The following is a 60,948-nucleotide window of genomic DNA, read 5'->3' as shown; positions in this document are numbered from 1 at the left end:
CGGCGGCCGTCCGGTATTGTTTTCCAAATCTTCGACTGCAATGGCTGTCGGTAAATTTGGAGTATGGTTGACATTTTTTATAATAAAGAAATAGATTAATAAAGTAGCCGTTGGAGATGTTTACTCCTATAAAAAGTGGGACAGACTTCGACACGCATGAAAGTTGGGTGGAGAAATACCGTAATAAATGATCCTTGTCTTGTTTTTTTGAAACGGGCTGAACATATATACGTGTTCCATTTAAGAAATATTTTTGAATTCGTCAACATCTCACCACTCTATTTATCTTCTGTATTCATTCACCATGTTTTTTTTACTTGACATAAAAAAATAAACTAGATTATAAACACAAAGCTGGTATAGGTAGTATATACAGACAATTTGTTTCGGAGACTATAAAAGAACATGGCTAATAAATGTTTAAGCATTATATGAGCAACTTGCTCACATACATGTCTCGTTTTCCAATAACTTTTCTGTTACCATCTCTTCGCGGACAATAAATAAATCTAACTCAACGTTTTTAAACGTCGAATGCAGAATAGAATTAGCATTGAGTGCAATATCGCTCGAGTTCTCACACTATAAAGTAGATTTTTCATCAAGTGTAATGTGAAATTCACTATATAAAGACTCCAGCCATAGAATCTCAGTTGCACAAATCACCTTTTGTTTTTTCAAACTCCGAAAAACTAAATTTCCTCCAAAATAAATACAATATCCTATTGTAGACTTCCGACCAGAACATCAGATTCCCAGTTCGCATTGTCAAATCCTGCTATAGATAAGTATTAGTAAATTTTAAACCATATTAAGGGTTTCAAAATGAGTCGAGAAAAGCTGGCATGAGTAAAAGACACGATTCACAGTGAACATTCTCAGGACGAGCGATTACCATATACTGTAGAGCTCCAACTATACTTCTTTATCTTGTTACATCTTCAATAGGGCTTCCAACATTAAAATATAACTTGCAGTTGACAATCATAAGTGTTGGTAGACTTCTATCATTCCCAAAGTTGGTTTTCTTTAAGAGAACTTCATCGTATTTTTTTACTCACATCTACATAGAGAAACAAATACAACACATTGCTTTCTGAATTTTTCATGAATAGTGAAGCATCTGAGTCAGACAAAACAAAACCTTCTGATATCAGACATTCTTTAAGGTTTTCAAATCAAGCTCAGGGCGTCTGCTTTAAGCTTGTTCAATCTACAAACCAACTGATTCTTGTCACCTTGTTTATACATTGGAGGTTGGGTTATATACATCTTTTCAGTTAAATCTCCATTTTATTCATCAAAGTCTTACCCAATTTTCTAGAGATATCCCTTTGCAACGAGCATGGCCTTGCATCGAGAGATTAACTCATATACATTCTGTTTTACCATAAAATTTAAAAATCCATTTGCAGATGATTTCTTTTCGATTTGGGAGCAGCAGACAAATAAATTATGTTTTGTTATTAATGAGGGTATCAGCTTCAGCAACTTTTGTCCAATGTTCACTGTGTAAGGCTTCTTCGATTGATGTAATTTAACCGACACAGAAGAAGACTTATTAACACAATAAATCTTTGATTTTCTAATCCTACTTTTACCTACTGTTATCATGGGATACGAGTTTACAATTGTTGGCTGAAGATACTCATTTATTGGTACACCAGTTGTAGGCTTTTGTTGCAACAACGAGCACTAGTATGCACTCATACATGGAAAACAACAAGCTAAAAAGTAGTGTCATGCTTATAAACAAAGGATAGCAATTGCACGCTTTCTGTTACAGTAGGTGGAGAAGAGCGTGGAAATGACGAAGGAATTGGGAGAAGAGGAGGTAAAGGGTTAGGGATTGATGATGGAGAATTGGGGATTGAGGGACGAGAGGGGATTGAAATTGGGAATTTAGGGATTACAGTAAAAGAAGAGGGAACGATGTATTTACCTTATGATGTGGAGCATATCAAATACCTGGGTCAAGATGGAGTGAGACAGTCTGAGTTTTCAGTCCAGCAAGATAGGAATTAGCCCAAGTTCAATAGCCCAGTACTTGAAGAGAAAAGATAATATCAGTTTGTTATAGCTGTTATATAGTACTGACAGCTGGCATATTTTTAAATTAAAATTATAGCCCTGTAACTAAATAAACACTGGTTGAGAGGAATTGATTTCTCAAGTAATGAATGAAGTATTTCCTTTCTGAAATCTCTAATTCTCTATTTATTCTTCTCGAATCCTTTTCTATTTCTCTTAACTATAACAATTGGTAATCAGAGCCCCGAATTCTGGCAAGTAAGTGAGCATGGAAAAGAAGAATCAAAATCTGGCTGAAGTGGATTTATCGGGTCTGCAAAAATAGATGGAGGACTTAACAGCTTTGGTGAAAAATAGTCTGGATGAGACTAATCCACCTAAATGGTGGGAGACCCAAGAAAACAGAATTATGGCATTGGAGTCTAGAATGGCTACCAACCAAGGATATATGGAAGAACTCTTGAAGATTTTAACAGGCAGAAATGGGGAACAAGAACAGTCTGCAGATGATCAGGTAAACACTCCTAATAACTATAAGAATGGGAAAAATCATGTTTTGGTGACAGTAGTGAAGGATAAATTAAGATTCACTTATAACACTGATGAACCTGGAATTTTGAAAGAGAAGCCTGGTGCTTGTTTAGCCCTTAAGAATAATGTTAGGCCTCAAAATCAAATGGGTGAAAACAGTCATACTAAACCTATTATGCTGGGATTGGAAACTGAAAAGAGGGGGCCAGGGGGTTCTTTTAACAGAATTATGTGGCATAGACCCAAAATAGAGTTGCCATTTTTTGAGGGGGTAAATCCTAGGGGTTGGCTTCATAAGTGTCTCAAGTATTTGTCCTTATGCAATGTTCCTGTAGATCAAAGGGTAGAAGTAGCTACTATGTATCTTACAGGAAAACAAAAATATGGTTTGATGGCTATATTATGAAGAAGCATCATGTAACTTGGCATGAGTTTGAAGCTGATATGTGTCATAGATTTAGTGATAGGTCTTTTTCTGACATTGTGGAGGAATTAACTAAGCTTACTCAGAAAGGATCTGTTGAAGAATATCAAGAAAGGTTTGAGGAGTTACAACCACACATGCTATTACAGAATCCTCCCTTGAGTGAAGATTTCTTTGTGTCACTTTTTATAAGTGGGCTTAGAGAAGACATCAAACATAGAGTAAAAGCTTTAGATCCTAAAAATTTATCTGAGGCATGCAAACAAGCTAAGCTCTATGAGTTGTCTGTGGAGTTTGAAAACAGAAGGTTGAGACCTTCCTTTAAAATCCCACCCTACCCAAACCCCATTAATACTCACAAGACAAATTCAGTGCCACTACCTACTAAATCCTCACCAATTTCCAATCCTAAACATACTCTCATTGATTACAGAAGACAAAACAATCTTTGTTTTAAGTATGGAGAAAAATTTCAGCCAGGCCATCAATGTAAAACAAGAAACCTCAATATGATGATTGAAGAGGAGAATCCTATTCCTACAGAATATGTCCCTACTGATTTAGACCAGCAGATAATGCAAGAAGATGAAAACTTAGAAATATCTATGAATGTTATTACTGGTTGTATTAGCCATAATACTTTGAGGATTCAAGGAACAATACAAGGCAGACCTTTGAATATTTTGATTGACAATGACAGTACACAATTTTTTGACAACACAATGGGTTGATGCAACAAAGTGGCCAACAGCTTTATAGTTCAACTAGATGCAACAAAGTGGAGTGGCAGATGCAAGGACACTCTTTTATACATGGCTTTAGACTCCTTAAATTAGGAGGAAGTGATATGGTTTTAGGGGTTGATTGGATGAAATTATTTAGTCCAATTTTGATGGACTTCAATCAAATGACAATGAGTTTTGAACATTAAGGGGAAACTATTATTATATAGGGATAACAACCCTCACTGCTTTTGTAGCAGATTTTAGGTGCTACTTTATTAAAAATGACAACATCTGATGCAGTTATTTTGGGGCATGTGGTTTTACTAAGTATGACTGAGACTTCTAAGTCAGTTCCTACAGCTCTCAAACCTCTTTTAAAGTGGTATAGCTCTATTTTTACTGAGCCTACAGGGTTACCTCCTACAAGGACTCATGATCATGCTATTCCCCTCAAACCTAGTTCTAGTCTTATTAATCTCAGGCCCCACAGATTTCCTCATAACCAGAAGGCTGAAGTAGAATAGCAGATTGCTACAATGTTATCTTCCTCTATTATTCAACCTAGCAAGAGTCCCTTTGCTTCTCCATGCCTATTGATAAAGATAAAGGATGGGACTTGGAGGTTTTGTGTTGATTATAGACAATTAAACAATCTGACAGTGAAGGACAAGTTTCCTATTCCTGTGGTGGAGGATTTATTAGATGAACTATATGGTGCAGTTTATTTTTCCAAGATTGACTTAAGGTCAGGCTATTGGAAAATTAGAATTAAAAAGGAGGATATCTACAAAACAACATTTAGAACTCATCAAGGGCATTATGAATTAAAGGTAATGCCTTTTGGTCTTACTAATGCCCCTGCTACATTTCAAGCATTAATGAATGATTTGTTTAAATCATTTCTTAGAAAGTTTGTTTTGGTGTTCTTTGATGATATATTAGTCTATAGTAATTCTATGGCAGAACATCTGACTCATTTGCAATTAGTTTTGGAGGTTTTGAAAGTCAATCAACTATTTACAAAAATGTCCAAGTGTTTTTTGGACAGACCCAAGTGGAGTACTTGGGACATATTATTTCTGCAGCAGGAGTAGCAACAGATCCTAGTAAGATAGAAGCTATGAAGAATTTGCCTCTTTCTAAATCTTTAAAGTCTTTACGTGGATTTCTGGGTTTAACTGGTTATTACAGGAGGTTTATTAAAGATTATGGTTCCATAAGTAAGCCTTTGACTCAATTGCTTACTAAGGACAATTTTCAGTGGACCACTGCAACTTTGAATGCTTTTGAATTGTTAAAACAAGCTATGTGTGTCGCTCCAATTTTAGCCTTACCTGATTTCAGCAAAAGTTTCTGTTTGGAAACAAATGCTAGTTCAGGAGGAATTGGTGTTGTGCTATCTCAAGAGGGCAGACCTATTGCTTATCTCAGTAAGGCCCTAAGTCCTAGACATGCTGCCCTCTCTATCTATGAAAGGGAGTATCTTGCTATTTTAATGGCAATTTCCAAGTGGAGGCATTACTTAGAGAGTAAGCCTTTTATTATTAAAATTGATCATGAGCCACTAAAGTATCTTTTGGAGCAGAAACTGACCACTACAATTCAAAAGAAAGGGTTGACTAAATTACTGGGGTTGGACTATACTATTCAATATAGAAGGGGTAAATCTAATACTGTAGCAGATGCTCTGTCAAGGAAATGGGAAGATACTGGTCACTGTCTTGCTATGAGAACTACTTTGCTTATTCCTAGATGGGTACAAGAAGTTGAAACCAGCTATAAGGATGACAAATTGGCTGCTGACTGGATCAAACTATTATCTGACACCTACTGCTGATCCTAATTGGACATTTTCAAAAGGGATACTCAGATTTAAATGCAGAGTTTACATTGGGTCTGCTGGGTCTCTTAGACTCCAAATTCTTAAGTTTTACATGACTCTCCTCATGGAGGTAATTCTAGGACTCAAGCTACTTATCAAAGGATTCCTATTTTTATTGGCCTAGGCTAAAGGCTATGGTGGTCACCTATATAAGATGTTGTACAGTTTGTCAGGAAACTAAGGTTGAGCATATACCTAAACCAGGACTGCTACAACCCCTTCTTATTCCTCAAAAAGCTTAGGAGGTGGTTACTATGGATTTTATTGATGGCTTACCTACTTCACTAAGAAAAACTGTATATTAGTTGTGGTGGATAAGTTCACAAAATACAACCATTTTATGGCATTGTCCCATCCCTACACTGTAGTTGAGGTGGCTAAGCTCTATCTAGATAATGTTTACAAGCTACATGGTCAGCCTAAACTAGCTATTTCAGAAAGAGATAAGACATTCACTAGTCTCTTTTGGAGAGAACTAATGAAGCAGCTTGGCACTACTACACTGTTCAACACAGCTTACCATCCCGAGACTGATGGTCAGACAGAAAGGGTGAATCAATGATTGGAGCAGTATTTAAGGGGCTTATGTTTTTTTTCAACCTAAGCAACGGGCTAAGTGGTTGCCTCATGCAAAGTGGTGGTATAACACTACCTACCACACTACCCTAAAAATTACACCTTTTCAGGCATTGTATGGTTACAAGCCTCCTACTATGGTTTGGCAGACAAACTCTAATGTACAGTCAATTAATGATTTCATGAGAAGCAGAGAGGACATTAGACAATTAGTAAAGCTACAATTGGAGAATGCAAGCAACAGGATGAAACATAAAGCATACAAGAATATAACAGAGAGAGTTTTTACAATCGGGGAGACAGTTTACCTGAAGTTACAACCATATAGACAAACTTCCTTAGCCCTGCGAAAAAATTTAAAGTTAGCAGTAAAATTTTATGGCCCTTACAAAATTATTGAGAAAATTAGGGAAGTTGCATATCGATTGGACTTACCTGAATCATTGCGTTTACATCGAGTCTTTCATGTAAGTCTTTTGAAGTAACACATCGGGCCCTCAACAGTCTCTTCAACGACTCCTCCTACAATGGACGAAGAGGGTCAGATTAGAATAGAACCTTATAAAGTGATGGGCAGAAGAATCATTAACAGACAAAACAAACTTGTTACGCAGTTGTTGGTATGATGGACGAACCTTGATGAATCCAATGATACATGAGAAGATTATACTGTTATGCGAGGGCAGTTTCCAGGCTTTGATCCTTGGGGTCAAGGATCGATTCCAGCGACGGGTATTGTTACAGTAGGTGGAGAAGAGCGTGGAAATGACGAAGGAATTGGGAGAAGAGGAGGTCAAGGGTTAGAGATTGATGATGGAGAATTGGGGATCGAGGGACGAGAGGGGATTGAAATTGGGAATTTAGGGATTACAATAAAAGTAGAGGGAACGATGTATTTACCTTCTGATGTGGAGCATATCAAATACCTGGGTCAAGATGGAGTGGGACAGTCTGAGTTTGCAGTCCAACAAGATAGGAATTAGCCCAAGTTCGGTGTACCTGAAGAGAAAAGATAATATCAGTTTGTTATAGTTGTTATATAGTATTGACAACTGTCATATTTTTAAATTACAATTATAGCCCTGTAACTAAATAAACACTGGCTGAGATGAATTGATTTCTCAAGTAATGAATGAAGTATTTCTTTTCTGAAATCTCTAATTCTCTATTTATTCTTCTCGAATCCTTTTCTATTTCTCTTAACTATAACACTTTCTCTTTTAAACAGGATCAACATACGAACCTATATTGCAATTAAAACATTTTTTTACAAATGTCTCAGGTGCTTATGATATAAATCTAGACAAATAGACACGAATATAAGGTTTCAGACTAAAGAGTCCTTCAAGAGTGTGCCTCCCTCTAGCAGAGTGTATTCCTGGTCAGGGAGTCGTTCACAAAACCCTTATTAGGATGAAACTAAAAAAAAAATGTTATTATCATGAGTTAATTGAGACATATAAAAGATTAACAGAAACATGTAGCAAATTATATAAGCGTAATGAATTAGCAGAGGTGAGTAAAGATCTTTGACCAGTGTGTGTAATCTTGACTTGATTACTATTACTCGTAAACAATGAATTAGTACCGTATACGCCACATCAGAATGACTTCGAGCGATCGTTTGTAATGTGATCGGTGGTGGAACCATTGATTCATGCGGATGCTGGTGTTGTTACGCGTGGGACTAGACTTGAATGTAATTTTATAAATTTGACTAAACTTGAAAATTTTAAATCCTTCTTATTCAAGAAAGATGTCAATATTATAAATACAAATATTTACAAAGAATATTTTAACACCCAATATAAACGGGGTAAGTAAAACTATATCACCTTAAAAAACTCGACTTGAATTAACTTCAAGATGTAATTTTATAAATTTGACTAAACTTGAAAATTTAAAATTTTTTGAGTCGAGTTATAAAATAGAACTCGAATATATTAAAATTTTTAGTAATTAGTATATTGATTTTCAAGTTTGAATCAAGTTCATCAACACTATATTATATATGCATATTACATTCGAAAAAATAAGAAGAAATATATGACTATAAGAGTATAGAAAATCGTTTAAATTGAAATCAAATAGTATCATAATATTATAAATATTTATAACTAAATTTATAAAAAAAATTATAAATTCAACTCGACTTAGAAAAATTCAAATAAACTTTAAATTGTACAATAAAAGTTATTGATTTAAATAATTCAAAAGAATTTAACTCACCCAACTCAGCTAGAGCCCTAAATATAAACATTGAAACGTGGTAAAATTAACATGAAATAATTATAGATTTATACATATTTTTATTTTAATATTAAAAAAATCAATTTTTGATAGGAAAAATTAAAAATCAGTTATATCCGAACATCTGTGGTGCCTATTTTTCTCCTCTCTCTCCTCTCATTTTCGTATTTTTGGTTCACTTTTCCTTGCCCCTCTCCTTCTCCTTTGCCTCTCTTTTCACTTCTCTTCTTACTCTCTAATCAACCTCTTCATTACAGGGTTTGCTTTGCCAAGAGAAACGATGAAACCTTTTAATCTTAGGTTTTGTTTGACGAACACCACAGCGTGACGCAAATTTGAGTAAAAGGGGCCAGATTCTTGGAAAGAAAAGAATTTCAAGATTTGTAGGTAAAAAAAACGTATTCTGGTTTACTTTTTAATTCGTACGACGGCGAAGGAAAATGAGCGCCTCCAAATTCATTAAGTGTGTCACAGTTGGCGATGGCGCCGTCGGCAAGACATGTCTGCTGATTTCTTACACTAGCAATACTTTCCCTACGGTCAGCCTTTAACGCTGTCGCCTTTCCTGTAATTTCGGATCTTTATTGAATGATCACTTCATTTCTTTTCATCTTAAAACGATTTTCCGTTTGGTTCCCAGATAGATAAAAAAACCATGAAAGAACAGTTGTTTCAAATTATTGATGTTGAGCGAGATTTGTTCTATAGTTCTGAAAAATTGCTCTGAAAACTTTGTTGTTTTTGTTAAATCCTATCAGATTGGGGCTAATGCCGTTACAGTGTAGGCTGATCATGTGCTGCGATATCTTTTCTCTGTTAATAGAAATGAATCCCCTCAAAATTAAAATGGAAATTGGGGCTTTAGGTTATTCCGTATACTGGTTTTCTTTATTGATATCTGTTTGTTTTTACAATTGATATGGTAACAGGACTACGTCCCCACAGTTTTCGACAATTTCAGTGCAAATATTGTCGTGGATGGTAGTATCGTCAACATAGGTTTATGGGATACTGCTGGTAACTTGGAAACAGCATCTGCAATTCCTCTTTTTATTAGAAACTTTGAGTTCTTTCTTGAATTACTTTGAAATCATTGCTTTGGAACAGGTCAGGAAGATTACAATAGATTAAGACCGTTGAGCTATCGCGGGGCCGATGTGTTTATCCTTGCATTTTCTCTCATCAGCAAGGCCAGCTATGAAAATGTCGCCAAGAAGGTTTAAAAATTGAATATCTTCTGCATTTATAACATAATTTTGAGTAGTGTGAGATATCTCTGTAATGGCCTGTGAATGCTGATGTTGCTTTTCGTTTCAGTGGATTCCTGAATTGAAGCATTATGCACCTGGTGTTCCGACAATTCTGGTGGGAACTAAGCTTGGTATGATTTTATTTCCATGACAGTATCCTTGTATATGCTTGCGATGCTCATGTTTATTAATTGCAACAGGTCTGATTACCTAATTGATATAATTTTTTTTCTAAAATAAAAATAGTATCCTGTTATACTAATGTTTTTGAAGTATCCATGTCCAACACTCTTATCCTAGAGATAGGTATGGATATGACCTCGAAAATTCCTCTAAATACATGGAAAAAAAGAAGAATCTAATTATGCCCATGTATAACAGTCACACTCGAGTCTGAGTTCGATATCTTTTTGGAAGTTTTTCTATTTCCGAAATCTTGTCATCTTTTCTACTATTTGATGTTGCAGATCTCCGGGATGACGAGCAATACTTTATAGACCATCCTGCTGCAACACCCATATCTACAGCTCAGGTACTTGTTTACACATCATCATCATCACCGTCACCATCGTTATTATTATTATTCAAAGAATTTGTTCCTATTGTTTTAAATATTGGTCTTGCATCACTTCTTTATGAAGGGAGAGGAGATGAAGAAACAGATAGGGGCTCCTGCCTACATCGAGTGTAGTTCAAAAACACAGCAGGTTCAATATACTCTACATATTCTTCATAAATTGTGGTAAGGCCCTTTATTTCTGATGGAATCTTACTTATGCAGAATGTGAAGGCAGTCTTTGATGCAGCCATTAAGGTAGTACTCCAGCCTCCAAAGCAAAATAAGAATAAATCAAATGGTATTTGCTCGGTATTGTGATCAATGGAAGATTCAACTCCGACATTGCTGAATCGAACTGCCAGCTGCATTTCTCTATCACTGTCACCCTTTTGAAGCAGCAGAAGCCATCATGTATAGTCCGAAGTCTTGACTAATTTCCATGATAGCTTCAGGTGGTTTGTTTTCTGTTTTACTATCTTCTTGTCCATGATATGTCAAATTGGCAAGCATTTCATGTTAACATTCATGCCTCATTTGTTTATGTTTAAGCATCCACTCGTAGTATAAACTGGATGCGAGGGAGATCCTAATAAGAAATAGCCATGTTCTTGCATGATGTTTAATTCTAAGCAATTTGATTAAATGATATTGCATTGTTGAATATTGAGGCCACAAGTTAAAGAATTTGATTAAGTTAATGCGTTATTTTCTATGTTTCAAGATTCTGCTTGACTTCTGTTTGATTTCCTGCTATTGGCATTAACCAAGCAGAAGCAGCCTATTTGTTTCATATGATGGATTAAAATCGGAGGGGATGAATTACAAAATAAGAAAGATATTATGAATCTGATTTATTTGATTAACAAATTTTACATTTTTAATTGCTTTCTATCCTTCATGCCAATCAAAAGCTTAAGATTCTGTTAAGATTTTCTGCTAAATGATTTTGGATTTATATTTGATATTGTATTAAATATAAATTTAGCAAAATAACACAAATATCTCCAACGTTCGTACAAATGGTCATTTTATATCAATTTTTAACATTTTACACCTAACATTTTATTTTTTGGTGAAAACAAATCCTATAGAATGAAAATCGTTAATTGATTAACGATCGCCATATGACATGATATATATCGCATCATTATTTTTTATGACATGATACATACCATATCACTATAACACATATCATATCATCATTTTAATAATATGACTCATATCACGTAATCACTTTTAGTGATTTGACATATATCACATCATCACTTTGGATGATATGATATATATTACGTCATTAATTGAATAAATATAAAAATATCATATCAACAACATGAGTTGATTTTTAATCAACTTACTATTTTTATCCAACATGATTTATTTTGGCTAAAAATTGAAACGTTAAAAATATTGGTTACTCAGCTGTATTTAACCTACACGTGAAATGAGCACACATTAAGTATTACATAGCGAGGCATGACTAATCACAAGTAAAGTTCTAATCACAAGTTATTAGATTATACTTCTCATTCCAAAGAATCTTTAAATACCATAAGTAAGTATATAATTTATATCACTGATGCTTTTAACCTCATTTTTCAAACATTACTTCCATCTATAAATTCAATTGGAATTTCATACAAACAATATGATTTCCTTATCATTTTAGCACAAAGAGTGCCCTATCTGGAAATTCATACACTTAGTATGACTCCCTTACCATTTTAGTATACAAAGTGCCCTATCTGGAAATTCATACACATAGTATGATTTCCTTACCATTTTAGCACACAAAGTGCCCTATCTAAAAATTCACACCCTTTGTATGATTTTCTTACCATTTTAGCACACAAAGTGCCCTTCGGTAAATCACTATACACACGTCAATAAATCATACTATCATGACTACTATAGTATATACATACATAATTAAATGCACTCACCTGGCTCCCCTTGCTTAGATATCCAAAATGAGAAGATAATTATTCCGGAGCTTGGGCCTTGCCTTTCGACTTACTCGACTCAGGAGCTTGTTTAGGATCTATTTCACATTCATTAAAGACATGCATAATGCCAATTGTTAGTATGTTTCCTAACAATTATAACTTAACATTAATCAAAATATTTATTATCAACTTCCTATAACATTATCATCCCTAACTTAACATTTCCAGCCCTTAGGTATTGATACCCCTACTTATGGTATCGATACTACCCTATTAGGGTATCGATACCCCCTTCATGTATCAATACCAAAATTAGCTTCTAATTAACCTGGTATCGATACCCTCATCATGGTATCGATACCCCTAAGCTATGGTACTGATACCCACTCTAGGTATCGATACTCAAATTAGATTCAAAATTTACTGGTATTGATACCCTTACCATAGTATTGATACCTCATTGCTTGGGTACCGATAATGGTTGAATCAGTATCGATACCTCTTATGTAATTTAGCATAATTCTTACTTAGGGTATCGGTACTGTTCCATAGGGTACCGATACCCCTACCCAGATTTTCCAGTTTTCCACTTGAAAATTACTCATCTTTGGGAAAGTTTCATCTCCTTTACCCCTAACAATACCATATAACACTTCTCTACTTAACCTTACTAACTTTACTTCGTTTACTTTCTTAGATCATCTAAAACCATTCAAGAACATTCTATTCTAAGAATCAAACCAATTTTTCTAATATGTTTTTAATCAAAACCAGGGCTTCTATTATCTTATATATCTCTTTGACAAGTCAAATTTACCAATAAAATATCCATAAACATTCCTATTTAAACATATCCCCTTTTATCCTTCCATAAGCTTCTAGTATACTCAATGCATCAAAACCCCAACAAAAACAAAGGAGTAAACTAATAAATTGAAAACTCTCCTTTGAGCTATGGAGGAAAATTAAGCACATGAAGAAGAAGAAGAAATGGAGTTGACCAAGTTTTTCTCCCATTTTTCCCTACCCTACTCTATACTTTAATACCTTAAAATAATGAATTTAAAATTCATCTAATTCCTATTTGACTAAAATGCCCCTTTATTCCTCCATTACTATAATTTAGCTTTAATTATTATTCCCAAATCATTCTTATATTTTATAAATTACTCAAATAAATTCTAAAATCTTAAATCCTTTCAATAAAGTCCCTAATTCAACATTTTGGGCATTACAATTATCCCCCTTAATAAAATTCATCCCCAAATTTTAAAGAAATACCTGAAGCAAAGAGATATGAGAACTGCTTTTTCATATCCTCCTCTCTCTCCCAGGTAGCCTCTTCTACCTTATGGTTCTGCCAATGTACTTTGACTAACGGAATCCTTTTATTACGTAATTCCTTATTTTATTTCACCAAAATCCGTACCAGTTATTCTTCATACGTCAAATCTGGTTGGATTTCTATTTCTTCAGGAGTGATAATATGTGAGGGATATGATATGTACCTCATAAGCATCGATACATGGAAAAAATTATGGATCTTGTCCATATCCAGAGGCAGAGCTAATTGATAAGCCACAGGTCCAATCATTTTCAATATCTCACATGGTCCAATAAACCTCGAACTTAGTTTTCCTTTTCGCCCAAATCGTAATACCTTCTTCCAAGGCGTTACTTTTAAAAATACTTTATCTCCCTCCTGGTATTCTATTTCTTTTATTTTTAAATCCGTATAAGATTTCTGTCGATCTGAGGCTATCTTTAGATTACTCTGAATAATCTTTACTTTATCTTCCATAACTTTCATCAAATCTGGACCAACCAATTCCTAATCTTTCAATTCAAACCAATTTAAGGGTGTTTTGTATTTTCTCCCATATAGAGCTTTATACGGGGCCATCTTAATATTGGATTGATAACTATTATTATACGCAAATTTTGCTAAAGGCATATATCTTTCCCAAGATCCCTTAAATTCAATCACACATGCCCTAAGCATATCCTCCAGTATCTGAATAGATCTATCTGACTAACCATCTGTTTGAGAATGAAAAACTATACTAAAATTCAATCGAGTACCCAATGCTTCATGCAAAGACTTCCAAAATCTTGAAGTAAACATAGGGTCTTGATCGGACACTATCTAAATCAGAACTCTGTGAAGTCTAACTATCTCTTTTATATATAGCTTTGCATACTTATTCATTGGGTAGTCTACTCGAACCGTAATGAAATGAGCTGTTTTGGTCAATCTGTCTACAATTACTCAGATCGAGTTCTTTTTACCCGGTGATAACGGTATCCCTGAAACAAAATCCATCGTGACTCGCTCCCACTTCCACTCAGGAATAGATATAGGCTGCAGTAACTCGTATGTCACTTGATGCTAAACTTTCACTTACTGACATGTCAAACATTTGGCAACATTGGTTTTAACTTTAATTCGACAATCACATCACCATCTCCATCCACGGACATATGTGCGTCCAAAGCCCTCAAAGCTGCAAACGTTTTGCGGCTGAGTGCATCTGCTACCACATTAGCTTTTCCCGGATGGTAGTCGATAATCAAATCATAATCTTTCAAAAGCTCTATCCATCTTCTTTGCCTTAAATTCAGCTCTTTTTGAGTCAGCAAATATTTTAGACTTTTATGATCTGTGTAAACATGGCAACGCTCACCGTACAAATAATGTCTCCAGATTTTTAAAGCAAACACCACTGCAGCTAATTCTAAATCATGCGTCAGGTAATTTCGCTCGTGAGTCTTCAATTGTCTGGAGGCATAAGCCACAACCTTCCCTTCTTGCATCAGCACACAACCCAACCCATTATAGGAGGCATCACTATACACAACATATTCTTTACCTGACTAAGGTTGCACAAGCACTGGAGCCTCAGTTACAATTCTCTTTAGCCTCGCAAAGCTTTATTGGCACTTCTCAGTCCAAACAAATGGCACATCCTTTCACAAAAGCCTAGTTAGTGGTAGAGATAACATTGAAAAATTCTTCACAAACCGTCTGTAATAACCCACAAGACCTAAGAAACTCTGAACTTTCGTAATATTCTTGGGAGATTGCCAATCTATTATGGCTTGAATCTACTTGGGGTCCACTTTAATACCTTCTACCGATACTATATGACCAAGAAAGGAAATCTCATACAACCAAAACTCGCATTTGGACAATTTAGCATATAACTTATTGTCACAAAGTATCTGAAGGACCACTCGAAGATGAGCATCATGATCCTCCTTTGACTTAGAATATACCAGGATATCATCTATAAACACTACCACAAACTGATCCAAGTATGGTTGGAAAATTCTATTCATTAAATCCATAAATGTAGTAGGAGCATTTGTTAATCCAAACGACATTACTACAAATTCGTAATGTTCGTACCGAGTTCGAAAAGATATCTTGGAAATATCCTCATTTTTTTATCATTAACTGATGGTACCCTGACCTCAGATCTATCTTAGAGAACACTAATGTGCCTTTCAATTGGCCAAATAGATCATTAATCCTCAGAAGAGGATACTTGTTCTTTATTGTTAACTTATTCATTTGATTATAGTCAATACAAAGCAACATAGACATGTCTTTCTTTTTCACAAATAGCACCGGAGCTCCCCATAGAGACACTGGGTCGGATAAATCCTTTCTCGAGTAATTCTTGCAATTGAGCCTTTAGTTCCCTTAACTCCGTTGGAGACATCCGATACGGAGCCATATAAACAGGTTCAATACTCGGATAAACCTCTATTCTAAAATCAACTTCAAGACATGGAGGTAAACCCAATAACTCATCAGGAAAAACTTCTGAAAACTCCATAACTGTGGGAATATTATGCAGTCGCACACCCGATAATCGAGTGTCTATCACGCTAGCAAGAAAAGCAACACATCATTTTTACATCATTTTCTTTGTGGTCATAGCTGATATCACATTTGACATGGGCTGTGACTTACCCCTATCACCACAATTTCAGAACCTTCTACATCCTTTAAGAATAATCGATTCTGACGATAATCTACCCAAGATGATTTCGAACTCATCAAAGGGCAACTCCATCAAATTTGCTAAGAATACTACCCCTTGAACCTTAATTGGACATTTCCTACACATCTTAGTTACCCTTGCACTTTGACCCATAGGATTTATCGCTATCATTTCACTATCAATTGGTTCTAAAGGAATTCCTCTAACTCTAATCAGTTTGGTACTAATGTATGAATGTGAAGAACCAAGATCTACTAGAACAAAAATATGCTCATCAAAAAGGTGAAATGTACGTGTTATGATCTTCGGATTATTCCGATCATCATTATTCTTAATATTATATATTCGAGCTACTCCCTGAGTCTCTTATCTTTGACAGCCTCAGATTGACCACCATATATTCCTCTCCCTCTGCTTTTATTAGGTGATACTACTGATCTCTCAGATTGTACTGATTTGCCACCATATTTCTACGGGCAATTTTGAGCAAAGTGGCCCTCTTCACCACAATTAAAATAACCACCAGAAATCAACCTACACATTCCTCCGTGTAACTTGTCGCATATATGATAACGAGGTTTCTCTCCATGAGCTCTAGCCGAGCTAGCAGCATAGGATTGGGATGGCTTAGTTTTTCGTAAAGCTACAGAATGATCATTTTTAATGGTGAATTAAGACCCTAAGCCCTTGCCCCTTTTTGCATACTGAACATATGAAGACGTTCCAATTCTTTTTCCCATCTGCATACTCTGTTCTCCCGCTAGAGTCTCCTCTTGAGCCCTTTCAATCTCCTTTGCTCTATTTATTACTTCTTGTAGGCTAGACAGATTTAATGCCAACATCATTTCCTTTTGCTTCAGCCTCAAACACTCAATGAACCAATCTCGATGAGCTTTATCATTTGGAACAACTTCTATAGCATAACGGTTGAGTTTATTAAATTCGGCCTCATATTCATGCACAACGCGATCTCCTTGTTTTAAGCTAAAAAACCTCAGTAACATTGACCTCATGAACTACTCCCCAATATACTTATTTTTGAACACCTCTTGGAAGAACTTCTAGTTCACCTGCTCAGGAACCGCATACATCGTCGTGTTTGTCCACCATACCCAAGCCGATCCTCTGAGTAAAGAAACAACTCCACCCAGTTTCTCATGATCAGAGAACTGCAAACTTTCCAACATTTCATTAACGTCATTAAACCATAAGTCAGTATCGGGCATTCACTTTCTTATCCCCTAAACTCAGGAGCACCCAAACTTCTTAACTCCTTTGGGATTAACATTCGCGGTACTAGAGGAACAGGGGAGGCGGAGGAGGTTGAAATTGTGTTAGAATATCTTCAAGAGCTTGCATAAAAGTTCTGAATTCTGGAACAAGAATGACCTGAGGTGTCGGTGCACTGGCATTGTCAGATGGAATCAGATGTTCGTTATTTTCTTCGTAGCTCTCACTACCCGATTCATCTCTACTCTCTTACTCAGCCGCTCTTCTTGAGTTTGTAGAATCAAACATCTATCATATCATTCATAAAATAGTAATTATGTTAGAAAGGATAGACATCTTTCATATTCATTCTATACCCTATCAGTAACCTTGACAATCTTAGTGGCATGTAAACTTTTTTTTATATAAAATTACACTTGATTCAGTCGAGAATCGACTAAACCTATAGCTCTGATACCAATAAATGTAACACCCATCTCCCATATACCCATACGTATACGAGGCACATATGTCACATTACTAATATTAATGTTCCCAATAAGAAAACACATAAAATTTTGTTTCATTTTTATAAAAACATTTAACTTACTGAAAACAAAACATATCTTAACTTAAATAAACAAAAAAAGAGATGTTTAAACACTTCATCACTTTACAACTGTTTAATCTAAATATTTATCAGAGTGTTTTTACTAAATCATATTGCATGCCAACTAAAATATAACAAAAAGTAGACAAGTATGTCATACGATTATTGATGAGGCAACTCTAACTGGATGTCCAAAAGATCTCCTTACTTAGTTGTATTTAACCTACACGTGAAATGAGCACACGTTAAGTATTACATAGTGAGGTATGACTAATCACAAGTAAAGTTCTAATCACAAGTTATTAGATTATACTTCTCATTCCAAAGAATCTTTAAATACCATAAACAAGTCTATAATTTGTATCACTGATGCTTTTAACCTCAATTTTCAAACATTACTACCATCTATAAATTCAATTGGAATTTCATACAAACAATAAGATTTCCTTATCATTTTAGCACATAGAATGCCCTATCTAGAAATTCATACACTTAGTATGATTTCCTTACCATTTTAGCATACAAAGCGCCCTATCTGGAAATTCATACACATAGTATGATTTCCTTACCATTTTATCACACAAAGTGCCCTATCTGGAAATTCATACCCTTTGTATGATTTCCTTACCATTTTATCACACAAAGTGCCCTATTTGGAAAACCATTTTAGCACACAAAGTGCCCTTTGGTAAATCACTATACATACATCAATAAATCATACTATCATGACTACTATAGTATATATATATATACATCATTAAATGCACTCACCTGGCTCGCCTTACTTAGATATCTAAAATGAGAAGATAATTATTCCGGTGCTGGGGCCTTGCCTTTCGACTTACTTGACTCAGGATCTTTTTGTGATCTATTTCACATTCATTAATGACATGCATAATGTTAATTGCTAGTATGTTTCCTAACAATTATAACTTAACATTAATCAAAATATTTATTATCAACTTCCTATAACATTATCAGCCCTAACTTAACATTTCCAGCCCTTAGGTATCGATACCCCTACTTATGGTATCGATACTACCCTATTAGGGTATCGATACCCCTGCATGTATCAATACCAAAATTAGCTTCGAATTAACCTAGTATCGATACCTTCATCATGGTATCGATACCCCTAAGCTATGGTATCGATAACCCCTCTAGGTATCGATACCCAAATTAGATTCAAAATTTACTGGTATCAATACCCTTACCATGGTATCGATACCTCATTGCTTGGGTACCGATACTGGTTCAATCAGTATCAATACCTCTTATGTAATTTAGCCTAATTCTTGCTTAGGGTATCGATACTGTTCCATAGGGTACCGATACCCCTACCCAGATTTTCCAGTTTTCCACTCAAAAATTACTCATCTTTGGGCAATTTTTATATCCTTTACCCCTAACAATACCATATAACACTTCTCTACTTAACCTTACTAACTTTTCTTCATTTAGACTCTTAGATCATCTAAAACCGTTCAAGAACATTCTATTCTAAGAATCAAACCACTTTTTCTAATATGTTTTCAATCAAAACCAAGGCTTATAATCTCTTATATATCGCTTTGACAAGTCAAATTTACCAATGAACATCCATAAACATTCCTATTTAAACATATCCCTCAAAAACCCATTTTGTTCAATCTCTAATATTTCCTTCATAACTTTGTTTTGATCCCCTTTTATCCTTCCATAAGCTTCTAGTATACTCAATGCATCAAAACCCGAACAAAAACAAATGAGTAAACTAATAAATTGAAAACTCACCTTTGAGCTATGGAGGAAAATTAAGCACGGGAAGAAGAAGAAGAAATGGAGTTGACCAAGTTTTTCTCCCCTTTTTCCCGACTCTATACTTTAATACCTTAAAAGAATGAATTTAAAATTCATCTAATTCCCATTTGACTAAAATGCCCCTTATTCCTCCATTACTACAATTTAACTTTAATTATTACCAAATCATTCTTATCTTTTATAAATTACTAAAATAATTTCTAAAATCTTAAATCCTTTCAATAAAGGCCCTAATTCAACATTTTAGGGCATTACAGATCGAGCACAAACGTGAATATTTTTGAAGGGTGAGTCGAAAAGTGTCATTTCCTATATGAGTTTGGCTTGAATAATTCATGGTTAAGTTTAGCGGGATAAATTGTTGATTAAAGATTGAGACATGAGAACTTGAGGACATGAATTAGTGTGGATAAAATCAATATAAAGTATGAAATTATATATTTAATCGTCATAAATTATTTTGAATAAAATTTAAAGGTAATTTACAATTTACAAAGTTAGGAGTATTCAAAAAGCCAATTTTGGTATATGCGTACCAATACGACCATGTAGATGTACCAATACGCTTACATATTATGAAATTCCAGTGAGTTTCAACGGTACCGATATGTGCTATGTATAGATACAATCATATTGAATGCACATGTATGATAGCTTTGTGTACTGGTATCGATACAATGAGGGAAAAATATACTAGTTGGGAATAAGTATTTGTGTTTCAATTGTTTGATCAACTTCAATTTCGATTATTCGATCAACTCAACAAAAACTTTAAAAATCAATATATATGGGAAAAACATTGTAATGTTTGAGTATTTTTTTGGTCCTTAATCATTTTTTCGGAATCAACACACATTATGCTGAATTAAATGCTATAATTTCAAAAAAAAAATTATTAGCTGAAGTTTACATTCTTAAACAAAAAATATATCATAACAAAGAATAATAACCATAATACTCAATTGTATGTCATGTTTTGAAAATTCCAATACACCACCATTATTCACCATTGAAGAAACTACATTAAAAATCCTTAACTTCTTAATCATGTATATACAATTTATGACAAATGAAAATATCAACTACATTGTGGTTTCTTGTGACAAGTTTTGCCAAAATTCTTAGTTGTTCAACTCCCATTTGTTGCGTCTACACAATAAATATATCACATTAATCAATATCACACAATAGCTATATGAAACTACATGGTATACTTTACCGTGAAAATAATATTTGACAATAACTTTTGTTATCGACTTCTATATACTTCAATATGTACATGCCACAATCATCTCTGAATCTGATATAAAATAAAATAATTTATTTAAAAATAAATTCACAGACAAATCAATAGTAACTTATATTTTAAATGCAAATTACGTACAAATGTGGCTGCTTCGGTAATTCAAGAAAATGGATTGAAAATTTTGCAACATCTTTAAATAATTTACCCAAATGAGCATGACCCTCATACATAAGTGGAGCTTTAATCAACTGTTATAATAAGTCAAAACAAAATTAAAAAATTTATAGTTAAAAATTACACAAATTCTATTAGTTCTTATAAATGAATAAAGAACTAACAATATTTTTTGTAATGTTTTTACCCATTTCATTGACGCCAAGAGAGTTCAAAACATAATTATGTCACTCCAAAACATCAACTAATAAAAACCAATGATTGTCTTCTTCATCATGTAAAGGCACATATACCTGCTAAATCATATGAGTTAAAAATCACTGTCAACTACATACAAGCAAAGAACAAAATATAAATATACATGTTCAACATTACTATTATCAATATGTATAAAGTTCTCTATCCATTGAGTATAAAACTTAAAAATGCAATTATTTGTTTCTCGCCTTATGAGCATGTGTGAAATATTCGGTATGGATATTTTAAGAAAAACATTAAATTTGAAAATGTCATGAAATCATAAACTAAAAATAATGTGATCCCTAGCCCATAAATTATTTTCCACCTAAAATGACTGAGGCATATATAACTTCTTTCACATATGCTCTTCTCTCAAGTGCAAATCATGCACATAGAGATCGATAAACTATTAAATATTTAAAAAATACAAATACTTGTATTAATAACAAACAAAATAATAAATATTGATCATGTAAAATATTTAATAATTTAATCTATGATACCCAATTAGATAACTATTTTTTTTTGAAAAATAGTACTAGCATTAGCAACATCCAAATGATTATTCTTGGTCATGTAAAGAGTGTTGGATGTATCATTTAAAGTAGAAACATTCGTACAAATTCTACGTTCTTCATGCGTTAAGAACTCAGAATATTGCTTGTACGCATCACTTATCATACTAGTTTTTCTGGAAGTTTTTGATAGCAAATCGCCTACCTCACATTTATATTGCATGTTTAACTCTTAAAAACAGTTATACTACATTACAAAAATATCAAACTTCAACATGAAATATAATCAATAAAGAATGAGTTATACATACCTTGGTTTTCACTTTAGATGTTCTAGCTCTTTTTTATTTCATATCTTTCGACTTCAGATCATAAGTGAAATCAGAACGTGCAGTCAAACATCTCACACTCTTTTTCTGTTTAGCGCCTTTAATCTTTGACAAAGCCTTAAGACTATTAGACATTTTAGGCCTAATTTTTTTAATCATTAGAGTTTCCTTCAATGTAACCAATAGGTTCTAATGAGAGAGAAGAATAATCACAATAACAATTAAAAAATAGAGACAAACTCGGTTTTTAATATGATTTCGATTTCTTCTTTTAATGATGTGACACTTAATTCTTCTTCCATGTGTGAAATATTTTCTAAAATCTCATCTTTCAATTGAACACTAAGTACATGGGCTAAAATGATCGACTATGTATACCTTCTCCTTTTACCGAATCACCATATTGTATTGAACTTTAACATTACTCGGTGTTAGTATGTTCACTATTTTTTCAAATCAGCCTTTTAATATTTCAAATTGACCTTTTAGTTTTTTGAATTGATCATTTATTATAACAAATTCCTTTTCAATATTTTACACCGATTTAATGAGTGTCTCAAATTTGTGATCACTCTGATAAGGAGTTCTTATATTTTCCTCATGTACAACTTTAGCTTTTTTTTCTATATGCATATAGAATAAATAAAAAATAAAACAATAATCTTAAATAATATATACCGACAAAAAGAAATTCATTACTATTATTAAAATTTTAGTTAACTATAATGAATGTACCTCATTGTTTTTCTTCTCCGAATTCATGTCGATATGATGCTTACACTATATTATCTTAACTTGTTTTGAAGACGTTCAGTTTAGATTCATCATCTATGCTAAAAAGATAAAATCTAAGCATGCATATTTAAAACAAAATTTTACAATTCAAGCATACCTTATCGGTACGCTTGACTAGAGTACCGGTACACATGTATGAAATAAATAACAATGTACAATTATTGTACCGATACGCAACTAATACTGATACTCAAATGCCCATGTACCGGTACACGTGAGCTAAGGTACTCGTACGACCTGTAAGATTCAATTTGGGAATTCAAAATTGGATTTTAAAATTACAGTTAAACGTAGAAATTAGGGTTTAATTATCAAAATTGGGGTTATAATATGGGAATTATGGTACTCAATTAGGGAATTATGGTTCTATAATTGACCAAATTAGAAAATTAGGGTTAGGATTATAGTTAGATTTTAGGAATTAGAGGATTAGGAGAACCCAAAATTGGATGGATGCCCAAGTCCGAAACAAAATACAAATAATAACACTTACCTTAACGGATTGGTTGTGCAACGGTGGTGAATGATGGCCACGTCGGGAGGGATGAACGACAAAGACTCAATCACCAGTGAAAGGTGTTATTGGCGACGGCGACAGGAGCTTCAAAGCTATTAAAAATGTAGGGTTTTTAAATTTAGGGGTTAATATTAGATCTAATTATAATTACAAATAAGATTATAAAAACCATGTAATTAATATTTTATTTTAAATAATTTCCATTTAGATTTTTAATTAATTTATAATTATACATTAAGTACTTTATAATTTTAAATTTTTATAAATTAAATTAATGATACTCATTGTTAATGATGCTTATCGGTACTCGTCGAACGTGACAGACTCATATTATTGGCATAACTCACTCATTTTCACTTGACCACGTGCATTTTTATAAATTTTATTATTGACATGACACACTCATTTGCAAAAGCAAAATTCACTCTCTAATTTTCTATTTTCTAGTTCCATATTAAATTTATATTAAATTAATGGACTTAGAATTCAGGAAACTTATTTCTTTTGATTTTTTCAAATGAAAAATAATAATTACAGGGTTATTAATAACTATTTGCTATTAATGAAACCAAACTTTAGTTAATGAGGATGTAAAATTAAAGAAGCAAAAAGAGCGTTGTTGATTGGAAACTTGGATTTGGTAACATTAATCTCAACTTAAATGAATTTTATAATCTATATAAATTTTTATATTATTAAATTATTTTTTATTAAGCTAGTGTGATTATAAAATAGTATTTGTTTTAAATATTTTCAATCATTTGACAATTAACGTTCAATCATCCTTACAGTCACTGATGCTCGAACCCGTGAACTTTAGGAACAACAATGATTCCTTTAACTACCGAAGTAATTTGGTTCATGTATGTTATTATATTATTAAATATCAATCATATAAAAATTATGAATTAATGAAGATATTATTTTAAATTAATTTTTGTTTTATGTAAAAGATCTTTAACCATTAAATATGTTAATGAAAACATTACCTTAATTAAAATATATAGATTATGTCGCTTTACTATTGAAATCCTAAACTGCATGCAAGAAAACGTAGAAACGGAATCACCTTCGGATGGCGCCATTGCAAAACCAATAACTAAAACAGTAGATACAATCGAGATGTCTGTCAACAAGCATGAACAGAGCAAACATTCCAACGCCGCAACCCTAGCAGGAATAGATTTTAGAAAAGATACGGGAGTCTTTGCGTATGTAGAAGATAGTTACGATATCCAGGACGAAGACATATCCACAAGAACAGTGAATGGATTACCAACAATCCAGTTTTCCCCTTGAGCCTATAAGATAATGGAAGAAAGCATGTCTAACATAGTGGTACTAAAACTCTTAGAATGGAACATCTGCATCAATGCTATTTCAAATAGAACATACGTGTTGTGAAAACCAAGACATTCAACCTAATGGACTTTGAAAACGGATACTTTTTGACAAAATTTAGGTTAACTGAAGACTATGAACGAGTACTCTCAGACGGACCTTAGATGATCTATGGACAATATCTCACAGTGCAACCATGGACCTTATTAAAAAAGATCCTAAGGAGCATCGGTAGCCTAGTCGGTTGAGTCATTAAACTAGACTACCACATAGACAAGGGAATGCGCAGGAGGTTCGCGTGCATGGCAGTTTATGTGAACCTAAACAAACCAGTGATTTTAAAATCATAATAGGAAATAAGGTGCATATCGTAGAATACGAGAACCTATCATTCATTTACTTCGCCTACGGCCGTTTTGGACATGTAACACCAAAATCCACCCGACTCAAAATCTGAAAGATTTGGATATTACACGAACCACCGAAGTGGTAAACCATTTTTTTTGAAATCATTACTCGAATTTATAACAAAACATCCATAATTTAAAATGAAACAGTTAAGTTTTACAAACAGGGAGGTCCCAAAAATAACATCTCAAAATACATCAAGTTTAGCAAAAGAGGTCTATGAAATACATGCAACTAAAATTACCGAGACTTACTCTAGACTTGATCAAATATGGAATCTACACACTAGAGATAGGCTCCTCCAAAAGACACCTAGGGACATGTTAACGGAAACAGTTCCAAAACGCTGAGCTATGACGCTCAATGCCACACAAATAACACAACGATACTACAAGCAATCATCGATATATATACTAGCATGTATAGTCATAAATCACATGGTGCTTCAATCATTGTTCATAATTAACATCCATTTCATAATCATGGCCCAAGTATAAGGGCGTTGTCCTAGCTAAAGTGTCTTAGCACTAGTACGGAAGTACCTTAGCACTGGTACAGAAGTGCATTGCACTAATACTAAAGTGCCTTAGTACTACAGAGATCGTATCTAGATATTATTAAACATGTAAAATAGATAATCTTCATACACTCAAGTAACTCAGGTGTCCGTGTCGTTTCCTGAGTATCAAATAAGGCATAAGTCTTATGTTATCATACCATTGTTAAGGTTCTCACTTGTAGTTTATCGGCAAGTCCTTACTCGCACGAAATCCCTTTTTCCAGCTTTCTAAAGAAATTAGACTCATTACTCAAATTTTCATGAGGGTACCGATACAAATTTTGGGTATCAGTAGTTCCCCCTTAGGGTATCGCTACTTCTCCGAGTATCGATACTAAAATTCTATTCGATGTTTGATAAATTGTACGAGTATCAATACTCATACTGTAGGTATCGGTACTCCCTTATCGTGGTATTGATACTACCCCTAGTATCAGTACCAAAATTGTATTTGATGTTTGGGACAATATTCGAGTACCGATACTCTTACCTAGAGTATCGATATTTGCCTCTATGCTATTGATACTTACTTGAGTATCTGTACCAAATTTGCCTATCGGAATCTGAAATAATTTACTAGTATCGATACTAAGCCCTGAGTATCGATACTCCTTGGAAAGTATCGATGCTCCCTCAAAAAATCCCTTAGATTTTTACCATTTTTAAAATCAATATCGGTACTACTCATATAGTACTAATACCTCTAACCTAGAAAACCATGTTTCTCTCGTGGATAACTCCCCAACACCACTCCTAAGACCCTCCCAAGACTCACAAAAGTTATTTAAAGCTTATTTTGGTTTAAAGTATCGTAAAAGGAAAATTCTTTATGCATGAACAACAACAAAATACCGAAATTCATGCCAAAGCCCAATGCACTCAAATGCTCCATAAATCACAAATAAGCAAACAACACATTAAATACCTACAAGTGGTATTGGTGGTTTAAATGTGTGTTACCTTAGCACTAGCTGATGAAGAGCGCTTACAAGATCACCTAAGCATCAACTTCTCATTATTCTTGCCTTTTGAGCTTTCACCTACTTCCCTCACTAGCCAAAACAATTAAAAAGGATTAGGGATGGATTTGAAACATCTTAAGGTCTCAAAAACCTAAAACCTCATTTAAACCCCCACTTTGGGTATTATCACCAACCTTCAAGATGAAAGGCTTAAAATGGAACTGTAGATGGGAATATGATTGTCCTTACCTCATAAAGTTCAGCCTAGGTTAGAAGAACAAAAAAGTTCACACCTTTGGGTTTCGTACAAAGGAATGATGAAGAGAGAAAAGAGAAAAAAGAAGAAGAATGAGACAAGGAAGCATGTTCCCTCTTCTATGTGACATCATCCCCATTTAACAAAAATCAATCTTGTTTCCTGGTAAGTTATAACATCTTAAAATCTGGGTTAGTAGTTCCAAGGTGACACCTTAAGAAACACTTTCTCTCGCTGAAAATTCTATGTTCTTTCACTTTAGATTTGCATAATACATCTGCATATCGAACACTTCTCTTAACCGACCTTGATCAAGAGGACTTTTTCTTCAGCTTTCTAGATCAAGTCTGGTTCGACTAACTTCCTTTTGCTAAGTTCTGTCCAACACAAGGGATTTATAGATTTTCTACCATACAACACTTTATAAGGAACCATCTGAATACTTGTTTGGTAGTTGTTATAAGCAAATTCGACCAATGGGAGATGATTCTCCCAACTACCCATGAAGTCGATAACACAACACCGAAGCATATCCTCAATAATCTAGATCACTTTCTCAGATTGACCATCTATATGAGGGTAAAGGCGGTGCTGAAATGTAGCTGTGTACCCAAGGCTTTGTGTAGCGCCTTCCAAAACCTTGAGGTGAAACGTGGATCTCTATCATAAATGATCGATGTAGGCACTCCATGAAGTCTTACAATTTCCTTAACATAAAGCTGATCCAACCTTTCTAAGGTGAAATCATTCATACAGGAAGAAAATGAGTTATCTTGGTTAGCCGATCTACTACTACCCAAACCACATCATGCCTCTGGCTCGTAATCAGTAAATCGGTGACGAAGTCCATAGTAAATTTGTCATTTTCATTGTTGTATCTGAATGGGCTGAAGTAAACCTGATGCAACATGATATTTCACCTTAAATTTTTGGTAAGCCAAACACTTAAATACAAACTCAGATACATCCCTCTTCATGCCCTGTCACCAATACAACTATCAGAGTTCTCGTTATATCTTATTACCCCTAGAGTACACTGAAAGTGGACTAAAATAGGCTTCACCGAGAATTCTCACCCTCAATTGCTCATTAACCGTGTAACACCCTCAACCCGTATATATACTCTATTACGAGTTAAAGATGTCACCTAACCATTTAAAACATTTCCTAACTGAAACTTGGTAAAATTTTGTTTCTTTTGAAAATTCCAAGTATAACATTTATCAAAAACTAATTGATCAAATAAAATAAAAATGCAAATTTTTTTCTTCCAACTCAAATCAGGTTTCAGACAACAAGTAGGCAATTCAACACTGTTTCATATAATAAATAAATTTCCTAATTTAAAAACATTTTTTTTAAAACATAATTTAATAAAATAATATTCATTCATACTAGTAATTATATTTAATGCTGACCATATTAAAGAAATACCAATTTACAATTACAAAACCGATTTATAACTAATCTATTAGAGTAACTAAAACATTTATAATATACATGCCACTAAACTAACCAAAATAATATCAAAGGATGTCTTACTGATACTGTAGATATACTCCTCGATAAACGAGATGACAAATACTCCTTACTCTGATTCTTACTTTTTACCTATGCGTGAAAATTATCACAGGCTAAGTGTATACTTAGTGAGGCAATGATAGTAAAAATTAGTGTAATATAACACATAAATATAATGAAATAACATTACCCAATGCACTATGATCACTTTACCTGTATTTCAATCATGCTACTATATATTAACATGATAATAAACCACATATAAAATTTCTTACTGCTATACTACCATTCATTCTTTAAGCTTATAAGCTTATTCACCAGTTTATTATTTATTAACCAATATACCATAGCCCAAATATAAGCCTATGAGAACCTGGGCATACGAGTTAAAATATGCACCGAAGTGCTAATACACATAAGGACGTGCCCACTATAATACACATAAGTTTGTGCCCACCATAAGCACTAAGTATCCTTTGTATACACTATAATGCTAAACCAAATATGTAACTTGTTGTTGGACTCTATGGAATGCCAACTATACCACTGTCCCTCAATTAAATACTTGGCCATATAGTCCATCTTTATTCCATCCATGGCAATGTATATCAATATAATTTAACATTCGACAGTTCATACCCGAAATAACATTCATGGTATAACATTATGTGCAAACTAGTGATCAATGTATTTTTATATGAACTTTTGACATATTTAGAACATGTCAAATATATGATAAATTACATAATAGTCATGCCAATATAAACAAGGCAGTCTCATCATAAGTCTTTCTAATGATGTGTGAAACATCCATGTATCGTGTTATGTACGCGTTGCACTCACCTTGACAATTTTTATACAAGTCAAAATATAAGCCTCACTATGCTTTAAAGTTTATCCTTCTCCTTTCCTTTGTTGCTAGTTTGATCGTAGTTTTGATTAATGTCTATACAAAATTATATACACAACCTATATATTCAAAGCATATGTTAATATCATATTAACATAAGCAAAATCTAATCATAAAATCCATAAATTCATTCGATACTTATTCAATAAAAATATCATTTCATGGCTCAATATAAACCTTAACATTCCAAAATGACACTTCAATTCCACTAATCCACTTAATTTTCACAACTTTACATTTCAACTACAATTTAAGAATTTAGAATTCATCCTAACTTTTTGAATTTATTCAAAATGATCCTTTTCATTTCACTCTAATTTAATTCCAAACACAAAATTTCCAGCATTCTAACCTTGTATTCAAACTAGTACCTTCACACTTACAAAATTACCATTTGACTCAGATACTTTCCAATATTCACAAATTGGTCTTAAGCAAACATGCAATTTGATTCAAATCAATATTGCAACCTTATAATCAACCTTCCAACATCGTACATCAACTATGAAACAATTTCACTTCCATTCCTAAAATTCTTAAAACATGCAAAATAGTCCTTACACTTCCACCAAGTTGAAAATTGGGCAAAAAAAATTTCCAAAGTATGTAAAATCATCCTTAAATCATTTCTAACTCTTGTATTATTTTTCATAATTTTATAAATTTATTTCATCAATGCCAAAAACTTCAAAGTAGGGATTCAATGATTTTCCAACTTGATTCAAGCATGAATTCAACTTATAAATATTATTTTCAAGCAATTCAATCCAAAATAAAAAATTCCTACATAAAACCTAGGGTGATTGAATACTACACATTTTTTTCTACGTAGTTTTAATCATCATACATGCTTGGAAACAAGTCTATAACATCACTAACATCAAAATCCAACTTTAAATCATTAAAATTCAACTTGTTCTTCATCCACCATATTCATGAAATCTTCACTCCAAGAATGAAAACATGAAATATTTACACCAACTTGTATAGAATTTGATGTAGATAATTATTCTATTTAACACTTTAGTCCAAAAATCAACTAAAATGGATTAAAAAATCAAATTAAAAGCTTCTTTACCTTTTCTATGAGGTTCACAGCAAGAGCAAGAAGATGATGAGAAATTCTTGAGTCTTTTTACAAAAAATCTCCTAACATGTGTCTTAATACTAATTAAATGAATTTAAAATTCATTTAATTCTAGTTTACCTTTTTACCTTCAATGAAACATGATAATTCCACATTGCAATTGCCATGAAATCATCTTCCTTGCATCATCTTCAAAGTCAAACATGAATAAACGTTTCCATATTTTCCACTTTATCCTTAAAATTTCCAAAAATTACAAACTAGTCACCAAAATTAAACAATCTTGATTTAACTTGAAAAAACAATCTTAATTCCAATGATCCATGTTAAATTTCACCATTATAAAATATGGAAATAATATTTTTAACCGTTTTCTATCAACCTTCAAAATTTCTTAAAATTCTTATTCGATCAAATTGTTCGAATATTTTACTGAACCTTATCGCTTTATAGCCTTTAATACAAACTACAGATCAAATATTTGAAACCCACATAAACGTTATTTTTGGGGTGAACTATTTATTTACAGAATAATTTTTTTGGGGAAAATTACCACTTTGGTCCTTAAACTTTTCTTAAATTTCTAATTTACCCACTAAACTTTTAAATTTTACATTTTGATCACTGTTCCAAAAGTTGAATCTCGTAAAAAAACTTTATGATTTACCCACTAAACTTTTAAATTTCTAATTTACCCACTAAACGTAAATTCCTCAACTTTATGATTTCGTAAAAAAACTTTCACAAGTGGAATCGTTTTGTTTCTCAGTTCATTGACTCCATATACTAATACCCTCACCTATTCTTCTTCGTAAGTAAGAACTAGTTGAATCTCGATTTCCACCTGTGTTATATTTGAAGGATCCGAACAATACCTTCAAAGCATCTACACATGAAAAACATTATAAATCTTGTAAATCTTTGGAGGTAGCAGTAGCTGGTATGTCACGTTGATAACTCTGTAAAAAGGTCACATTTTGGGACCTTTTCTCTTAAGTTATTAAATGTCTAAGAGCCAATTTAGGACCATGTAGATGCATTTAGGAGCATATAGTTGCATGTGGTGGAATTCTATTTGTTGCGCCGTTTTATTTTGAAATCGGTGATGCTTTATGGGAAAGGTGTTTGTTCGGTGATGTGCAGGAATTGAGAGCAAGGAAAAGAGAAAAGGAAATGCCGTGACATAAGGAGATTGCTGAGCAGAATGAAAATGCCGAGTTGGATTGGCATTTCGAGAGCAAACATAATGAAAGAATATATTTTTGAAGCAAGTTATCCCTTACTTTCTCGTGACCTCTTCTCGAGAAATCTGGCTCGAAGATCCGCCTGGAGGGATCAGCGCTGCTACAGCCGATCTTGCTGACGCGCCGCCTGCTCTGCAGATTTTGTCTATCCTTGAGCCTCTGCAGCGAGATTATGTCGGGTACTCAGCCAGCAACCCAGGCTGGATCATAGCCAGCTTTGCCCGATCCTCACGTGATTTAACCATGGTTTGGGGTATCCTAGGAATTTTAACACCAAGTCCTAGGGTTAATTTTCCCCTATAAATAGAGTATGAAGCCACAATGAAGAAGACTTTTGGTTTCACGCCGTTTTGAACTAAAACGTTAGAGAGAGAATGACTCACCTTTCTCTGTCAATCCTACTTGCCGTGGCATTTCTTCTTGACATGCTCGAGGGAGTGGCGTTCTAGGCATCCGAGAGGAGCTAGTTCGCTGGGGGCAGTTCGTGGTGGCCGAGGGAAGCTCTGGCAGTGCACGTCGAAGGATGTTCCTCATTCCCTTTGTTCTTTGCTTTAATATTTTATCACTTGGGTTGTAAGGAACGGATAAAACTTGCTTTGTGCTTGTTTATTTCAAACCCTACCATTAATTAAACCTATTTGGTGGGAGTTCATTTTGGATGTTTAAGTGCTATTTAAATGAATGGATGTTTTTATATGCTATAATTTGTTTTGTTTATGAAACTTAACGCCTTAAGGTGGTAGGAGCTACGAGAGTAGCATTTCATTAGGAGGTTCTTAGGGTTCGAGAGAATACCTAGGTAACACATCCTTAGTGTTCGAGAGAAACTAGGGAGGAAACACACAAACAAGGGGTTCTAGATAATAACTAGGCCTAATCCACCTTAGAGATAAGGCTAGGATTTCATTCGACTAAAAGGAGTTATGTATGAACGATAGGTTAGGTGTTAATACTGCTGCAAAAAAGTATTGCCGATATATATCCTATTATCTGGACCAATAGGATCACTGCAGGGGTTTACGCCAATCGGTTTTTCTAGGGCATTTTTAATCTGTCGAGTCCCTTACTAGGGATAGCATAGGGCACCTCAGTAGACTCTGTCGGGCAGACTAGGCATAGAAGTAAGACCATTATGAGAAGTAGGCTTGGATTTTCCTTAATGAATCCCTATCACTCATTCCCGTAGTAGCTTATCGTGTGTGAAAGACAAAGTCCTATAAGTTAAATCTAGTATTTACATTTTATTTTTCCTTGACATTTCCATTTGTTTGCACTCAACACAATTAAATTTGCCACGACATTTCCATCCACTTTGCCATGACATATACATTCACTACCATACTACCACCATTCTATTTCCACACCATCCATTTCATTTTGCCACAACATTCTTATTTGTACATACCATCACTAACTTTACTTAGGTGACAAAGTAAAGCGCTTTGATAAACTTGTTAAATTCTCCTCCAATCCCTGTGGAGACGATACTCACTTATCATGGTATTACTTGTTCGATTGTGTATACTTGCACATATATTCGCACCCATTTATAGTACTCATACCGAGCGGACAAGTTTTTGGGACCATTTCACTTAAGTTATTGAATGTCTAAGAGCAATTTAGGACTATGTAGATGCATTTAGGAGCATATAGTTGCATGTGGTGGAATTCTATTTATTGCGGCATTTTATTTTGAAATCGGTGCTGCTTTTTGGGAAAGATGTTTGTTCGGTGATGTGTAGGAATTGAGAGCAAGGAAAAGAGAAAAGGAAATGACGTGACATAAATAGATTGTTGAGCATAATGAAAATGCCGAGTTGGATTGGCATTTCGAAAGTGAACAAAGTGAAAGAAGATATTTTTGAAGTCAACTGTCCCCTATTTTCTCGTGACCTCTGCCCGAGAAATCTATCTCGAAGATCCACCTGGAGGGATCAGCGCTGCTACAGCCGATCTTGCTGACTGCGCCGCCTACACTGCAGATCTTGTATGTCCTTGAGCCTCTGTAGCGGGATTATACGGGTACTCAGCCAGCAACCCATGATAGATCATAGCCAGCTCTGTCCGATCCCTATGTGATTTAACTATGGTTTGGGGTATCCTAGGAATTTTAGCACCAAGTCCTAGGGTTAATTTTTCTCTATAAAAAGAGGATGAAGCCATAATGAAGAAGACTATTGGTTCCACGCCGTTTTGAGTTAAAAAGTTATAGAGAAAGGTCTCACCTTTCTCCGTCAATCCTACTTGCCATTGTATTTCTTCGTGACAAGCTTGAGGGAGTGGCGTTCTAGGCATGTGAGAGGAGCTAGTTTGCTGGGGGCAGTTCATGGTGGCCGAGGGAAGCTCCGGCAGTGCATGTCGAAGGCTTTTCCTCATTCCCTTTGTTCTTTGCTTTAATATTTTATCACTTGGGTTGTAAGGAACATATAAAACTTGCTTTGTGCATGTTTATTTTGAACCCCACCATGAACTAAACCTATTTGGTGGGAGTTCATTTTGGAAGTTTAAGTGTTATTTCAATGAATGGTTTCTTTTATATGCTATAATTTGTTTTGTTTATGAAACTTAACGCCTTAAGGTTGTAGGAGCTATGAGAGTAGCCTTTTCTTAGGAGATTCTTAGGGTTCAAGAGATTACCTAGGTAACACATCCTTAGTGTTCGAGAGAAACTATGGAGGAACCACATAAGCAAAGGGTTCTAGATAGTAACTAGGCCTAATCTACTTTAGAGATAAGGCTAGGATTTTATTCGACCAAAAGGAGTTGTGCATGAACAATAGGTTAGGTGTTAATGCTACCGCAAAAAAGTATTACCGAGACATATCCTGTTATCTGGACCAATAGGATCACTGCAGGGGTTTACGCCAATCGATTTTGTCAGGGCATCTTCAATCTGTCGAGTCCCTTACTAAAGATAGCATAGGGCACCTCAGTAGACTCTTTCGGGCAGACTAGGCATAGAAGTAAGACCATTCTGAGAAGTAGGCTTAGATTTTCCTTAGTGAGTCCCTATCACTAATTCCCGTAGTAGCTTGTTGTGTGAGAATGACTAAGTCCTATAAGTTAAATCCAATATTTACATTTTATTTTGCCTTAACATTTCCATTTGTTTGCACTCAACACAATTAAATTTTCCATGAAATTTCTATCCAGTTTGCCACGACATATTCATTCGCTATCATACTACCACCATTCCATTTCCACACCATCCATTTCATTTTGCCACAACATTCTCATTTGCACATACCATTACTAACTTTACTTAGGTGACAAAGTAAAGCCCTTTGACAAACTTGTTAAATTTTCCTCCAATCCCTATGGAGACGATACTCGCTTATCAATGTATTACTTGTTCAATTGTGTATACTCGCACATATATCCGCACTCATTTATAGTACTCATACCGAGAGGATAAGTTTTTGGCACCGTTACCGGGGATTGGCAACTGGAAGTTAATTAGTTTTGTCATAGCATTTTTATTTTACTTGTTCAATGTTTTTGGTATAGTTTTACTTGTTATTTTCCTTGTCTTTTTCATGATTTTATTTTACATATTCAACGTGCTCAAGAAAATATGTATCAAATTAAAAATCAAGGCATTGGTCAAGAGGAATATCATAATGTCGAGGGAATCCCGAATGCTGGGAATATAGCTAGGCCTCGTAGTATTCAATATCATTTGAACCCTATCATGGATGACCTAAATCCTGGAATTGTGCACCCATGATTCAGTTATGTTCGACATGTTGGACTTTATTGGACAGTTTGGTGGTACTCCTTAGGAGGATGCAAGGCAACATGTTCGGGCATTTTTTGAGGCCTGTGACTACTTTTGGCAACAAGGTGTGCATGAAGATGTGCTGAAATTGAATTTATTTCCATATTCTTTGAAAGATCACGCCAGGACATGGCTCAATGGTTTACCTTCTAGCTCGATAAGGTCTTGGGCTGACTTGTGCAAAAAATTTGCTACGGCATAATCAACTCAATATGAACAACCATCTTAGAAATGCCATAGCATCTTTTCACCAAGGCGATGAAGAGACTATGTATGAGTACTAGGATCGATACAAAAGTTTGCTTCGCAAGTGCCCCAATCATGGATTCCACAACTGGACTCAAGTTGTGATGTTCTACAATAGAGTCAATGCACCCACGAGGATGATGCTAGATGCCTCGGTAAATGGGATATTACTTAACAAATCACCAGCAGAGGCATTTGACATTCTGGATAGGATTGCCAACAATGATTATCAATTTCCATCTACAAGCTTGGACTTGGGTGAAAATCACATAGAGTTTTCGAGCTAGACTCTAAGGATACGATGTCCGCCCAACTTGCTGCTATCACCAATATGTTGAAGAATTTATAAAGACCAAGTGAGGTGAAAGAAGTGAAGGCAACCAACTCAACATGTCTATTATGCCATTGCAATCACAATGAGTGCAAGTGTCCAACCAATCAAGAGTCCATCAACTATGTAGAGAACTACAATCGAGGCAACAACAATCCCTATTCTAATAATCTTAGATGGTGTCAGCGTCCAAACTTCTCTTGGGGAAATCAATGAACCAGAAATGCTAGTCAGCCCGCTAGGCAGCAGAACTTCAGCGACTCCCTGGGTTTCCAAATGAATATGCCATGGCATAATTCTAACGATGGAGTACCATCTTCATCTAACACAAGCTCTTTGGAGACCATAATGCTAGTTTTTATAGCAACAAAGAAGACCATGTTGTATGACCATGCGAACTCTCTAAAAAGCCAAGAAGCTTTGCTTCAAAGCCACATCTCGTCTTTGAGAGCCTTGAAGGGTCAGGTTGGCCAAATTGCCACGGCATTACATTTTTTTCCCACATGGCAATCTACCTAGTGATATTGAAGTCACTAAGGCTTAAGACAGGGAGTATTATGGTATATTCACCTTAAGGAGTGACATAAAAATCTACAATGATGCTAAGTTTGGGGGGAGATACTCGAAGAGCTCGGTCATGTGATTAAGCATGAAGATCCAAAGGTCTTGAAGATTCACAATCGCTGCAAAACAATGATAAGGGTTCAATGATTGTAGTTAATGAAGATAAGAAATTTTTTCCACGGCAATAGAAAATCCCCCATCAATAGGAGTTAATGACCAAAGGTAAGCTGCAGAATTTTACCGCAACAAATTGTTATGCACTAATTATCACTTGAAGCTTGATGAAGAAGATAAAAAGGAGCTCGAGGATATTCCAAAGGAGATGAGTCAGTCTAGCTTACCCATAGCTAGACCATGTATGAAATTTGAACCTTTGGATTCTATTGAATTCACTCATCCTAAACCCCAAGTGATTGATTATCTGTCTAGGCTAGAAATTATAAAAGAATTAAGGAATGAAATGGAGATTAAGGAAAAATTCCCTAATGAGAAATTATTATTTTCCGCGACAATTTTGTGGTATGCTAACATTGTTAATTTTCTCGTTAGTATTGTTTTGCTTTATTACTTGACTAACCTAGTATTGTTTTACAAGTTTGTTTACATATTTATACGTTATTATATGATATTTACAATAGTATGATTTATACGATATTTTGTATTGCTACATGCCTTGTTTTATTTATTATAATGTCTGACTAAGTGTATACTTAGCGTGTGATGATTTTCATGCGTAGGAAAAGAAGATCGAGTGGAGTAAGGAGTTTAGCCTAGCATCACTTATCAGAGATTACACATTGGAAACAATAATGACATCATATTGTTGATTTTATTTTCTAGTTAGCATGTATATGTGTATAAGTATTAGTATGTTTTTATATGGCTAGATTTGATTGGCTCATAAATGCTCTGATATGTCTAAATGTTTAAATGGTTTATAATAGTTTATATGTGTGAATTTTAGTAAGTAATATACGGTTATGAACATGTATTTTGGTTTTTATATTTTGATAAGGTTATATTTTAATAGTATAAATAAGAATTTTCTTTAGGCAATTTCACTTAGAATATGATAAAGTATTGGAATGCCTCATTGCTGACTGAAATCGAACTTGATTTGAATATTAAAATATTATATTTGATTTTATGCAATTAAATATTTTTTCATGTTTGATATTAAAATTGATGATTTTACAAGAAATACAATTTTATCGATTTTTTAATAATAAATGTTTTAAATGTTTGATGTGACATATTTGACTCGTATTCGGTAATAAATACGAAAAAGGGGTGCTATAATGTGGGGACACTCAATCATATATATAAACATATAAAATCATATAAAAAATAAAATTGCATGAAATTAAAACTTGTTACCACTTGAATTAAGGTTTATTTCTTAGGTCTCCCTTTCTTCAAGTGTCTTTCCTTAGTGTGTTTTAGAGCTTCCAAATTCATTGTCATTGCTCACTATTGCTCCAACAGATCTACAAGAGACAATTAATTGATTTTTGGTACCCAAATTACTTTGGGTCATTGATTATTAGCTTCAAAGCCTATAGTTCCCTTAGGAACTCATACTTGTCTTATTTTATAAAATTTTCTTTTCTTTATAGGACAATTATTAGAATTATGACCATGATAATTATAATGTGAATATTTTGTCATTATTGAATTTGATGAATTGATAGAAATAATTTCTTTTTCTTTTATTAAGCTATCAAACTTAATTTTCAAAAAAATCTTTTTCAAAATTTTCATTTTCAATTTTGAAAGCTCCAAATCATTTTTCAAAATTTTATTTTTGCTTTCAAAATCCAATTTAATTTTCAAAATAAATAATTTTCATTTCTAAATTTAGAATTTTATTTTATTTTATTTAGAATTTTTGGTTTTAAATTCCAAAATCAATTCATCATAAGCATCTTGTAATTAATATAAAGAATATGAATTTAATTCATTTGAGTTAAAAGATAATTTTGAATCTTCTTGAGTGGCCATAAGACAAAGGTTGACTACTTCTTCCTCTTCATCATGAGTGATGTCCTCATCACTCCAAGTAGTAACAAAAGCCTTCTTCTTTGGCTTACTTGATCATTTCTTCTTCAATTGTGGACAATCATACATCATATGTCTCAGTTTTTGGCAATTATAGCATATGATGGGATCCTTCTCCTTCTTCCATTCATGTTTCATCTCTTTATATTTGGATGACATGAATCGTTTGAATATCTTGAAGAGTTTGGTCATCTCTTCATCTTATTCATCATACTCTTCATCGTAATTGTATTCTTTGTGTGTAGAAGGTCTTAGACCAAAAACAACTTGTTTTTTGTTTTCTTTCTTTTCTTCTTCTTCCTCATCCTCTTTTACCATCAACTCGTTAGTGAGCAACGAACCAATAAGCTCATCAAGATTTAGATACTTTAGGTTCTTTGTTTTGATGATCGTCGTCCTCTTCGGTTACCTAGACTTTGGAAGAGAGTATATCATTTTCCTCATAAGCTTTTCATTAGGGATGATTCCTCCATGTCCCTTGAGACCATTGACAATCACGAAAAATCTATCCATCATAATTTTGATGTCTTCATCCAGTTTCATCTTGAAATTTTCATAGTTATGGTTGAGAATACCGATTTTTGTTTCCCCACTTCATCAATTCTTTCATAACTAACTTGTAGCTTGTCCCAAATCTCCTTGGAATTAGAACAAAATGAGACTCTTCTATATTCATTCGGTCCTAATGCACAAAATAGAATGTGCATGGCCTTGGCATTTTGTTGGAACATCTTCTTTTCTTCTTCACTCCAATCTTCTATGTCATCGGTTGACCCTTTAATATTGAGTTCCAAGCTCCTATACCATTGGCTTGAATGAAGAGCATCATCTTTTTCTTTCAAAAGTCATTATTTGATGCATTGAAATATGATGGCTTGTTAACTAGTTGTGAATCTTCAATGTAGTAGGACTCGAAGGCTGAAGCCATATTTCTCGATTGATTGTGAAATTTGATAGAACTCTCCTCGGACCTTCACAAGGTTATTAAACCTTCGATAGAGACCCGCTCTGATACCAATTATTAGCTTTTAGGAACAACCAAAATATGGAAAAAGAGGTGGTGAATTGGCCTTTTTAGAAATTTGGTGAAAGCAATCGAAAAATAAAATTTTGTGCACAATAATTTAGAGTGGTTCAACTTTCTAAATCAAAGTTTACATCCACTACCTTAGCATCCACAATAATGATTTCTCAAATCCACTAGATTTGATTACCTTTAAAGACAAGGTGTAACCTTATAAACACTTCAAGATTTATACCCTAAAACCTTGCATATACACTCTCCCAAAGAGTAAATAAAAAAAGCAAACAAATGAGAAACCATTACAAGACAAATATGTTTGCACAATTTAATCACTCACCCAATACACACTTGAGCAAAGTAAACAATTTAGCTCAAAAGTGTGTTTACAAAAAAGAAATTGACAAATTAAGCACGAAACAATACTTTGATGTTGGTAGGTTGGTTCAATATGATTCGTGTTGACCTTGATAAGCTTTGACCTTCAACTTATACCTTCTCCATCAATTCTATCCATTTGGAGCTGTTGAGTGATCATTGTAACTGTTACCTACATCCAAAAGTAGAATTTAACGCACAAGGGACCGATCATTTTTAAATAATTTGACCGTTTCAAGAAATGGATTGATCATTTAGGGAAAGAGATCAATCCTTTAGGGGAAGGGATTAATCCTTTTGGTGAAGGGATTGATCCCAAACCTACTGGAATCTAGGAGATTGATTATTGGGTCAAAGAGATCGATCATTTGATAGAAAATTTATTGGAAACTCAACTTAAAAGTGCAAAAACAATCTAATATGTTTTTGAAAAGGTTCGACTAAATTATAAAACATTTAAAACATATTTTTGAATTTTTAATTCAGACTTTGAATTATTTTTGACAAATTCAATTAAGTTCAAAATTAATTTTACAAATTATTTTTATATCAAAATCTTAATTCAACAAGAACAATGTTTCATTACTGATCTTAGTAGTTCATTCTCTAAATGTTTTCTCTTCAGGTAAATAGCGATTGATATCAACGTAGGAGAGCCACTGTAGTGGAATCACAACACCTGCTTCCAGAGTACATTACTAAATTCTTTTGTTAGGCTTAATGTATCCATGTCAATTTATCAATATAAGTCTAAGGGTATTATGTTTTGGACTGTATAAGGTGTATTAGGACTGAAGTTTTATTTTATTTTGTAAAATTTTCAATCCATGGAGCTCCGTCTTTTAAAGTTTTTTTTTTAAAAAAAAAAATCCAAGTATTTACATGATGTTATTTGTGTCTATTTCGTATAAAAGTTTGTAATGATCTTGAATGAGGTGTCACATTAGAACAATAGTGGGTTGGGTATTACAGACTGAGTCATATGAAAGAAAGAAAAAATGAAGGGGAACTCACATAAGATTTCAGTATTTTAGAGAAATGAAATCTTTATTGTGCATGTCACGTGACTTGGTAGGGAAGTAACAGTTCGAAATTATTCTTTATATAATTCTGTCTACATTGATTGACTTATATATGATTAAAAAATATTCATTCTTCCTTATACATTGTTCCTTCCGATTGACTTATACATTGATTGACTTATACATTGTTGAAGAGAAATTTTGAATTACCAAATCTTTTTGTTCACAATGACAAGAATTTCAGTGATTGTGTATTGTGAGGGAAAATCCCTCTAAATATCATTTGAAGAAGAAATTGAACTGTTCATTTTAATAAAAGAAGTGTCAATCAAGGTTGCTACAAATCAAAATACAAAAATGTCGTCACTAAGCTGTAGGTTCTCCATAAGTTCAAGTGAACACAATTCACTAACGGGCTTTCTGATACAATAATGCTTCAATTCTTAAAATGATTGAGACATACATTGTGAATTTGTAAGTCATGTTGAACTATTTTCCTGAGAATGTTAAATTAGATACAAGTTGTTGTAGTTCAAAACAAATGTTAGAAAATGTAGATTATAATATAAAAGCGAAACTTGAAGCCCTAGGATTGTTTGTTTATCTAAGAAAATCAGAGAAACAACAATGAGTTAAAGAAATAAACTTAACATCAGACGAGGCCACTGACTATGAAGAGTGAGAGAATGATTTATCGTTGTTTATGGGTTTTGTGGGTTTTGTAATTGCAACGAGTTTTTATTAAGTTGAAATTGTATAATAGCATAAGAATGAAATCGATTCCTATATTACAAATTAAAACACTTAATTAACATTTTTTGTACAATTTTAGATTACATTTCCATAATATAACCGTCGTGAAAGAGAGGCACACCTAATTGAGACTGATCAGTTGAGGAGGCAAGCAAACAAATAATCAATCTCAAACTAGCATGTGTCTCTTGGACGATTTCAAGCTTGTAAATCCTTGTTTGTCGAGCACGATTCTATAGAAGATAAATCATGTTTCAAAAGACATTCTTCATATATACAATCTTCTAGCTTGTGCCTCAAAATGATGGTTATGGAATACCTTTAAAATGAAAAAAATCGAATAATATATTAAAACAATATTTTTGATATACATATATATAATAATAATAGAATTAGGGAAGTTTACAAAAAAAAAAGAATCTTACAAATAATGTTTGATATACATACAGAACATGTATTAACTAGGTCTGTCCATCTAATAGCTCTACATATATCAGAATAATTTAACTAACAAATAAGTATGAAACAAAATGTAACATAATTTATCATAAATAATTATACAAGTAACTTTAAAGGAATTTATTGATGAATTCGAGCTTGATTGCTCGAGATTTAACGATGAGCTGTTGGCTGATTACTTCATATAATGTAAATATGTATAAAAATTGTGGTGCTGTCAATTCTTCACCACGAGAGACGATAAAATATAAAGGCTTTGAACAAAAGAGAAATAAAGCTAAGAAGCAAAAAACAAGAACCCAAAGTAACAGGAGAGAAAGTATAATAAATTCCTGAAAAGATTGAACTGATTACAAATTAATAGGGAGGCTCGTATTTATAGTTGAGCTCTCCTACATCAACGGTTGGAATCAAAATAAAATCCTATAAAAAATCTTATCTTATTAATTCAAAATCAAATTCCAATCAGATATGTATAGAGAATTTTTTCTAGAAAAAGAGAAAGAGAAAGAGAAAAAAAAAGTTTAGAGAATGAGGCTTAAACATAAAATATGTGCATCTGAATATATGTTACAGATGGTATTGTGAGTTCAACCAAGAAAATGAACATAAAAAGCAGTCATCCAAGATTAAAAAAAATGCAACAAAAGTTTTGAAATCTATTTTCTAATTTCCTCCCACAAATAAATTAATCTCAGAAAGAATATTTCTGGTATAGTCTTAAATATTGTTTGCCTGCACCAAATCATGTAAATACTCTTGGATTGTTTCTCAGCATATATAAATAAACCAAATTAGTTAATAAATTATGTCCTCATATAATGCAGTTAAAAATATTTTATGTTATACCTAAAGTATTATCGTTCCATGATGAAGTGTCAAAGGAAGGTGAACACCTGTAAGTGTATTGTTACAGAAATAAAGAAATTAAGAATCAAAAAAATTATGAAATGTATAACTTTGAAGAATTATTTTCAAATATAACAACTTACGGAATTATAACTTATTTTTACTGAGTAATCATTCACCAAATATTATGCTTTAATTATTAGTAACAATTAGTATGAGAATCATACAATATTAAATTATACTTGGTATGTCAATATAATAACATCCATTAGCTTAACTTGAAAGATCAAATGGCAGCAACAAAGTTAGTAAAAGAGAGTATCCATACTTCTCTTACATTTGATATCAGTACCATATGAACAGTATCAGTACTATTCATATAGTATCAATATTGTAAGAACAGTATCGGTACTACGTATGTTGAAAATCAGTTTTGTGCTCAGATTCACTTTTAATGGATTTTGAATTATTTTTGAAAACTTTGAACAAATTCAATTAAGTCCAAAAATATTTTGTCTTAATTTGTTATATCAAAATATTATAAAACATGATTCAACAATATCCCCCTTTTTGATATAACAAAACATTTGAAAATTTGTTTTTGGAAAACTCCCCTTAATAAAACATTTAATGAAAAAGAGACATATTTTGGAAAATGTTAAAAGTTCCCCCTTTTTCATTGAGAAATTGAATTTTTCAAACCATATTTCTCTCCCTTTTTTATATAAAAAATAATTCATCTTTAAAGTTAAAAAATAATAATGGAGAGTAAGTGGTAAATTTTATCATAAAATCATTTGAACAATCAAAAGCTCCCCCTTAATAAATGCATTCCAAACAAAATTTTGACTTTAAAAAAATTGACACCAAATAAATTGAATTTCAACAAAGATTAACAAATATGTTAGTAGCATATGAAATTCAATATATACAAGTCTAATATATTTTATGCAATATCAATTGTTGAAATTAAGTAAATATGCATAAAGTTATCCAAAACAAATGTTATGCATTTGAAAATTTGATGTCAATTGTTAGAGATATGTCATTTGAAATAAGTCACATGCATAAACATTTAAAATTAAGGTCAAAAATTAATTATTAAAACTTTAAAATGTTCATCATAATACACTTTTCAACATACATGAGATGAAAAACAATGCATAATCATTTAAGATCAAAACTCATGCATGCATAAAACTAAATGAGCAACCAATTATGCAAAATAAAAAAAAGCTTTTAAGCTTAGAGGTTACTCATTCCTTTTCAAGCGTGGCTAGAGCATTTGAATATCTTCATTTTCATCACCATTGCTCTCACACACCTACAAGAGACATTTAAGAAAATTTTGGTATCCATATTGCTTGGATCCTTGGACGTTAGTTTCAATGCCCCTTGTTCCCTTAGGAACTCATAATTGTCTAATTTTAAAAATTTATTTACTTCATGGAACAAGTATGTTCCATTTGACCATAAAATAGCAATGTGAGCATTTTTCCATTTTTAAACATAATGAGTTGCTTTTAGAAATTATTTTTTTTCTTTTGTTAAGCTTTCAAGCTCAACATTCAAATCAAAATTCTCTTTTCCTAAATTATTTATTTTGACTTTTGAAAGCTCTAAATCATTTTTTCAAAATTTCATTTTGTTTTTCAAAATTTCATTTTGTTTTTCAAAATAAACTTTTGCTTTCAAAATTAAATCATTTTCAACTTTAAATTTTGAAATTAATTTATTATATTTGGAATTTATGGTCTCAAATTCCAAATAAAACTCATCATAAGCAACTTGTAACTCATCAAAAGAATAAGAATTTAATTCATTTGAGTTAAAAGTTACGATTGAATCTTCTCTGATGGTCATGAAGCATAGGTTGGCTACTTCATCTTCATCATTGGAGTCATCTTCATCACTCCAAGCTGCCACAAATACATTTTTCTTGCTTCATCCATTCTTCTTTAGGAGGGGACATTCATATTTGACATGCCCCATTCTTTGACATTCTAAACATGCTGGGGGACTCTTCTTTTTGCTCGATTCATGCTTCACTTCCTTAGAAGTCATGAATCTCTTTAATCTTTTGAAGAGCTTGGCCATTTATTTTTCTTCATCATCGTCTTCATCCACCTCTTTATTTGTTTCTTGATTGCTCTCATTGGTGGATTTGAAGGCAATGCCTACCTCCTTCTTTTTCTTGTTTGTTTATCTTCATCTTCTTCCTCTCCCTTCATCATCAACTCATGAGTGAGAAGAGAACCAATAAGCTCATCAAGAGTGAGATACTTTAGGTTTTTAGATTCGATAATCGATGTCTTTTTTTATTGCCAATACTTTGGAAGAGAGTATATCATCTTCCTCACAGGCTTCTCATTAGTGATTACTTCTCCAAATCCCTTGAGACCATTGACAATCACGGAAAATCTATTCGTCATAGCTTTGATGTCTTCATCTGGTTTCATCTTGAAATTTTCGTAGCTAAGGTTGAGAATATTTATCTTAGTTTCCCTCACCTCATTGGTTCCTTCATGAGTGACTTGGAGCTTGTCCCATATCTCCTTGGCATTGAAACAAGAGGAGACTCTTCCATATTAATCTGGGCCTAATGCACAAAATAGAGTGTGCATAGCCTTAGTATTGAGTTCGAACGTTTTCTTCTCTCCATCACTCCAATCATCCATCTCACTGGGTGGAATGAAGTATCCCTTCATGGTTGAGTTCCAAGCTCCTAGATCATTGGCTTGAATGAAGAGCATCATCCTATTCTTACAATAAGCATAATTTACTCCATTGAAGTAAGGTGGCTTGTTGACTGGTTGAGAGTCTTCTATGTAGTAGGAGCTGAAGGTCGAAGCCATCTTGTCAATTGTGTTAGAAATCGGTATAGCTTCTTTAAGGATCGTCTCAAGGATGTGAAGCCTTCTAATAAGTCAAGCTCTGATATCAATTGTTAGGATTTATGAAGCTCAATATACAACCAAAAAATGTACAAGAGGGGTGAATTGTCAAATTGTGTTTAGGGAGTAAGGAGAAAGAAAAGATAGACAATTTTGCACAATGATTTATAATGGTTCAACTTCTTAACTAAGTCTACCTCCACTACCTTAGCTCCTCACTGAGGATTTTCCAACAAATCCACTAATTTGTTTTTTCTTTTTCAATGATCAAGAGTAACATTTACAAACTCCTTAGTTTTTCACTTGGCTAAACTAGAACCAATCCCCTTTTACACAAGGAAAAGATGTAAACAAATAACCTCTAGAAGGAAGGTGTTTAAAAATTAAAGCTCACTAAACACTAATATTTACAACAATCTCGATATTGTTCATATAGTATCGATACTGTAAGAGCAGTATCGGTACTACGTACGTTGAATATCAGTTTTGTGCTCAAATTTACTTTTAATGGACTTTGAATTATTTTTAAAAACTTTGAACAAATTCAATTAAGTCCAAAAATATTTTTCCTTAATTTGTTATATCAAATATTATAAAACATGGTTCAACAGTTAGAATTTGTTATCAAATTTTTATATTAATCTCGTATGAAAAGTTTATAATGAGAACTATTTGATAAAGAAATAATTTTTATTAAAAAATTATTACCAATTATAAATTTAAATATTTTTATTAACTTTATTTGTTAAGTTTTAGTCATAACATAAGTAAAGTTTATATTATTTTTATTATGAATCTAATATTATCTCCTTTGTTTTAGTCGTTTTCTATTATTTTTATTATAATCTAATATTTTATTACTAGTAAAATAAGTAAATTTTATTTATTATTGTTTTCAATCTTACAATTCGATTCTTACTTTTATATTCTTCTTAAACTTTCTATTTTTTATTATAAATTTAGTATTTTTAATAAATTGCCAATTTTATTTAAATTAATTTATTATTCAAAATAACTTTTATCATTTAATTAAATTAAACTTCCTTATATATATTCAAAATTAAAAAAGAACTCACTATTTAGGTTAAAGTATAATATATTTATATAGAATTTCTTTTATATATTATTTACAAATACTATATATAAGTATGATATTCTTCTTTAACTCAAGAAATTTAAAATTCAAGAATTTCCTATATCATCACTCAGTCGTTTAGTTTCAATCGTCGCTCAACTCCTACCAGCTCCAACTGGCGTGCGCATGCGTCTCCGTTTCTGCTTCAATTCTCACACGCACGTGCCTCTTTACCCAATGCTCAACTCCTCCTACCTTGTTGTGCGAGCACCTTACCCTGGTATTGTTTGTTGTCGTAACCGATAACTTCCAATTTCCAAATACATCATATTTCACTTTTTCAAGATTCACTTTAATTTAATTTCTTTAGTTAGTTATTTTAATATATATCACTTTATTATTTCCATTATTATTTACAATTATCACTATTAATCATTAATAAAATATGTTATGATCATTATTATTCTAAAATTAATATTATTTTCTACTATAATTATTATTATTAAAAAAATTAAGTGGAAGAGTTTTTAGTAATCAAAGTGGTAACGTCAATATCTTTATCTTATTGTATATCTCATTCACAATAATTTGAATATCTTATTCATCAGTCGAGAAAAATCTTTTTTGAAAAGACTCATTCTACGTGACTCTAGATATTTTATATATCGTAGTACATTATTTACTTAAAAGTTTTCTATTCAGATTGTTTGGTTCTATATTATTAATAGATTATGTGTGTATTTATTACATGTTTATAATATATTTGTGTGATTCATTATGTGTCTTAGATGTGCATGTAAGGTTCAACTTAATACTAATAATATTTTTCTTTGCTTTTGCAGTCATAGAATCTAATGTTAATGCATGTGAGGTTCCAAGTGATACCAATAATGTTGTAGCAGAATCACAATATTTTTTCTAAGAAATGAAGTCAAGTTTGGAAACATTTTCTCGTTATTAATTCCACAGAGACTACAAATGGAAAAGAGAGGACATTTTCCAAACATTGTAGGACTGTTTCCTTTATTTGTAACTTACATTATGGAACCTCCAATATGCAAAAACACATTGGAAAATGTAAACATATAATAGTTTGAGAACTAGGGACTAGAAGGTAACATTTATGACCAAAAAATCTATAGAGGGTTGGTAGCTAAAGCAATTATAAAGCATGTGTTTTTTCTTGGGTTGAACATGAAATTAATAGAAAAATTCATGCATATTTGAACAATCAAGTTGGAATCATATGTAGAAATACTGAAAAAGTGGATTGCTTGAAGTTGCATAAAAGCTTGAAAGATAACCTAAAGGAAACTCTTCGTAATATCTCTAGTCGTATTTCTTTGACGTGTGATATGTGGACATCTTGTCAAACTGGGGGATATTTATGTTTAACCACTCATTATTTGGATGTTAATTGGAAGTTAAATAGTACTAGAAGTACTATGTATAGTATTTTACTAGACTTACTTTAGGATTTGGGTATTGACTATAAGATTTTTTCCCATTACACTGGCTAATGCTTTTAGTAATGATAAAATGCAAGATCATTTTAAGGAAACGTTTAATGCACGAGGGGTTTTATTATGTGGAGAGGCTTACTTTCATGTTCAATGTGTTGCACATGTGTTGAATCTCATTGCTAAGGATGGTCTTAAGGTCATTGAACATATTGTTGTCAAGATAAGAGAATGTGTGGAGAATATCAAATTGTCAAAAAAAAATGTTTTTCGACGTACTGTGAAATTAGTCAATATAGAAGAAACTAAAGTATTGTGGCTTGATGTTCCTACAAGATGGAACTCTACATAAATGATGCTTGAGGACTATTTTATACCATGAAGCTTTTAAGCAAATGGTTGTTTTTTATTCATCTTTATGTCACTGTCCAAACACCGAAGAATGAAAATGCATGAAAATTTTGAGATATTTTAGAACTATTCTTTGATATAACTGAGTTATTTTCAGGAAATTATTATCCTACTGTGAATTTATACTTTGGGAATGTTTGAAAAAAAAATTATGCTTTTAAGAAAGCTGACAAGAAGTAATGATGTAGTTTTGAAAACAATGGCCATAGAAATGAAGAAAAAGTTTCATAAGTATTGGTTCAACTCGAGTAAGGATGACTATGGCACGTTGTTTACCTTTGCGGTGATTTTGATCCTCGTTGCAAGTTGCCTTTTCTCAATTATTGTTACGAAAAAATTATTTGAGGATGAAACATATGTCATTTTAAAAATTCGTGATGTAAGATTTAAGTTAGAGATTTTTTTTAAAGAATATGTTTCAGAAAAACAAATATCACATGAATTGTCCTTAGAATTGAGCTCGAATTCAGATACTTTGAGCATGTCATTTGCACATCACAATCGCAAATTCCACCTTTTTTTAGTAAGTTTCTTATATTTTTAACTTTTTTATTTTTTATTTTTCATTTTTCATTTAATATTTTTCATTTTTACTGTTTTTTTATAATTTATATAATACTAGTTATATTATTTTTTATATTTTTACAGGATTATGACAAGAAAGAGGCTATGTTTTCTTATTGTGCCAAGACACAATTAAATGTTTACTTAGACGGCCCCAAAATTGATAGGAAAACAGATATTGACATCTTTAATTTTTGGAAAGAAAATGAGCATCGATATGGACAACTTTCTCATCTTGCTAGGGATATTTTGATTGTACCTCTTACAACTGTTGCTTCATAATCAACTTTTAGTATAGGAGGTCAAATTTTGAATAAGTGGAGAAGTTCTTATATCCCTGAAAATGTGGAAGCTTTGATAATATCTTGTAGTTGGTTATTCGGTTATGAATGTAATTTTTTATTTCCTTTTAGATTTCTTTCAATTTCTTATAATAAAATTTGTTTACCACACCATCTTTTTTTTATTATTAATCTATTTCATTTTTTTATTTTGATAAACAAAATAACTTCTTTTTAATTTATGTAGCAACGGAGGAATATGAGTTTGTCGGTTCTGATGTGGATTTGATTTAATTCAACAATTGATGCATATATTTATATCTGCTGATATTTTAAGATTTAAGAGGGTTGAATTTGATTCTTTCAAACTATTTTATTGATCTTTTAAGTTTTATTAAGAAAGTTTTATTGAGAAACTCAATGCAATTGAGTTTGATGTGCAAGAGTAGTAGCTACATATCACTTTTGATTCTTTGAATGAGAATTCTTTATTTTAGATTTGTGTTTCATGTTAATTTTTGTTTATAAAAATTAATTTTTTTCTTTAAAGCTAATTAAAATACAGTATTAAGTATGCTATCTAAATGATGACAATTAATGTTAATCATATAAAACAAAATATTAGTTAGTAACTTTATTTTATAATTCTTCATTTAAATAATTTTTTAATTATTTTTAAAAATTATCCAATCAAAATGAATATAATTTTTTAAAATAAAAATTAATATTAAATCATTAAACTATTATCGAAGGTGATATTGATATTTATTAAACTATTACCAAAGTTGATGGCTAACTAGGAGTATAATTAAAAAAGAGAATATAAAACATATATTATTTTAATATCCATCATATTTTTAAAAATATATAATAACAATAAATCACTCGTCCATTTTTACTCATTTATCAAGTAAAAAATAGGGCAATGTTCGGTTCAAATCAAATTGGATAAATTAAAGTTGGTTCGCTCTAGGTTTGGGTTACTTTCGGTTCGAATTAATTTTTTTTAGGTTTCTTTCGAGAATGGTTAAATTCGGTTCAAGCTGCTTTCGGATCGGGTTAAAATTCGGTTCGGGTTTATTTCGATTCGGGTTAAAATTCAGTTTGGGTTTCTTTTTTTCGGGTTAGTTTCAGTTTGGGTTTCTTTCTGTTCGGGTAGTTTCGATTGGGGTTATTTTTTGTTCGGGTTAATTTCGGTTTTGGTTTGGGTTGCTTTCGGTTTCGCTAAATTTTGGATCGGGTATGGTTCAGGTCAGGTATAGGTGGCAAAACTTTCGAGATAATGTTCTGGAAAAAATTAATTCACGAGATAAAACACTCCCAAGATTAATTGCTCAAATAAGGTGAAATCCACAGTGTTGGCCGTAGGTCGCCATGTCTTCCCCGAGCTACAATAGATTGCATGTGCCATGCACGTCCCAACACACTGGGCATCCGATGCCATCCGAAGGCATCCGACAGAGGTCATCCGACCCGAGGCCATCCGAAAGCATCCGAGAGCATCCGAGGCCATCCGACCGAGGCCATCCGAACGAGCTATGCGAGGGCAACCGAGCGAGCTATAAGAGGGAATCCGAGGGCAACCGAGCGAGGTAGGTCGCCCGGAGTGCATGGCGACCTACAAGGTCGCCCGAAGTGCATGCATAGCTCGCTCGGTTGCCCTCACATAGCTCGTTCGGATGGCCTCGGTTCGGATGGCCTCGGATGCTCTCGGATGGCCTCGGATGCTTTCGGATGGCCTCGGTCGGATGGCCTCGGATGCCCAGCGTGTTGGGACGTGCATGGAACATGCAATCTCTTGTAGGTCGCCGGGAAGACATGGCGACCTAGTAGGTCTCCCGGAAGGCATGGCGACCTACGGCCAACAGTGGATTTCACCCTATTTGAGCAATTAATTTTGGGAGTGCATTAGCTCATGAATTAATTTCTTTCAGAATATATCGAAAGTTTTGCCTTAGGTTATCATAGAAATTTGATTATCATATTCGGGTTAATATAGGGTATAGAGTCGAGTAAATCGGTTCGGGTCAAGTTTGTCAGTTCTAGATGGAAAACAATTTTTCAGTCTCGGGTTGGATTGCAAATGTTGGAGTTTGAATATGATCTGTATTTGGAACGAGTTTAATTATTTTATTCAAGTGTATCTTAAGAATTTAATATTTTCATATGAAACTCACTCGAGTTTAGAGCGAGTTTGAACATGATCTATCTTTTCATGGATCAATATACCAGTAGAATAAAATAATTAAAAATATTTTTAGGAATCAAACAAGTTACTAATAAATTATTACTCATAGATCTTATACTAAATAAAGTCTTTGAATATATATTTTATATTAAAAACAATTACACATAAACAGTAGGTGTGACTTGTACAAACACACGATGTTCTGATACAGCATACATATTTTTGGGGGAAACAATTGGAGCAAACAGAATCATGAGAGTGTTGAGAAGCAAAGGGTTCAAAGTTTGGAGACGGCCAACTTGATTAGATCCTTCCTAAGATCTTGCCTGATGGGTTCTTGGGGATGGAAGCCACGAATGCCACTTTCCGGATTCTTTTGTATGGAGCGACCTGTTCCATTTCATTCTCAGTTTCATCTACAAACCAATTCATCAGACTTCATTAATTCTCATACCTGTCTACCCACGAACTCCATCACTTGGGTCTCCGATATATCGCTTCCCGGTTTTCTCACCACATATGCCATCGGGAACTGCCCCACCTCCTTATCAGGAAACCTGAAACGCTTGATTTTCTTTAGCATAGTTTATCATGTAAGAGGGAAAGCGAAACGAGAATGAAAGCAACTTACGGAATAACAGCAGCATCTAAAATTTCAGGGTGGGTAAGGAGCAATGCCTCGAGCTCAGCAGGAGGACCTGCCCAAATCAAATTTACCAGTGTGAGAAAGAGCCCATTCCATTTGGGGTTGGGGAGGGAGTTTTATTCATTCACCTGATATCCCTTGTACTTGATCAGCTCCTTCAACCTATCAACTAAAAAATGAAGCCATCCTCATCGATATAGCATAAATCTCCTCCTCAGCCATCCCTCTGAATCAAGAGTCGATGTCGTTGCTTCTGGATTACTGAAATAGCCTACACATACCCAACATTTTCAACCAAAATCAGTCATCAACATCAATATTCTTTCCATCCTCCAACTCTCATTCTCAATATCAATTCAATAGCCCCATTTAATTCTCCAAATTTGTATAGCATCATTGTCAGGGAAACTAAAAGCACAGCCATATGCAAAAACCACTTACTTAAGCTGACATTTCAAAGCTAATAACTACTTTTAATCTAATGATAAGAAATGCATAATCATCCTACCAGCAAACAGACAAGCATGGGAAAAGTAAAAGGGACATTTGACTTATTTTTATTTGCGTCAAAGATGAATTATTAGCGTGGTGGCAATACCTTTCATAACGGAGGGGCCCTTAAGCCAAAGCTCACCCGTCTGATTCACCATTAAAGCCTTACCACTCTCCGGGTCCACAACCTTAGCCTCCATGCTCGGTGATAACATTCCCGCCGTACCATACCTCCGGCTCTCCTCCAACGAGTCAGTCGACGCACCAATCCCGGTCGACTCCGTCAACCGTACCCTGAAGAATCTTAACATTCGGATACTTCTCCAGGAATCCCTCGATCACTTCTTTACTCAGCGGAGCCCCACCAGACAAAGCCGAATGCAACGAGCTCAGATCGTACTTCTTCCGTATCTGATCGGCGGCGTTCACCATTGCCACCAGAATTGGCGGCACCAGAGGGAGGTAGCCCGGTACTTCTCGATTGTTAACAGCATATCGTGCATCTCGAACTTCGACAAAACGATGACCGTCGATCCAGACGCCAGCAGCCCGGTGGCGAACGCTACTTCTCGATTGTTAACAGCATATCGTGTTTGTACCAGACGAATAAAGCAAAGTCGCCGTGTCGTCTTGGTTGACTCGGTCCCTGACTCGACTCCCACTCGGTTCCGTCTTCATCATCTGATCTAAAGTCGTGACGATCTTCGCTCCCGTCGTGTTGCTGTTCACGGTGATCATCTAGAAGCACGATTGGGATGGTGGACCCGGCTAATTTAGGGAGCAGCGGAGTAATAGTAAAGGCGATAACCGGCTTTGAATCCGCAACTTGTTTCCGATTCACCGGCGGTGTTGAGAGGGTTCGTAGTGGTTATGATAGCACCGAGGGACATAACAAAAGGCAAACAATGGGGAAGAAGATGGAGTTGGGTGAAAGGAGTAATACCACGTGGCCTTTCCGGATCCCCATATCAGAAAGACACGTGGCGACGGAATCAACCGCCCTCCAAAGCTCGGTAAAGGTGAGGTGGCGACCGGTGGCGGCGTCGATGAAGGCAATTTGGCCGTGGTGGGCTCGAGCAGAAATGAAGGTGGTGACATCGAGAGAATCGTTCTTAGGGAGAGGAATAGGGTTGCGCTTGCTGTAGAAGGTAGAATTGGACCAGCAAAAGCCGCTTCTCGGATCCATTGTGAAGCTCCTAATTTCCGCCATGGATTTTCTGACACGATGCTTCACTTTAGATCAGTTTAGTTTTGTAGCAAAATTTTGAAGGCTCAAATAGAGTCGACGGCTGAAAGAAAGAAGCAATTTTTATATTGTAAGAACGTGAACTGTGTGGTCCCATCCCCTGAGCTAAGTGAGCTAGTTTGACCTGTAACAAACCGAACCGTGGTCGGTATCCTTACGTGGCAATATTACAATCGTTAGATAGAACTAAACATAGAATGAAGTTGAATTGTTGTCGTCAGATCAAATGAGTAATGAGAAACATGTTTGACTGTTTAGGTGTATATGGGTTGTCACTCCACACCTCTTTCCGACCTGTTTTTCCTTTAAGGATAAACCACAATAATGATCACTAAAGTTTAAGTAAACTTTTGTTTTTATACTGAAGTTTTAAAAGGTATAAATAATTATTAATATTATTGATTTATAACAAAATGGTTACTTAGGTCAGCTGAGTCAGTTGTCTAACGATAATAATAACCGGTCAAAACTTATTAATATTGTCTTCTTTCTTCTTCCCAAGTAAATAACCAGGTAAGCTTTGAAATCAAGGAAACTATCCAGATGATATTAAACAAGCCACAAAGTTCAGACTTTGAAGAATGTTGCCATGAACTTGAAGATGATTGGGCACTTTGCTTGGACTCTTCTCTAGGCTCTAGCACAATAAGGGTAAGGTTTACGACGACCATCCTTTCATCTCCATCCATTAGCACAGTAGTGGCTCTGTCAGGGATTTTAAATAGTGTATGCGGTCACGTTTTCGGTCGTGTCGTATTTATCCGGTTGCAGACATAACAGATGTCATTGTGGTCATTGCGGGTATCACGATTGGAATTTTTTTAATGTCGCACAACTTTCCCTAAAATGATAAATTAATATAATTAAAATAAAATTATAAAATTTAATTGCAAAAATTTAGATTAATGAAATTAAGACTAAATTAATTAAAAATTAAAGTTTACATTTTTAAATATGGATTAATTATAAATTCTAAAAGTGAGAGGGATGCCAAATTAATATATTTTAAAATTATATTTTAAAAAGTATTTCAAAAAATAAAAGAAACAAACCAACCCCCCTCCCCTTTCCCCGACCTTTCATTGTCTGAAAAAATATATATATTTTTACTCTCAACTCTCCCCTCCCCCCTTTCATTGTTTGAAAAAAAAAAATATGCTTTCACTCTCAACTCCCCCCTCCCCATTTCCTCCCCCGACTTTTGTTTTTGAAACAAAGAGAAAATTGTGGTTGGAATTACGGTTGAAAAAATTGTGATCGGCGCAATCCCCGTTACATGTTAAATTTGCGGGCGCGACATACCGTTATTTGTGTGAATCCGTTACCCACCACAAAAAACATGAAAACAAGTTTCAAACAGCGGCGCTACCGCAATATCACGCCCGCTATCACGTTTTTATCCACAATTTGAAACCCTGCTCTCTGTATCGTAATAGTGTTGGACCTTGGTGATCAGAACAGTGATTCACTTCTCAATGAAAACTACTTGAAGTTGTACTTCTCAATACAATATCAAGCCCAAAAGGAATTGTTTTCAAAATTTTCACGTTGATTTATTTGGTTCTTCGTTGTTAATTCATTTTTAGTTTTTATGAAAAGATTGACTATGGCTAAGAGTAATATTACAGCAATGGCTCCATTTATATTTAACAAGTCAACAAGAGGGAAGAATATCAAACCAACAATTACAATAGCAACTCGTTTCCATAATAGCTTGGATGTTATCATTTGTGCCATCAAGAATACAAAAGCCCCAATTTTCCAGTATCCATGTAGCAATTTGGAGCACAAAAATTTTAGCCTGCTAATCCAATGAGCCAACAACGAAAGAAAGCAACATGATCACATAAAGGAATCACCGACACTATGATCTCATTGGCATCACTTATCATTCATTTCTATTGATGAGTCTTCAATTTTGCATTGTTTTGGTTTTGTTTTGCTTATTTTCGTGCGGGAACTTATTTTCTAAAATTAACAGTAAAAAGGGTGAATTCTGCATTTTTTATTTTAGAATCATCGCTAGAGACATGGGTACAATCTGGGACACGACATAATCCGACGTGGTAGAATTTGACGATCTAAATACAACAGTTTCTAGAAGCTCTAGTCAACACTTTCTGAAAAGTGACATACATAGTTATCGTATGAACTTAGTTTGAATTTGAAAATGCTTTTGGATTTATCTTTTGATTATGTTTAGGATATTTTTATTTTGAATATCCATTTTATCATTAGGAAAATTCAAGACTATAAGGTAAGATGTACTTTCTTTTTCTTTTTCTTTTTCTTTTTCTTTTTCTTTGATTTATAAAATTCTATCGGCTTTTATTAAAATTCTTTTCTTTATTTTACTTTAGTTTTTATTTTCTTTTCAAAAAATGTTAAGCATGTTTTCAATAATGATTAGCTAAACTTTCAATTGGTCAATGGTTTAGCGACGACTCATTTCTGTTTTTGAGAATTTGAAAAAAATTAAATATTTGGATAACATTATTGATTTTATGAAATTGATTTGACAATCGACATTTTCTTTAAATTTTTTACACTTTCATTTCAAAAGTGTACGTTGACTTGAATGTTGTTTTGATTTACTGTTGGGAGTCGTAATTCAACTTCCTATGAACAAATTTAGCAGTGGTCCATTAAGGTGGATTGAGATCGGGTTCGGTTCTCATTGAGACACCATAACCCAAGTCAAACTTTTCTAGCGCTTAAAATTGTATCGGTGCTAACAACGATAGTCGTGGTTACTCCAACAAGACTGAATTCCAAATATAGACTTAGGAATATCGGTTTACTAGAGAAAAAATTAAGTTACAAGGGTTGGAATTTGTAGACTATAACATGTTTCCTAAAGTAAAATATCTTTCAATGATCAATTGGAATTGAAGGAAAATGAAACTTGTGGTTATTTTCATCTATTGATTTCTTTTAAAAAATTTACCTTGATTTATTTTTTAATCATTTTTCATATCTTAGTTTCTTTTTTTATTTCATAATCCTTCTTTTTTTTTTTACGTTTCATCCAGATCAAAATAATTCAGAATTGGGAACTCCAAAGTCCTTGCGGATTAACCCTACTTCTCTATATTATCTCTTTTCATTATTATTTTTAGAATAAGAATATTTTATTTGACAGGTAAGACGCTTATCAGATTGGCGCCATTACTGGGGAATATGGAAAGTTACTACTCATTTTTGTTTTAATCTATGACCAGGTTACTAGGAAATTTAACGAACTACGAACCCGAGATCAAAGCACTTGCTGAAGATTACATGGAGAACCACTTCAATGAAGGAGAAAACAACAAAAGTGAAGCAATATCTAGAATTAGGAGATATCTCAAATATCGAAGCTCTATACACGTACAACAGTGAAGAATCAATTCAAATGTCTGATCCAACAATCCGGGGAATTAGCTGTGGCACCCAACGAACAACAGTCACTCTGTTGTACATTTATGAATGACGAAACACCATTTGAGTTAAAAACATGGTTTTTTTAGTAGTATGAAACCACAAGGAGTATCAGAGGATCATATTAAACATCGAACTCTTCGTATTTAGCCGATTTAGCTAAGGATTGATTATTTTACATACCACCAAGTTCAAACGATACATGGGTTGATATGTCGTGTTTGTTTCTAGACATGTTCTTCCCTGTAGCGAAGGCAAAACGAATTGAGGAGATATGTAACATCCCAAAAATAGGGGTAGTGATTAAAATGTATGTTTAGAAACTTTGAGGTCAATTTCAAAAAAATTTAATAAATTTATGGATTTATTTGGGAATATTTTATGAAGGATTGTTTAGTAATATTGTATGAAGTAAGGGTAAATTGGTCTTTTCAAAGGAAAGATTTTTATCTTCCCTTTATAAGGGATTTAAACAAGTGGATTAAGTGGGAAGGAAAAAGAAAAGTCTGGAAACCAATTTATTCTTCCTCGTTGTCGTGAGCTTCATTTAAAGGTGAGTCTTAGTAAGTTGGTCATTTCTTGAGTTTTAAGTTTGGTTTTGATTCTTGGAGTTAAGAAAACTTAAGGAATGATTGAAGTGGTTTAAAACTCAAAGATTGATAAGTTATGAAAGATTGAAATAAAGAATTTTAAGTGAATTGTTAATAGAGAGGTTGTAAATGAATTTGAGGTTAAATTTGACTTGTCATGAGCTGAAATAAGAAATTCAAAGTGTTAGAAATGAATTTGGAACATATTGAAATTGGTATGATTATTGACTTTAAGTGAGTATATGTGATATTGGATATCAAGACGAGTTAAAATGATATAAGTTGATTAGAATAAATATAGTTAAGCTTAAAGGGTTAAATGAGGTTATTGAATAGGAATAAGTGAGTTTGGTTAATTTACGGATTGTAAATGGTAGTTCTGGGCATGAAGTATCGATATTGGAAGAACAGTATCACTTCACTGCAAAATCAGTTGAATTCAAAGGGTAGTATAGATACTGGTTGAATAAGGTATCGATATTGAATTGGTGTATCGATACCAAGGGTATAGTATCGATACCATTTCCAAGATAATTCTCCAGAATATTGAAACGGTATCAGTACCGAAGGAGGGTATCGAGACCACATAAGGAAAGTATCAGTACTGTAGTGGGAGTACCGATATTATTGAGCATGAAATGATAAATTAAGTGTTTCTTTCATCTTAATTTATGATGATTGGTTATAAGTGATTAGAATTAAGATTTATCGATATATATATCGTGTAGATATCGAACAAAGACAAGTACCGAATGAGTCAACAAGATAAGATCGATCAAGAAAGAGATAAGAATATTGCTTAGACTAGTGAGGCTAAGGTGAGTGCATGCTATTGTTTATATGGTAGTATTGAAATAAGACTTGCGATGAGTATATTTTCAATATTTGATTGCATGAATCTATGAATATTAGTATGTGCTTGATATGATTCTTATGTATGCATGAGTACATGAATATGGTTATATGTGTCATATGTTATTGTATGTGTTACGTGGTACTATATGAATACATGTATGTGTGGTAACTATGTGTTATTTGTTATTTTGTGTGATACTGATCTAGGTAAATATATGAATAATGTAAGTTATATGAATTAGATCTATATGAACTGGTATAATTGATTTATGTGATTAAATGAAAAGTGAGACAAACTAGGTAGTATTGATCTATATGATAATATAAGAATAGAATATAAGCTAGGAGATATTGACATATGACCTACATTATGAGGAGATTTTGATTGTGGAGGAATAAATAGATAAGTAAATTAAATGATGGAGTTTAAAGGATCAAGTATGACAAGGATTATATTGAAATGAGGTGAATATTTATTGGATAAGTATGTAAGGTTATATGAAAGGATTGTTTGATTTCGTGAAGTATATGTCTTAAGTATATCTGATGAAGATTTAAGGTTACCTCAAAGTTGTTGAGATAATGGATCATAGTCTTGGGTATTTTAATTAATAGTAGTCAAAGAGATAAAGATTTATTTATATGTATGAAGGAAGTCTGAGATATATTCGAAAGATTATATTCTCTCTAGTCAAGTTGTTAAAGATGAGCATTGTTACTTTTGAAATGGTAAAAAGAATATTGACATTCAACTTTAAGATTAATATAAGTAAAATTTAGAAAGAAATAGTATATTATAATTCGGATTAAGTTGGTACAAGAACAAAGTTTTTGTTTATGGTATAAGCTATTAGAGATTGATTAAAGAAATCAACTAACTCATGATCTTGAGTGACATTAAATGGAAACAGAATTATAAAGATTACAAGTAGGTGTAGAATCAAAGGAATGAAAAGATAGGAATGGATAGAATTCCTTGCAGATTTAAGTTAAGTTTATTAACTGCAATTATGAAGGAAAAGTTAAAGATTTAAAGCTGGATGAATGTTATTATGCCATAGGAAGAGTTGTCATTGAGTTTGTTTTATGAGTGGTATATCAGCAAGTAAGTAAAGGTATCAAGATAGCTTTACGAAAAATTTGTGGAAAAAATAGAGGTTAATCTGATTTGATCTATAAGGAAGAATGTGTGCAAATTTTAGCATATAAAGTTAAACAGTTCAGGAATAAGATAATTTCATTGGTTAAAGTTTTGTGGAGAATCATAAAGTAGTGAAAGCAACATGAGAATGTGTATAGGAGTGTGTAGGTAGTTTCCCATCTTTTTGTGAAGTGAAAATTTGAGGACGAATTTTCTTAAGAGGGAGATTTGTAACATCTCAAAAACAGGGCTAGTGACTAAAATGTAAGTTTAGAAACTTTGAGGTTAATTTCAAAAAAATTAATAAGTTTAGGGATTTATT

The 60,948-nt window shown here is 33.3% G+C and overlaps 2 protein-coding genes, 1 long non-coding RNA gene and 1 pseudogene across 4 annotated transcripts; 1 reads left to right on the top strand and 3 right to left on the bottom strand.

The window, feature by feature from the left end:
- Positions 1–6,474: 6,474 nt before the first annotated feature.
- On the bottom strand, positions 6,475–7,162 carry LOC120215518. The gene is made up of 3 exons (XR_005524964.1): positions 6,773–7,162; positions 6,605–6,691; positions 6,475–6,513 (listed from the first exon to the last, which is right to left on the bottom strand). It is a non-coding gene; the product is annotated as an uncharacterized LOC120215518 (long non-coding RNA).
- Positions 7,163–8,593: 1,431 nt separating this feature from the next.
- On the top strand, positions 8,594–10,903 carry LOC120215509 (rac-like GTP-binding protein ARAC11). 2 transcript variants are annotated; one of them, XM_039213179.1, is made up of 7 exons: positions 8,594–8,958; positions 9,349–9,436; positions 9,527–9,636; positions 9,737–9,800; positions 10,137–10,201; positions 10,311–10,376; positions 10,451–10,903. In XM_039213179.1, the coding sequence occupies exons 1-7, from the start codon at positions 8,860–8,862 to the stop codon at positions 10,544–10,546; spliced, it is 588 nt and encodes a 195-aa protein (XP_039069110.1). In that variant the 5' UTR covers positions 8,594–8,859; the 3' UTR covers positions 10,547–10,903. The 2 variants fall into 2 exon arrangements, with proteins under 2 accessions (XP_039069110.1, XP_039069111.1); XM_039213180.1 differs by lacking the exon at positions 10,311–10,376.
- A 4,852-nt stretch (positions 10,904–15,755) lies between these two features.
- LOC120215498 lies at positions 15,756–16,307 on the bottom strand. Its single transcript, XM_039213169.1, has 2 exons — positions 16,174–16,307; positions 15,756–16,065 (listed from the first exon to the last, which is right to left on the bottom strand). Exons 1-2 carry the CDS (start codon positions 16,305–16,307, stop codon positions 15,756–15,758), a joined length of 444 nt encoding a protein of 147 aa, XP_039069100.1.
- A 36,377-nt stretch (positions 16,308–52,684) lies between these two features.
- On the bottom strand, positions 52,685–54,638 carry LOC120215508 (annotated as a pseudogene).
- Between the last annotated feature and the right edge of the window lie 6,310 nt (positions 54,639–60,948).

The sequence above is a fragment of the Hibiscus syriacus genome, unplaced genomic scaffold (assembly GCF_006381635.1).
Source record: "Hibiscus syriacus cultivar Baekdansim isolate YM2019G1 unplaced genomic scaffold, ASM638163v2 tig00110122_pilon, whole genome shotgun sequence".
Classification (NCBI taxonomy): domain Eukaryota; kingdom Viridiplantae; phylum Streptophyta; class Magnoliopsida; order Malvales; family Malvaceae; genus Hibiscus; species Hibiscus syriacus.
This window is presented reverse-complemented; position numbering and strand designations above follow the sequence as displayed.

Excerpts from the sequence above, each read along its gene's own strand:
- LOC120215509 (XM_039213179.1), top strand. The coding sequence starts at position 8,860 with ATGAGCGCCTCCAAATTCATTAAGTGTGTCACAGTTGGCGATGGCGCC. Across the intron at positions 8,959-9,348 it reads CTAGCAATACTTTCCCTACG|GACTACGTCCCCACAGTTTT; the intron begins GTCAGCCTTTAA and ends ATATGGTAACAG. Across the intron at positions 9,637-9,736 it reads ATGAAAATGTCGCCAAGAAG|TGGATTCCTGAATTGAAGCA; the intron begins GTTTAAAAATTG and ends TTTTCGTTTCAG.
- LOC120215498 (XM_039213169.1), bottom strand. The coding sequence starts at position 16,307 with ATGTGTAGGAAATGTCCAATTAAGGTTCAAGGGGTAGTATTCTTAGCA. Across the intron at positions 16,066-16,173 it reads ATTCTTAAAGGATGTAGAAG|CGTGATAGACACTCGATTAT; the intron begins GTTCTGAAATTG and ends TTTTCTTGCTAG.